Consider the following 72,089-nt stretch of genomic DNA (forward strand, 5'->3'; position numbering starts at 1 on the left):
AAATAGTGCCAAGGAACTGCTTCCACATTCATTCACTTCCGCCTATTTTACGGTCCGCTGATTCTTTTTCACACTGCCATGTTTCTAGCCGTGTGCGTAGCCTTTTCCTTTCTTTTTATTTTGGAGGCTTCTAATTTTATTTGCGCTATGTACAGCCCTGAGGTTGAATGGAGCACTGTTACAAACAAAATGTCCTTCGCGATTCATAAAAGCATTCTGATTCTGGTTCCGATATTGTGGGCAAATGCACCGCAACTTAAAAACACAAATAGCATCAAACACGGTCCAAAGAAATGCTATCTTTTGACTGAAATTATGCTAAATTTTTTACCCTAAACCCAGAGAGCCGCCTTGTGTTGGCAGGACTGTTACAATGCAGTGCTTCCAAGGGGACAACTATGAGTGACGGACCAGACTTTCACGCAGAGCTAAAATACATGAGTGGGTTGGTTTATTTGAAATAGTTTAGGATGAATACAATCAAACAAAAAGTAGGCAGGTGCGGAGGCAATTTTCTATCGTTTAAATAGATAAATACTTAAAAGACTGAATTTAACATTTTAGTATATATCTGCGTCACTTGTATAGGCTAGAGTCCAACGCTAAGCAAGCATAAAGCTAAGCATAAAGGTTTTACCCTTACTGAAATAAGTCAAGGCAGGAAATGTTATCAACTAGTTGTAACAGTGCACAGGCTGTGAGTCTGTCTTCCAAGTAAAAAGGTTTTTCAGAATATCCTGGACACCAGAGATATGCTGGACACAGTCACTTGTCAAGTGTCCATATTGTACAATGTCAGCGCTCGTCACAGTGGAAATTCCACGAGGGAAGTCTGGGATGTGTCGACTGTCTGAGAAAAAGAAAAGGAAAATGTTTCCTCCATCTCAAAAGGACAGTTTGTCACAATGTGAGCCAATTTACAGTCACCCTCCTGTGGAGCCTCATACAGAAGAGGCAAAATACAGTTTGCGAACAAGTGCCTCCACGATAATAATATGAAATTCTGTAACAGGTAGAGGGTAAAGACCTTTGAACTGAAAGCATCGCTGTGTTGATAAGTACCTGACTACCCTTGATTAAGTGCATTCCACTTTGCCAGACATTCGGTACTCAACGCCCAATGTTCCACATTTTACATAACAATACATTAAAAGCAATGTCCTTAAAACCCCCAAACAAGCAGCATGGCCAGTCTTAAAAAGAACATTTCACATAGAAAGACAAGCAGAGTGCACTCTTATCTGCGGCTAATTCAGAATTGCCAGTTTAGCCTCACACGCTACAGAGAACCATGTAGGGAACCCACGCAGACACAGGGAGAACACGCAAACGTCACACAGAAAGCCCTGGGGGTCCAACCTGCAACTGTATTGCTGTGAGACATCAACGGTAACCACTGCACCGCTTCACAAGTTGTATCACACCAACGGTAGCAATTGGCAAATGGCATCCTACCTTATTTCTAAGTACAGATTTTAATATTCTTCAGTTCCAAAATATATAAAAGAACCCCTTCTGTGCTATTTGCATCCTTTTTTTTTTGGCAGTATGTGCACTAGATTCACTCGCAAGAACCATGCCACAAAGATATCTGGTTTGATTATCTATTGACCGCAGAGATAATGAAATTGCGGAGAGCATTAGTGATGCTGAGGGCGAGCTGATGTCCAGCCTGGAGGCTGGTTTGCTTGTCAGGCAGGAAGAGGAGCTATAGCTCAGCTGGACCCTGCCTCGATTCAGACAGCGCCCCAGACGGAACCTGGAACGAGATGAGACAGCGCTAAGACAATGGATTGAGAAGGTGGGAATGAGGCTGGGAAGGGGGGGGGGGATTTAAAAAGGATGAGGGAGTGAAGGGATGAGGGGATGAAGGGATCGCCGAGCAAAAGATGAGGGGGTGGGAAGTGAGCAGAGTGTGGGTTGCTGTTTAACTCCGTTTAACTCCAGGGTAACTCTCCATCTCACTCAACATCACCGGAAAAGACTCACGAGGTCAAAATCAAATCGTATTTTACCTCTTTGGAGCACAGCAACGATAAACTTTCCAGTTGTGCCTTGTATTTAAAGCTCGATGTAAAGCTCTTGTTTTAAAGGTGAAAAAGAAGAAAGCTTGAATATTAGTCTGTAGAAGCTCACAGAGTCTAAATATTCTTTTAAAAATTCTAAAATATATATATATATATATATATATTTTCTATGTTTTAGTCCTACAAATATAAAGTTCTTATTTTTTTTTTTCCTTGAGGTATTTTGGTGGCTGTCTTCAGTCTGGAGTGTCTGACGGCGCGGCCGTGACATCAGATGAAAGCAAGTTTGGCTGAAATGAACGCAAAGTTTCAGTAGCGTTGTAGTCGTTACTGGACGACGTCAGGCTTCATATCAGTTGAGGGCGACTGAAACGTAAGCGGCGTTTGACTGAAGAAGCTGTTTCCACTTTCACTCAAAAGAGACGTCCCAACCTTCAGAACTGCATAAACGCCATATGCTGAGTGCAGTCACACTAATGGGTGGGCTGTCTTGATGCGTAATGTTCCAGTTGGCATTCGGAAGGCAAGATTTCTCTGAAACCATTTAAATCAGCATTTCTCAACTGGTGGATCGGTCGCGGAACTGTTTTGATTGGGTCACGTCTTCGTGGGCAGTTTCCTTTTCTTTTTTTTTTCTTAAAGGGATTTTAAAATATATACATTTACAGAGAAAATGTTTGGCGTTTATTTTTGCAGGACACACAGTTCAATTCAATAGCTCCAAATATTTATTGACTTGATAGAAAGTGGGCCAGCGTTTTTATTTCTGTGGAATAAACTTGAGTGCTGTGGAATAAATTTGTGTCGCGACTTCATGATAAGGAAAAAAAAAAAAAAAATGATGTGGCTCCTGAGACTCTACCAGTTGTGAACCAGTGATTTGAATCAATGGCCAAGACTGACACCCAATGCATATGATGCCCATACCAAAAGAGGATCATGTGAAGAACAGCAGGTATGTTTATATGGTCACTTTTTCTGTCGAACGGATCAAATTATTTACAGTTGTGAGTGTGTCCCCGTTTACATGAACGCTGATTGGATTGTGGGTTCCCATAATGCTCTACACAGCGCTAATGAAAGCTAATAACCAATCACCGTCATTGCTTTACGAAGCGGACATATAAACAAAGCTCTAAAATCAGCGGTGCTGTTTACAAGGACTCCGATGAGATTAGAGTCAGGGTTACAATCGGAAAAAAGCCAATGCAGTTGGAACAGGGCGTTTACATGACACGGTTTTAACTGGGTCAGCAAGTAATCCAATTACTTATGGCCCATGTAAACGCGCCAAATGAGCACTTTGAGAGAAGGAGATCGAGGAAAACTATGGTTATCAAGCAGATCATTACAAGCTGAGATCATTAGGGTTTTCTCTTTAGTTTGGAAAAAAAAAAAAAAAAGAGGATGACCTGGTTCACACAGAGAAATCCTGCAGATACAGGCAGAATGCTTCCTTTGGCACTTCTTGTTAGGAGATCAAAGTTGGCCTCAGGCACCATCTCCAGCACATCAAAGGCTTCCCCAGAAAACACGGGCACGTTCCCGCCTACGGGGGGAAATCTGTTGCGATCCCTGCTAAGAATTCAAGCTCTCGGAGCACACATTGTGTGGTCGGGAAAACACACTGGAGGGGAGGCTGAGCAGCCGGGCGGGCAGAGCACCTGCTCATGCGGCGACTGGCCTGCTAATATAGAACTTAAAGAGTAGAGCGTGAAATGAACTCTGCCAATACTGACGGGCTGATTGCTTGCTAAAGACGCCCGAGTGGAAAACTCCTGGCCTGCGCGGAGCCACATTAAGGATCGGATAATGTCTCTGTATGAGCCATTAGTCTTTGTCTCCCAACCGATCGCGCTTTCGCTCCGACGAGTCGCACTACGGGGGGGGGGGGGACCAAATTAATTATCCTAGAAACTTGTGGGACACATGCATTTTTAATGAGACGGCGAGCGTGCGATTGCGATTCGGTCGGTACGGCAGGTGGTGATTGGGGGAGGAGACTCGAGGCTGAGCTCGCAGTTGACGGTTGCACCGCAACTTGGGAACCCAAGTTGGGCACCCATTTGTACTTCGGCTTTCATTTCAACTGGTGTTTTCTTCGAGGGGAAAGTCCAGAGATTCTCTGACGGATAAAACAGAATAAACTGCTTCATGGATGCCATAATTCCAAACCTGAAAAACTGTTTGTTTTTTATCAAGGTGGTGGTGAAAAATCCCGATGTTCTCTGTTCGCTGCAACCGCATTATTGTTTCTTTGCAATATTTGAGTTAAGCTCCCTCCTGTGTTTCGCTTGGTTTCCGAAAAAAAAAAAAAAAAGACAAAAGTGGGAGCCAGAAATCCCTCCTGCTTCACTGATTCTGGTAAATCCACAGTCTGACATTTGCAGAGTCTCAGCACCGACAATCCCACTCGATGCCAATTAGAGTTTGTCTGGGCTGCTTCTCAGCCAATCAATTGTATGAGCTCATTTACTGGTCTGCAGTCTGATGAGCTGACCTCTGGGTTGCAGGCGTGACCCCTTCAAATCAGTCTCGCCCTCGCAAGGCAAATGCAGGCAACGCCGCAAATGGTGCCCTTTCATTTGACAGATCACGGCAACTTCTTAGTCTGGGAGGACCATATGGCTATCAATGATGTGGACACAAGCCTGTAATAAGCCTTGCAAAAGCCTGAAGGGCAATAAGTATCAGGCGCCATCTGCCAAATTGGACAAATCCCCGTGACAGGAGACTTGGTGAATTGACTTATTTCAACCAATTGACTGAAAAAAAAAAAAAAAAAAAAAAAAAGGAGAAGAAGAAGAAAGGTGTTCGTACCAGTAATAGGAAATGTTCAAGGGGGAGGAGAATCAAAGCCTTTCAAGTGAAACAGGAGCTATGAAATACCATGATTTCAATTAAAATGTGAATATTACATAAAGTGGTACTGGCTTACATCATGTATATCTTGCTCAACAGGCACAAGGTATGAATCTTTTGAGCCACGGCTAATTAAGAATACAGTGTAGGGCAAATGGAATGTGTCATCGCAGGCCTGATCCCAGAGATGCGAGACTCAAAACCACTCGGGCTTCAAAGTGAAAGGAAGGCCGAGGTTTTACACATTCAAAACTGACACTCTCTGAGATGTTTCGATGTCTTCGCTCACAGACTTTTGTGTGCCTTTGATCGACACATGGATGAGAACTGGATTTTGGTTTGAATTCTTATAATTGATTGATTGCCGTCTTTTTTCGAACATGATGGGGGAAAAGCGCAAAGAAAGAATATATAGACGCAGCGAGTGCTAAATGGACTGCAGGTTGGCTGAGGTCGCAGTTTCTCAGGTTCGAGCAACGATGAGACCGGGCTTATCTCGCCTCTGATTGACACGTTCAATGACTCAACGTGATGACAAAGCTGGTCAGTATTTATCTAATCTCTAATATAATCTCAGTTATTTTGCATGTAATAGTCAAATGAACTGATGTACAGTTATTCTGACTTGAGAAATCACTAGTTTTGAATAGAAGGTCGTTATCTTGAGTTGCTTTGCGACATTTTCAGATACTAGTCGCTGCTGGTAAATTATTTTGTGTGAATTGTATTATTTGTTTTGTTCCATACGCTGGCTGAAAAGGGCTTCCACAGTCCTGAAGCTCGAAAAGTAAGACACCTTGGTGACGAGAGAAGAAGCGATGATGTCATTTAACAACAGACAAGAGATTTCATAGGATCTTTATAATTGTTGTGATCGCTGGAGAAACGAAGGTAAGCAAGTTTGCTTCCGGTGGTACAGATCAGTTCACACGGACGCGACACAGTGAATTAAAATTCCCTTTATTGCCTGCCGTTGAAAAAATTTGGAAAAGGAAGAAAGGACAGAAACGGCGACAAACAATCGATCAGTTCATCGTGAGCTTCCCTTCCTCATCTGCTCCCTGGCGACTCCTCGTGAACTCCTGCTCAGAGCTTCAGGAACCCCCGCAGCCCGACAGCTGCAGGTCCAGGGCGTACTCGTCCAGGTTGGCCAAATGATCGTGACATTCACGTGTGCTGCACTCTGTGGGCCACAGCTCCACCAGCGCGTCTGAGTCCAGAGGGAGGCGATACCTGCAGGAGTCAGAGCAACACGGCAGGTAAAAGCGGGAGAAAGCAAGCAGGAAGCTGCAAGAGGGTTGGAGGTGTTACTCTGCGGGATCTCCTCAGAGATGCATTCTAGGCTCATCGCCCAGTTAAACAATTGCTTCATATATTCACGCGTTTGATTGGCCGGTTATACATCCAGTGGTTTACGACACAACATCTCACAGTACCAAATCTTCTTGTCGACGGTGATTTTTGCGCTCACCATATTTTATCTGTGGCTGGCAGGTCTCTGCCTTCCGCCTTTGTATCGTCAGAGATGCATCGATGTTTCCTCTGTAGGCAGCGCACACAGCTACGCAACAACAACAACAACAACAACAACAACAAATGTTTTCAGCAAGCAGTCGTTCTTCTTCTTTATCTAATTTTGAATTCCAGATGGGCTCAAGCCACTTCAAAACGGGAGCCACAAAGACCTTTGCCTCCTCGTGATCGGAATGCTGCAGTGGTCCACGAAAGGCCACTAGTTTGCAGTGCATTAAACTGCTGGCAGAGTAGAAAAAGATACAAGAGGACACCAAAAGCAAATGAAAAGTGATGGAGAAAAAGGATACGAATGAACAGTCATCGTACCTGCCATGCACTGGCACTCGTTGCCCACACAGAGGCGCTGTAGCTTCTGATCCTCGTAGGAGAAACGCTTGCTGCACATGCTGCCTACAAGGAACATCCACAGACACTCGTTTTCAGTCTTGTGTGCCTTGTTTGAACGAGGGCTAGCTGGTTAGGCTAGGCTAGGCTAATTCCGGGCTAACTTGGTTAGAACACAGAGAAACACCGTACTTCAGTGTAAAAGCCGAACACTGACGTATTCAGAAAGTGCAGTTGCCACCATCCCTTGCGGGTCGACGGCACGCCGCTCTCACCTTTGTCCTGCGGCTCGTAGACGCTGAGCTGGGCCTGGGCGATCCCGCTCACAACGAACGTGGTTCTGATCCGGAAGCCGACGCAGAGGAAGACGTCAGAGGGCACCTGTGGCGTTTAGCACCGTCGGAAGTTAGAGGAAGAGCCACAGGATCACAGCAACACGACAGCAGAAGTTTCAGGTTGTGGCGACTAACAGTGTCCATCTGGATGACCACAGTGTTTCCGTCCAGCTCAAAGTGGGAGATGGTCGGCTCGTCCGCGTCCCTGAACTGCAAGGCAACAACAACAAATTTGCGGCCGTTGTCATTGCACCACCCCGTGTCGTCGTGCCACCGCTGATGTCATCAGCCCACCTGCATTAGGTCCTCCAGGTGCGGCTCCACCGCCGTGGGCAGCTCGATCTTCATCACCGTCAGACCGGACTCGAGCATCACCTCGTTGGGAGGCGGCTTGTACCTGTTGGAGCGGCGCATTCATCAAGCGTCGCGTCTGCTGACTGTGGCACTTTTTACTTTCGAGATCTTACTTTGCGCAGGCGGTCAGGTGAGGCGATCGCATGCTGGGATCTGAGGAGGAAGGAAGCCGGGGAAACTTTAAACTGCTGACAAAGTTCACCCTGAAAAAAACAACAAAGGTTCCAAAACATTTCATTTCTAAACAAAGAATGAAGAGGAAGCAAAAAGCTGTGAAAAGGAATTCCAAAAATGTTGGACTGACAGAACCGGAGTGAGAGACAGACAGGTTGACAGACAGGAAGTGAGACAATGTGACGTGATACGGTTGATCTGTAGACAGGCAGCGGCTAAAATTTATGTTGTCAATATCGCTGCATTGTCACCCGCTCTCCAGCAGGGGGTGTGATCGACAGGTGCCAGCATTATGTACTGTCTGTATGTTTTCAGCACTGACCGCTGTTTTCCCGAGTCACCTCCACCGTCACATCAAAGTGGCACGACTCCGAGTCGCTCTGGGTCTCGTAGTACACCGTCCTCAGCTGCACACACAGCCAGGTCCAAGGTCAGAGAGACAGAGAGCATTCTGGGAAAATGTTGGACGCCTGTGTAGGTGGTTACCTTCACGATGGCAACGCCCGTCCCGTTACCTGTCGACACGGTCACGTGATTATCCTTGGTCACCTGGGACGAAATTGACACACTGAGAAAGAGAGACAGCAGAAAGGAGGGAGTCTGCCTGTCTCACTGCCCTCTACCATTCTCACTGCCTGTCTCACCTTCCTCCACCTGTCGAGCTGCCCTCTACTGATCTCACTGCCTGTCTCACCTTCCTCCACCTGTCTAGCTGCCCTCCACTGATCTCACTGCCTGTCTCACCATCCTCCAACTGTCTCACCATGCTCGACCTGTCTAGCTGCCTTCTACCATTCTCATTGCCTGTCTAACCATCCTCCATCTGTCTCACTGCCTGGCTAACTTCCCACCACCTGCCGCACCACCCTCCAACTGTGAGTGTCCTGTTGTGGTTGGCCTGTCTCACTGCCCTGTTTTTTTGCGTTTCTAACTGCTGCCAGTGTGTCTCACTGCCGGTCACCTTCATTGACACCATAGGGAGGGTCTTGTTTAGGTGGACACGTCCCAGAGTGCCATTCTTCGTGTTGTTGAGGTTGATCCACTGGTCCAGGACGGCGCGAGGGATGATTTTGCCGTACTCGGCGGTCGCCTCCAGAGTCAAGACGGTGTCCTGAGAGACAGACAGGTTGGAAGTCAGAGTCACTTCCATTCATCCCATCTTTCTTTCTTCCTTGTGTGTGAGTGTGTGTGTATCTGTTTGCCTGCACTGAGTAGAAACCCTCTCCATAGTGGTGGTCCTGGGTCAGCCAGGTCATGATGGGTTTGGTGTAGTGGAGCCTTCCCTGTGTCACACATCAAACCAAGATGATCGGCCATCAGTGTGACGTAAACACCAGATACAAACCGGGCACGAAAATGGAAAATGGAGGAACTTAGTCCACAGTTCCATTTGAAACCGGTTGATTCCTTATTTGGATGTGTGGGTGGTACCGGAGGTGAGCAGTGATTGGAGGAGTTTGTGACCCAACAGCTGTCCACCTCCTGTTAAGCCGACTACAGTTGGCTATTAAGCTTTAGCTGCGTCTACAACTTTATAGCTTTTTTCCTCGAAATCAGACCAAATCAGACAAAATGAACATTAGAGCCGTTATGCCATTATTTTTTAACTGTAAGTTAGACCAACAACATATTTTTTAACCAGTGTGCATCAATAGGAATTCAGGTCCCCTTTGACAGGCATATTGACCACCAGTCATTCTTCAGTCTTTTTGCTGCCAACTTTGGCGTATCCTGGTGGCCAAATGATAGAATGCAAGTTTTTGGCCCCTTTCGCAACGTGCCCATCTTCGCAGACAATCAGTGGTCTCCACCCACATCCGATTTTGCGTTTCTATTGCGGTGCTAACATAAAGTCACCTCACCTTGAGCAGCGCAGCTAGCATGACGTATGCCGTTGTCTCCACCGTCATGCCACTGGACTGGTCGGGTTTCACCCATTCGCGCGACATGTTGGCCTCCTGCCAGTACCTGAGCACGACAGGTAGGCCTGTCCACGCACACGCATGGGAAGCAGATCAGTCTGAACGTATCTGTAGATAGGTAAGTGTGTGTGTGTTTGTGCGCAAGCATGTGTGTGTGTTACCTATCTCTCGAGATGTTTTCTCCAGAGAGGAGATCAGTGACTGCTGCGAGGCCGTCATGCTGCGGTTGTTGTGAAGAGTCAGGGCGTAGTTGGCCACCGCTTGCACGTACACCGTCTTCAGTGCGTCGGCGTGCTCCGTGATGTAGTTCGCTGCCGAGTTCATGCCAACATAGTGGGACTGGGCGGAGAGCAGAAAGGAGAAGAGGAGGAATTAGATATGAGCGACGGTTATAGCAGGATAAGGAGGTGAAAGGAGGAGGAGGCGTGTCCTCACTCGCAGCTGCAGGATGGGGTCGTCGATCGTGCTCGCCTTGCGCAGCGCGATCAACACGAAGGAGGTCAAATACACCTTGTACTCCAAGCCGTCTCCCGCCTGTAGCCAATCAGAGAGCACCTCCGTAAGGACACTGACGGGAGTCTCGGAAAATGTGTTAAAAAAGGGAAAGGAAAAGCGGAGGGAGCACAAGGAGCGGGAGGAGTGGCGCCGCTGACCACTAATTTGTTGTGTCTGTAGGACGACGGGTCGACAAAGGATCCGTCCGCCTGCTGTGCCCTGCTCATCAACCAGGCCACAGAGTCCGACAGAGTTTGGTGGTCCACGAAGACCGGCTTTGCAATCGGGTCGGCCATGGCGAGGGCCTTCACCACCAGGGCCGTCAACCTGGGTGGGAGTGGCCGCAGGGTTGGGATTCTGCTTCACACATTTAAAGTCTTGTGTTTGTGTGGTGTGTGTTTGTTCAGACCAGGTGCACGGCCCTCGTTTTATCCACATGCTGTAGCTGGAGTCGCCGTTTCTGAACGAGCTGAGGCTGATCAGACCTACACACACACAGACACACACACACACACACACTCAGACATCTTGTGCCACCACCCTCAGAGTGTCCTCAGAGTTCCTCACCATCTTGGATCCTCTGTCTCAGATTAGCTGAATTCTCCTGGACTTTGTGCCCCAGGATGCCCCAGCTGCCGGTGGTTTCCAGGTAGTTGTACACCTGGACTTGGGTGAGGATCGCGCCCACCTCTGCTTCCGCCGAACCAAGCGGCAGGTTGATGAGTTGCCGGATGCCGTCAGGTTTGAGCACTGCTGCTATGTAATTGCCGATGATCTCACCTGCCACCAAACAACAGAGCACAGATGCAGTGACACTGAGACCACAAGGGGAAGACAAAAACCGAGGATGCACTAAAGAGGCTTTGCAATGTTTCTTTTCCGTCGTCTCTCATTAACAACGTCCGTTTTAGGACCTTTTTGTTTGGTGTTATTTCATGCAATAACTGATGTGGTCTCTTGGATTTGGATCCTTTGGTGACTCTGCTCTTCTGGGCATCTATCCAAAAGGAGACTGGTGGTACACAGGGATACTGTTTGGAACCACACTCTGTCCGACTCACCGCTGATGCTAAGCTCCCGCTCCACAGGTGTGTCAGGACTGATGTTGGGCGGCAGCCAGTTCCTCAGGTTCACTTCCAATTTCTCTAATCCTGGTGCAAAGAAGAAGGGTGAGCTGCTGCCGGAGAACCGAAGGAACATTTCGGCGCTGCACTCTGGTGGGTGTACCATAGTTCCCCTGCGGGTCGAGACGTCCTCCAGCGAACACTTCCTTCCTGGCACCTTCAGGCTGAAACCCAACCAATGGAGAAGATGATGGATTGGTGTTCAAAGAACTGAGGTCTGATACTGGAGGTTTGGCCCTGCACCCACCACTACCACCATCCATCAACGTACCACGACTCGTAGCTTCTTGATCACAATGTCTCCGTGTCCCTTCCCCGTCTCTACTTTGAAAGTCAGCGTGTGCTCGCCAGGTAGCAGCGCCAGCACAGTGAATTTCACCTCGAAAACGTCGCCTGCAAACAGTGATTCCATGTTGCATTTGGTGGAGCGGAGCCCCACTCCACTCGCATCAGGCTGCGAGTTCTGCAAACAGATCTCTGGACCGACTGTCAGTGTCACGCAGTACTGGTGGGGGAGACAGAGGACAGGGGGACGACTATGATGCTGCACTCCTATTTGCGGGAAATTCTGCCTCCTGTCGGTACCTTGATGTTGTACTCCAGACGGCTATACACGGAGCCCATCAGCTGCAGCTGTTCCCCTCTGACCACCTGGTAAGGCAGCGGGACATCAAGGCTGAGCGGCAGACTGACAGACACCTCAACCGGATCCGCAACGCAAATACCTGAGGCAGGAAACGCACAGATACATTTCTAGATCTTAATTTTCTCCAAGAATTTCAACCTGTGCTTTTAATTTAAAAAAAAAAAACTATAAAAAAAATACCGCTCTGGAGAATTCCGACCGCCTGGATCTGCCATGTGGTGAGTGAGTCTTTCAGGGCTTTGGTGATTGATGTCTGACCCGACCTTCGGGCAAAAATTGTTCACAACTCAAGTTATCGCAGTTCCTACATCAGAGTAAAAATGACAGGTTTGATTTGTGTCACCTGACAGAGTGCACATGCCACATCCAGCTCTCTGGAAAGGCACTTCGAACCAAGATGGGAATCTGGTTAAAATCTGGTCCTAGCTCTATACACACACAGACACACACACAGTTAGAAGTTCTACATGAATTTGGTTTGGAAAGAAAAATTCCAACAAACTCTGAGGGGAAAACCAACATGCCTGCAAGGTGAGTCTAACCCCTACAGGTCACAGGCAATAACTGCCACTAACGAATGTTGACCGTGACTGACCGCTGCGCGCCAGGATGAGGTTCTGGTCCCGGCTCAGGTGCTCCAGCATGAACTCGCAGCAGGCTCGGAACACCTGTCTACAGCGTTGGTGCTTGTGGTAGGTCTGCTCGGCAAACTTCTGGCAGTTGACACTCTTGGGGATATACCTCATGCCGGTCAGGCAGCAGGCCCTCAGCCGGCCGAATGTAAGAGCTGCAAGAACACACAAGGACAGACAGGACATGACACAACACGGCACAGCACGCTGGGACGGTAAGTGATGGAGATGTCAGCAAGCGTAAACAGGAAATCAATGTATTCTACCTTTCTCCTGCTTCTGAGCCTCAGTCAGTGCTCGCTTTGGACGCACCACCGCCATGCATGGTTCAGCTGCGGGCACACAAACATGGGGTTAACAGAAAAGCATTCCAGCGTGCGGTTGGGTGGCTGACCTGTTGATTGGCAGGTGAGGTCGCCAAATAATTTATGTGACGTACTGCCAGATGATGCTTGCGCATTGGCGTTGGTCATGAAGGTGAGTCCTGCCAGACGGAAGACGTCAGCGTTGTTCCTGCCGCCACCGCCGCCGCAGCCCAGGTCGCTGTCCTCGATGCGGCGCAAGACCTGCGGGCAGAAACAGTTGGTGCCACATCGCTGCTCTGTACCTCCTTTATTGGTAAGTCACTTGCTTTATTTGGCTGCGGGCTGTGTTACCATGTTGAGTGGGTTCCTGTAGTTGGGTCGCACAGTGAAGAGGGTGGAGTCAGCAGCCGCCAGGGCCACCATGCCATCTTCGTTAGTCTGAATGTCCAGCTGGAGTTCGTCCTGTGGTTTATGGCTTCTGCCGCGATACGACAGATCAGTCTGAAGCACACACACAAATATATCATTTCAGTGTGTTCCTCTTTCTCTCCAGAGCGACCACAGGTATTTATGACCTCAGGTCCAATCCCATTCCATTTGACTGCTTTAAGTGCAGCTAATTGAAATGGGATTGGAGCTCCATCAGTTGGATTTGCAAGTCCTCAGACATGAACCGTAGCCAGTCATCATCCCGCAGGCTGAGTAGATGCTCGGGCTCCTGCACTATGTAACCTCCCATGTTGAAGTTGTACCTGGAGCCCATTAACACACTTGGCCCTGACATCCAGCCAGACAGCGTCGGCCACCAGCTCTGACGTGGCCTCGCTGTACGTGATGTAGTAGACCAGGAGACGGATGGACGGCGCCATTGCCGGCGTGATCCTGAAGTTCAGAGTCTGCAAATTGTCATTGCTCGTGAGAAACTTCTGAGTCCCGAAGTGCACCACCTTCCCCTTGGACAGCACCTGAGGGGAAGAGCCACGTCACAGGCCGCCGTGGAAACGGGATGGGCGGGAACGGCGAGGACGGTAAGGCGGTGTTCTCTCACCATGTAGCTGAGCGCTGAGATGGGCACATAGGAGGGCATGGTTGAGTACACCTTGATGTTGGCGTACGATCCCACCTGCAGGGCACGGTTGGGCAGCGGCGGGTCGATGTAGATGTAGCTCTGGTTGGGAGATTCGTAGGCCACCGCCGACAGGGTCAGCTCAGCCTGGCTGGCTGGCAGGAGGTTGGGGTCGGCCGTCACAAACTGCCGACAGGAAGACCAAATGTAACAAAATTACCTCAGCACAATCAGAGGTACAGATAAGGTTTGTAACAACAGCAAAAACAACAAACAAAGATGGAAGCAAGGTCCATAGGTCCAAACTCTTACCTTCAGCACCACCTTGGTCACTTCAGTTGGCGTGTTGCAGATGAAGACAGCAATGCCGTTGGAGTCGCTGGTGGCACGATTAGGGCTGTCAAAGTCTTGGCTGTCCATGCCCTGCTTGAACGACTGCTGCTCCGCCAGAACAACTGGGACCTGGCTCACTGTCTTGTCCAGGTGGTCCTTAACCAGCACCTGCAGGGGAAAGGTCAGTTTGTCAGTCTGTCGTTAGACCTCCTCGTGCCGACCGGCTAATTGGCAACACGCTCCACACATGGATGTCGTAGGGGAGTCCAGGCTTGATGAACGGGGACGTGGACACCAGGCTTAGCGTATAGGGTGAGTTGACAAACTTGACAGAGGCAAACTCTGCCTCCTGGCTGATTCCACCTGGGTATAGCGGAGGAGATTTCCGATGTTAAACTCAGCCTTTTCTCAAACAGGGCTGTAGGCGGAGCCTGAGTCGTACCTGTGTCCTCCTTCACCAGCACGGCAATGTACAGGTACTTGTTAACCAGACCGCCCAGGTCCTGTGGCCCGTCGTGCCTGGACAGGACCTGCTGCATGTTCAGGACCACGTTCAGCTCACCCTTGTCGGAAAGCTGCGACATTCGGGACACATTTAGCGGCAGAAGTCATGTGACTTTCATGACTTGCTACATGGAAGTACTCGTTATTTGATAACCCTTCCTGGCTGTTGGACCATTTGGCCTTTCAACTGATCTTGTTTGCAGCAGCTCAAAGCGTCCTATTGGTCAGAGCTAACACCCTCTGCATAGCACCACCTTTTTCCTTCTGCTTAGTTAACACTGCCACTAGAGGGTTGCATTCACGCCAGTGCTGGGCTCTGTTTTCACACCGTCCCTCATTATGTGATGGCTTACCCTTTCCCAGGTGATGGAACTGGGAATGATCACGGGCGGATTCTTCCCGCTAATGTAGCCGTATCGCAGGATGACTGTGGCTCTCGCCACTGGCGCGCCATTATTGTAGCTAAGACAAAAAGAAGTGAAATAAATGTTTTCTTGTGAACAGTTCAGCTGAACAGTCATCTAATCAAGTGTGGCCGATGACAATTTGGGCGTGTCCGTTCACCTGGCTGACACTTTGAAGAGCGACCGGTTGAATTGTCCTGAGCTGATGAAGTTTGTTTGTGGCTGCACATGAATGGAAAAGCTGGGAAGAACTGAAAGGGAGGAAGTCATACTGATATTAGCAATGGACTTTAAACACAGACAAGGTCATTGAAACCACTGATTTGGTTTTACCATATTCCTTGACTTCAAAATCGGTTTTTGCTTTTGTGGTGAAGTTGTCAGCGTAGGAAGCTTCAATGGTCCAAAGTCCCAGCCTGGAATCACACACAGCCCAGAGGGCAGTCAGCCTGACACACAAACACACACTACATTACGGTCAAATTGGTATCACACACAATCTGGAATCACGTTAAAAACAAAAAATGTTACACAAACTCTGGAAGTGTTTTGAGAACACTACACACTTCCTGTGGTCAGAGTTTTCAAATACATCACAGGCTACCAGGAATGTCCAAAACACAAGCACACCTTGGAATCATCTTCAAAACATTAAGACAATCATTAGAAACTGTACCGCACAATCCAGAATCACTGGAATCTCTCGGACTGTACAAACACCCCAGACTGACCCTGACCCCACCACTACCACCGGCTCAGGCTCCTACTTCGGCTTGGCGGGGATCCTGAAGGGGTTCCGCATTGTGGGGATGCCGTCGTCAACATCAACGATCTTGACAACATCCACTGTGGTGCGATCCGGGTCCTGACGGAAGCAAGATCACGCGGAGAGGTGGGGTAAGTGAAAAAATGGAGACACTGCCCCTGCTGGCTCACCGCGTGATTACAAGTTACAACCTTGAATGTCAGCAAGATGCTGCGTTTGGCAGGCCTCAGCTCCTGGTTCAGGGAAAATGCCCTCACATTGACTGCATTGACACACACACACACACACAGACACACACACACAGACACACACAGACACACACACACACAGGGTTAGTGCTCGTTCTGCAGACCTTTCACCGTGACTGGCATGGTGAAATGCATTGTGGGAGGCTGAGGTTGTTTCTTTACCGCCCTGGTGTGGTGTGTACAGTGGCTTGTCTGTCTGTATGAACAGGAAACCGTTGTCGCGGCTGATGGGGACAGACACGGTGTGGTTGATCTCTTGTGACTGGACGTGAAGAACCACCTGGGTCAAACTCTTGTCCACCTTGCTGGGGAACAGCTGGAGAGAGAGAGAGAGAGAGAGGAAAAACCAAAAGGTAGAGAGGCAAGAAGTTATAGTGAAAACCTAGGCAGGGTCACAGACTAGTTTTCCCAAGACCGCTGTGTCTGACCCGGAGTCTGGCAACCGCTTGATGGTTGTTTTGGGCGTCCAGGGTCACGTCCGCTTGGTCCAGAACCACGTGCCCTGGAGCCAGCGAGGTTCTCAGGAACACGTAGACCCTCACTGGGTCGGTGAAGCCAAAGAGCTGCAGCAGCACCGTCTCCGTGGCGTCCAGATGCAGCGAGAGAGGAGCTGTGACCAGATACCTGAAGAGACATTCCGTCCAATGAGAGACCAGCAACAACACCTGACTTAGTACAGGTTCTGTCAGCATGCCCACACGCTAATGCTACATATAGTTGCATTTACTTGTAGTTGTCATATCATAGTTGTCAATGTCATGAAAGGCGCTGATTACTCTTGCTACTTTCTTAGCAACAACCCCAGATGGGTGTTGGCTCCGTCCACTGACTGCCTTGTTTTTAAAAACTCTGTCAGGCTGTCAACAGAGGGCTAAATATGCCGCGGTTTTAGCATAATAACTCACCAGTGGATCGGTGCAAATCAGTGTTAATGTATTGAATTAACAGTTAAATACAGTAGGTCTTCTTGCTGAGACACTTAGTGCCAAAAGTAAACACAGTGGCTAAGTGCTTGATTTAGAAACAGTTGTTGTTTGCTAGCGGGCAGCATGTTTGTCTTTTTGATCTTTGATCGTGAACAAACACAGTTTGTTCACGATTTCCCGCCAGAGAGGGTGAAATCAGTTCAAAGACTGACAGTCACGGATTGTGATACTTAAAAGAAAGTTGTTCCCCTCTGGCTATTTTCCTTAGTTGTGCACACCAATTGGAGTCACAATAACTGGCAAAAGACGTGGTTTTTGCATCTATTTTTGTGATCCAGCAGTAAAGTTCCATCTAGTTCAATCAGACTGGAGAGCAGACACATGGCTGACACACACACACACACACACACACACACACACACACACACACACACAGACACACACAGATGCATCACGGTGGGGACGGGAACACATAAGGACCCAGCAAATCAAATAAGCTCAGTGTAGCAAGTTGCGAGTTTGAGAAAGTGGACTTACGATCTGGAGTCGGCCTCGGTCCTCCACCAGAGGACACACTGACACACGAGGAGGACACACAACTTCATCCTGACAGTGAGGAGAAAACACACAACTGACCACCAAAATGCACACAGTTGTCACCAGTGCACATTTATTAGTTATTGATCAGCTCGACTGTAGATTGTGAGACATCAGACACTGGACTTAGGAGGAAGTTCCACTGCGTGCGTGTGTGTGTGTGTGTGTGTGTGTGTGTGTGTGTGTGTGTGTCCCAAAGGTGAGTTTACTCAGTCTGTGTTTTCTGATCGTTCATCATCACTGTGTTGACTCAGAGCATCCCATTATCAAGCTGCCCAGAAACAAAGGGTCATGTGACCTAGGCGGACCAATCATCAGCGAGCTAATACTTTAGCTTCGTCTGCCTTTCCAAGCTTTAGATGGAAGGAAAGAGTTTGATCTTTTCATTTCATAATTGAACATTTTATTATCTTTTATGGCACAAATATTTGTATGGTAGATTATGGTGTAGATTATAGCATAACAAGCTAATGGGAAAAGTGATGGGAGAAGCACAAGTTCAGTGTCAGTATTTAGAGATACTTTATTAGCAGTAGATAAGTTCCAATACAGAGTTCTATATAGATGTCCACATAGTTGATGTACACATACATGTGTCATATACATTTAGCAAGAAAGTGACATTTGAACTATATTCTTGCCATAAAGCAAATCTCATATTTATATATATATATATATATATATATATATATATATATGTATATATATATATATATATATATATATATTTTTTTTTTTTGGGTGGGGGAGAAAACGCTGTTTTTGACTGAATATTTTACAACATATCTACACAGAAATTGGAGTTGTTGAAACATGTACAGAGATCAGAAAATTTAGATTCTAATATTTCTCAACGGGTTTAAAAGGCCTGAGACCCAACTTGGGTCCCAACACACTAGAACGAATCCAAACACGAGGATAATGATAGTTATAACAATAAAACATTTTCAGGAACCGCCTTCTCTTGATCAGGCTTCCCACGGATCTGCCTCGGTTTTCCTGATTGGTCAGTAGAGCTTTCAGCAATGACATCACTGTTCCACCCAGCTGAGGCGTCAGCATGCGACCTAAGTTGAGCAAATTACCGTCGTTTATTTTTTGTATGAATCATCAAGGCAGCATGCTAATATAGCTTGATGTGTAAACTCCGCCTCCAAATGACATCACTGGGTGTACCTGGCTTTGCGTCTCGTCAAGCTCTGCCGTTTCCGCGGTATTGTGTGTGTGTGTGTGCGTCTCTCTCTCTCTCTCTCTTGCTCTGTGTATGTGTGTGTGTGGATGTGCGAGTGTGGGTGTGGCTGTCAAGCATTACCCAGATGCCGTGCACCTGGGCTGCCGAGAAGTACTCATTGAAACCTTTATTTTTGTGTTCTCGCTTTCATGGTGTTCAATGGAGCTTCATTTGAGCTGTTTAATAAAGGCACCTTTTGACATCAGTAAGAAGCGTGGAGCTACTGATTGGCCAGCGGTAGTTGCAGTTGCTGTTGTTTACTCTCCCATATATACACACACACACACACACAAAAAATGTGAAAATTTGTAACACACTATAAACAGAACTAGTACGTCTGATTTGGTTTGATTTAATTTGCAAAGGCAGGTGGGTGGGGGGGGGTGTGATGTTGGGTGGGAGTGGCACTGATTGTCACTTTGATTGTGGTTGGCACAAACTTCCTTGTGGCAAAACAAAATCATTTATCAAGTCCCCAGTTTCTGAGCCAGCTGGCGCCTGATGGAGAGAATTACCCGACACTTCCATCTGTCTTGGACAAAGGTTCGACCACAGCTGAAGAGAGAGAAAACACAATCCCCTTTGATTGTGGGAAGGTAAACTATATCGTCGTAGAACATCATGTAGAAGGAAATTAAGAATAACAATAATGTAAAAAAAAAAATATATATATATATATTGAACCTCTATTTTAAGGCTGAAGGTCACACCTTGGTTCCCCCCTTGATCTCCTTGGTGCCTGAAGACAGCTCTCCTGGCAAACCTTATATAAATGTACGTTACATATAAACTTTATATGGCCTTTGTCCGGCCAACAGTTAACTTTGTCTCATGCAGGCGGTCCTTCAGGGGGATGAGTCAAGCTTAAAGTATTGCAGGTGGGAAGGGTCATGCAACATGAACCAAGATTCTGTCCTAGAGAAGACGGTATTGGTTGAAGCGTACCATTTTCGTACCCACCCCCACTCCCCCCCACACCCCCCACAGGCAGTCCAGTCCTCCAGGAAGCCCTCCCTCCCTGCCTCCCTCCACGCTAGTCAGAGCAGATGTTTATACCCCCGCGTCCGGTCTTAACAAACTCCGACTACGATGGCCCCGACAGTCGATGGGTCTTCTGGGAGACGTGCTTCCTGTGAACATAATCAGCAACAGCAAATGTAAGAAATCAGATAAATCTCAACTGTATATTTTCAACCTGTTTTACGTGGATTGGCCACCACAGAGTCCAGACCTGAACCCCATTGAGAATCTTTGGGATGTGCTAGAGAAGGCTTTGCGCAGCGGTCAGACTCTGCCATCATCAATGCAAGACCTTGGCGAAAAATAAACATTTATTTCCATTCAACACAGGATGGAAATCAATCTTGTGACATTGCAGAAGCTTATCTGAACAATGACACAGCAAATGCGTGCCGTAATCAAAGCTAAAGGCGGTCCAACAAAATATCAGCGTGTGACCTTTAGTTTTGGTGGCGACTTCGTTCTTGACCAGGCCGTGTATAGACACAATGTGTAATGTACATTTGTATTTAATTCACTGGTGGCTGCATTTCGTTGCTCCATACTTGCAGCGCAGTGACAATAATGTTGAATCTCATCTAATCTGAATCTATAAATCATTTTGACAAGTTGTTTCAGCGTCACATTATTCACACTTCAAAGAAAGAACAACATTGTACAGTCCACCTCAAACGTATTTGAGCATGGTTTCTGGTTTTAGTTTTGAGAAATCAGACATTACAAGGACTATAAAGTGATGGACTGACGTGTTTTAAAAGTGAGTCTAACATAGAATAGAATAGATGTACTTTATTGATCTGTTGCGGCACTAAAAAGAAAACAAAAAAGAAACTATAGTTATTACAAGAGCAGATGTGCAAAAGACTGTGCAGGGATAAGCAAGGTTTTTATTAAACCATTAGCGCATTAGTAAACCATTAGCACATAAAGTTTGAAATGAAATGGGTGCAAATGGGGATAGTGGGCACTTTAATTTGAAACAACCGATATCTAAATATCAAACAGAGCAATTAAAATCTGCAGCGTTTCGCATGAGCCCGAGTAGACATGAAGAATAGCAAAGAATAGTTCCCATTTATCCATTTAGAAGCCCATAGGGAAGAACAACCTCCCTAGTGGACTGTTGTTGATGATATTAATAACATTAATAATGAGCAGGATTGTGATCTCGCCCTTCAGTTCTCCTTACAGCATGGTCTGTCACACACCAGATGCCATTTTGCAGGTTTACACGCCACGTCCATGTGTTCTTGACTTCACATCATTGTTTGTTTCCATGAACTTGAAAAAAAAAAAAAAAAAAAAAATCCCTCACAAAGCTTTTCCAGCCCAGCCCCTTAATGTACCTTAAGTCTTTGTTTGTCAAATATTGAACAGATCCCCCAAGGGCTCCGCAGGTGTCACGGCCGCCTCTCTTGCGGGGGATGCGATCACACAATGGAATCGATCGGATGGAACTTGCGGGCCATCCTCCGCCTGTACAAATGTCATCCTCACACCCCACTGTACTGTAGACTCTGTCTTTTTTTTTTGTTAGTGGGTGCAATCGATGCAGCGCTTCCTTTGAGTAAATTACGGTGACAAAGTACAAATAAAAGAAGAAAAAAAAAAAGAAAGCCAAAGCTTTTGCATCGACGATTGTGGAGCTATTCAACGAGTAGTAATAGATTTTAAAAGGTCAGACTGAGAAAACTCACGGGTGCAAACGCACACACACACTCGCATGCACAAACACACCCTCATCCAAGTAACTCAACAGATATGGCTTAGGTCAAAACAAACACCTTTGATCCTAAAGTACAGTAAACAAAATGCATTTAAGATGGAATCACGGAAAACATTTGCAGGTAGTCTGGGAAACATGCAACATTTTTGTGGCAGTGGAAACGGCAGCGAGCTGCCCTGCAACAGACTGAAGGACCAGCTACTCAGTTGACATCATGCCAGCGGCAGAATGCCATCAGCTCAAAAAAACAGATTAAAATACAAGGAGAAAACCGCAATTTCATTTGTTTGATTACTGAATACTATTTAACGGGCACTGACGTTTGTATATAAACAAACTTTGAAATAACACCTTTAAACTAAAAAACTGCTTTCTAATTGAATAAAGTGGACTCCATCCAAATGCATTTTGGGGATTTTTTTTTCCATTTGTGAAAATGTATTCCCATTTTCTCCTCATTGTTTTAGCAAAATTGCCATGAAATGAACTAATTATGTAGCACCGTATTCATTCATGCAGTCATAAGATAATTATACAGTATAATTGTGCGGAAAAAAAAAAAAAAGAAAAAAAGATCTCCAGGGTCTTGTGGCTATCACGGCAGAAACAAAAGCTGATTTTCTCTTTTGTACCTCATATTCTCATCTGCGGTTGTGTCTGGAGGAGTGTGAGCGAGCCTTCCTGAGGGATTAGAAGCCTCAAAACACCTAGCGTTGTTTTCATTTGCCCAATGAGTCCGTCCAGCTTTTTCCTTGTTTCTGTCTTTGTACTTTATGCTTCATTCTGGTCGACTTGGCCTGAGGAGTACAAAAAGGGTATGAGGGAATAAAGAAATCCAGAAAAACTGAGCCAGTGCGGTCTGATCCAGTCTGATCTCTGTATTTTGATTCAGTAAATAATTTCAAAAATAATTTGCAAAATTGCATTGACAGGTTGGGAAGAGTGCACAAGCCAGCACAATGGAAAAAAAAGCTACTGAATGACATTTGAAGTGATCAAGTCCGATTGCCATATGAGTTGATATATTGTCTTTAATTCAGTCAATCAGTGTCGTTTTCAAGATCCAGGGGAAGAGACACAAACGTAATGGTACATTCAAGTGGGTGTTTTGTTTTCGTCTTGCATGTGTGTAACTTGGAGTTGAATTACTCATAGTTGATTAAACTAATTCAAGTCTGTTGCTAAGAAATTGAAAAAAAAAAAAAAAAAATGAGATTCAATACAAATTTCCGAAACAAGTTAATTCGCAGTTCAAACTCAGAGATTGTTGATTCTCCTTTGTGAAACGTCAGCATTAATAAGCTGCCTGCAAGCTTCGGCTTGCAGTAAAGCCCCTGTGAGTGCACAACACGGGCAACAACCTCATTAGCTTTACTTTTCTGGCCTTGTGCATCGTCCTTTCCCAAATGACACACAATTATCCCCTGGAGTTCTGCATCCTGTCAGCCACGTCGTTTCCTGAAGTTCTACCCTATAAATAACCTGTACAATTGCAAGTGCAACTAGTGCAGGGGATGCGTCTGCAGAAGGCCAGGAACCCAGTGTTGGAGAACGTTTCCAGGCTCACAAATGATAACACTGAGCGAAATATATTAAAGTTAATAGTAAAGATAGAACACACAGTTAGCATGGTGTGTGCCATTCACCCCATGGTCTAACTATATTAATCCAAGTTGCTGTCAACATTCAAGAGGTTTATACTCTTTGGGGGCTACATGGAGAAACTAGTCATGTTCGAATGAGAAACAGAGAGCAGAGACAGTCAAATCAAGTATCTTCATGTTCATGTGGGAAGAATATCAGGGTGTTTTTCCTGTATAAATAGGTCAGATTGGGTATTATACCCATGGCCGGGTGCTCAGTGTAAAGCTTGCAGTGAATTTTAAACTCAAATTGTGTCCAGATGTGGTCAATCTCTGTGGCTGCATGTGAATCAATTTTAATTCCTCTGGCAGAATCCCACTTATTGCTCCTCGTCTTAAGCCTACACCTCTAATTAAATGCAAATACTGTAGCAGACAAACAGTTAAATTAGCATTTGCATAGCTTCAATTAAAAATGAAAAAAAAGTTATACTCAAAGGCTCTATTAAAATGTCTGATTGTCATTCTGATTGATTGAGATGAAAAAAAAAAAAATCTGGCATAATTAATTACTATCCATCCTTGTAATAATTATTCATTTTATTCAGCAGGAGCAGAACTTGGCCCACATTCAACCTTATTATGTCCCAAACCCAATCAAAACCAATTTGCACTAAGGCAGTAAGTTTGTTACGACTGTTGCAGCTGTTGTTACTCTGGTTGCAGCCTGTTTACCAGCTGGACAGAGAGGGGTTTCATATTTATTACTACTTCACAGTTTCGCTGAAAGCTACCTGCATTTCCCAACATTTCAAGACATTTACTGAAAGAAAAAGGCCAAACAGCAGGCAACAAAATTATAGATTGCGTTCAGAATTTTCAGTCATTGATGGTACAATTAAAACACACAAACAAACAAAAACAACCTCAACTTTTGGTTATACAAAAATTCACGTGCGGCCAAAAAAAAAAAAAAAAAAAAAAACAGAGAGAGAGAGAGAGAGAGAGAAAAACATCCCAGTGAATGTAAAGATGGGCAAAACTTCTGGTTTCAATAAGGAAGTCAATGCAGTAATGTTAAAAACTTGCATTCTATTGTTTGGCCTGCAGGAAAAAATTAAGGATCAAGGACAAAAATTAGGGATGCACCGATACCAATACCAGTTATGGGTATCAGTAGCAATACCGGGGTTGAATACTGAGCTCGTATGTGTAGGATACATGCCGATACCAGTTGTAAATGTATGCATTTGACATTTCTGTTAAATTTGTGCTAAAAACTTGCTCTAGAAAGACATGCTGGAAAAAAAAAAACAAACGTAATTCTACCAGTATTGGTATTTTTGAGTACTGAAATGCAAGTACTATTAATCTTCTCGTTCTGTAAAAAAGTGATATCGGTGCATCCAAACCAAAAAAGTTTGCGAAAAGACTGAAAATGACGGGCTGCCGATATGGAAAGGAGAACTAAGTTCATACCTTTACAAATAGGTTTTTGGTTTTGTCAACTCTGTGGAATCAGTGGCAAGTCCATGTTGTCGAGGCGCTGATTTGATTGTGATGTGACATTTATAACTTTCCTGGAGTGTTCTTCATTTTGCAACCTCTAATTACCACAGCACACACTAAACTGTTCCCTCTCTGTCTTTCGCCTCAGGGACCATTATTGAAAAAAAAAAAAAAAAAAGAAAAAAGAAAAAAAAGACCACTTCAAACAACAAGACAGTGCCTGATTAAATTTCACAACAAATTAATGAGACACAAGGGTGACGTATGAGAAAATTAGACACGTGTGCTCAGAGTGAGTGCCAGTCACTGTGACATTAAGTTTCAAGTGTCGTAATTTTACCTCTCCAGAGCGCTTCAACCATATACACATTGTCCAATGCAAAATGCTTTTTCTTGCAGCGGCGGGCCATCAGCACAGAAACTGCTACACAAACTCCACCAGGAGTTTGGAAAAGAAGGACGTCTTCAGGTACTCCGATGCGGTGCACGTCACACCGTCTGCTTCTTCCTTCCAGGTCAGTGACTCTCGCCCTAAGCTTGTCATTGTCGTCAGCCATGTTGGTCAGCTGAGGGCTATAGTTGGTTCAGCCCGGATTCCGAGTTGGAAACGTGCTCTTGGTCGTGGTCGTTGGTCGTGGCCTGCAAGCCGTCCAGTTTTGAGTCCTGGAAGTAAGTTTGTTTTTGAATCTGACGGACGGGTCAGGTTTCGTGAGGAGGTCCGCTCCTATAGTTCAGCTAGCATGCTAGCCAAAGTGGTGTTGTCAATGGCTGGATAGGCTGGAGCAAATTGTTCTTTTTTTCGTAGATTTACCTGATTTGGACACCATGCTGGGAGTGGAAGGTTGATGAAGCGCTGTTTGACAACCGAGCGGTTGCAAAGTCCAGCGGAATGAAATAAAAAAAAAAAAGAAAAAAAGAAAAGAGACTGTGTGGCAGGAGCTCGGAAAAATGTCGCTACTCCAACCTGCCTGCCGACCCGTGAGTCCCATCATCTGCAATTGAAATTGTTTTGTTTCGTTATTGTCTCGTTGGTCTTTCATACAAATCGGTCTCATAGAGTACTGCTGGTTGAGAAATCTCTTAAAATGTATATTTTTTTTAAAGTTTTGACAGTATCAGTGGCCTTAGGTACTTAGTCTTAATTTTGATTCAAATGCTCCAGAAACTATGTTTTGCCCAACGAGGGCAATTGTGGCTTGAGATTCTCTACGGATCTCAAGCCATAAGGGCAAACTTTAGTGAAGGCCAGCGTCCAGTAGCTCTAATTATATCTCGGCTTTTCCTTGTTGGTCTGATTCTCCATCAGTTGACAACTGTAAAACATAACTGACACATATTCTGAGAAAAAGAAAATGATACTGGAACTGGAAGCTTGAATTGTTTTGGGATATTTACTTGTTTTGGGCTTACTGTATGTGTCCCCATCTGCCTTAAAGGACAAGTGCGAAACATTTGCATCTTTTTTTTGGCATGCAGTGGAATTCTCTTTATACATGTATTTGTTCTCAGGAAGATAAGCTCACTAAAGTAATAATGTGTTTTCAGTCTTCATGAATAAGCATATTTACAGATATGTCACATGTTTACATACAGATAGGGTACATTTGTGGGAGGAGGCAGCCTGACCGCATTTCTACTGTAGCCAGCTATGTGGATCCGTGGTTTCACAATATTAACCCTGGCATCGTTTACCACTATAAGGGTCAATTTTTTTTTATTTTATAAATGAGTTTGTTACATGTTAGGAGTGGCATTTGCAAAAAAAAAAAAAAAATCAATATGTTAATAGAGATATAACACTACTGTTGTCCCTGTGGTATGAAGTATTGACTTGATAATACAATATTGATTTAAATTCTTCTGTGCTCTAATTGGCTGGTCCTTACTTCTCGCACCTTTCTCCCATTTCTTGTTCACCCCCTTTCAAGGAATGATTGCTCAGGGCTCTCAGCGTCCTCCCCAACCCTGGCAGATGGAGGGGTTACGGGAGCAGATCTACAGTTGGAGGCTCACCTGCCTGGACTCAGCACTGTTTCTCAGCTGACACTCAGTCCTAGCAGCCTCATTACCAGGCCGATACGACAGGAGAAGAGGAGGTCCCGGGAGGTTCAGGTGCGGGTCGTTAACGTGAATGAGAAGCCGCCGCCGCTGCTGCTGCTGCTGCTGCTGCTGCTGCTGCTGCTGCTGCAGGCTTCGGTCCTGTGTGACGCCATATCTCGGCGCTTGTCAGTCATAAGGACTTTGGAGGTCCTTTCAATGCGACAAAACAAAGTCAGTGGGGCGTTGCGAGCCTGCTCAGAATGGGAGACTGTGTTTTATTAGGGAATTACACACATCACTTCATGAACTGGCTTGTCTGCTTGGTTTAAGTGTCTTTGTCCACTCCATGCTTTTTTTTTTTTTTTTCAATATGACACAGGCGAGACAGCAAAAGTAATGTGTGTACAAAGTTCGAGCAATATTAAAAAGAGGCCAAACATAGTTTGACCGTCTTGATATTTTGCACTTGCTGCAATGGCCACCGACGGGGAAGGGGACGGTTAAAAACACTTGTTTTCAAGAGTAACAGACACATAGTTGCAGAATGACACAGCGATGCAGTGGGAAGAAGATTGCGTACTTTATTCTGACAGAGACATGTCTTTAGGCTGAGTGGCTGCTGTAAAATTGTTCAAATTCTAAGTTACAATAAAGTCACGGGTCAGTTTAAAACTTGAAAATAGACCCAAGTTACAGCTTTGGGCTCGGAAAACACCTTGATGATTGCAGGCGTATTGTGAAAGGCCAGCGTGGCAACAACTTGGTGCCCGGTCTAAATATCACCTCTGACACACGAGTGCAGTGTTTTGGTTGCGACCCACCAGTTGAGAAACGCTGCATTATTGTCCACGAAACTCTGATGGGTGAAGAGAGAAGAACAGCTGCCAGGCCTGTAGTTGTGACTCCATCGCAGCTGATGGAAATTGGATTTCATATTAAAAACAAGATTGTTGTACTACTTATACGGAGACACAGCAAGGCCCCAGTGGAACAAGAACAAGGGGGCTCTTTCAGAAAGCAGGTCCTAACAAACTTTAAGTCTCCTTCTGAAGAGAGTTGTCTTCCTCCAAGACAGGAAAGTATCCAGTAGCTGATTTCATGGTCCTATTAAGTTTAATCAATGGTGTTGTCTAATTTATTCTCGTGGGTGTCCTCTGATTTCCCCCCTCCCAGCCTTGTACACACCGGTCCTGGTACAACATCTGTCCTGAGGATCACTTCAGGAGCAACAGCTGCTCCAAAACGACCCCACACAAGCATCACCAGGCTTATTAATGCATACAGAATGTATCCGCACATAACTGAGACGATTCTGAAAGACTGGTTATGCATTATCTAAATGTTGATGTATTGCAAGCGACACAAGACTTATAACAGTCATTAGCAGCTGGATTTTAATGACCAATCGAACAGCCAGTGACTAGACAATTCAAATCAGTTTCAAATAAAGGAAAATGAATAGCCTAAATAAACACATGTCACTTGAATACTAAAATGAAGATAAAGCAGTCAAGTGCTAAATTGGTGCAAACCCTCAAAAAAAATTCCCGGAATGCCGAAAGAGCACTTAAGTAAATTGATTTTCAACCAGCTTTGTATCATTAGAGCATCAGCAGTATCAGATATCGGATTCAGAATCTTGTAAACAGTCACAAACAAATTACATCCCTGGACTTGCATCACAGTACTTCACTGGACTTTAAATACCCATTGTACAGCCAGTGACAAGACAAGACAATACACTTAACCCAAATAAAGTTTCAGAAATCAAGTGCAAATTTGGTGCAAACTACACAAATAAACTGAAAAAGGTTGAAAAGGAACTAAAGTAACTGACACATTTCAACTGGCTTTATAACACTACAACAGTACTGTACTGTAAACAGTCTGCAAACAATCATGCACAAATTGCATTACTGGTGCACACTTCAATAACTCAACGTTCAATAACTATCAAACTAAATGAGTGTTTTCAAAACCGTTTGTGTTCCTTTACCATCATCATAATTTGGTTATTGGTACAACTGTGTGTCTTAGCCCAAAAGACCTGGAGAAGAATGGAAGATTCAGAGATGACCCGGGTGTTGTTCTCCCAGGTCAACTGTTCTGAGGATGGGGTTAGAAAGGAGTGTAGGCCTGTCGTCTGCTAAGCTTTCCAAATGTGTTTGTACTCAAGCTTCTTCGGTGTCTATATTCTCTTTGCCTGTGTGGCAGAGCGATGACTTCCCAGCCGTGTTTTGACATACTTCCTTGGCTCAAAAAGACTTAATGAAGTCTGAAACCCCTTTCACATTCAGCAGTGCTGCATGGGATGGTCTGCATGCATGCATCGTATGAGTGGTTTGAGACTTTCAGGCTCTCTGTCTGGGTGCTCAAGGAAATCTCTCATACCATCACATCCCGTAACAGCTTGCTCTTCACTAGGACTGAACCGCCTGCACAGTCTTGTCACTTGTAGCTCACCAGGCCGTATGCCAGGTCTTGATGGCCAAGTGTTGCTGTCCAGAACACTGAGGTCACAAAGCAATTCACCTTCAAATGAGAGGCGCTTCTTCATGTTGTTAATCCGATTTTGGAAGAATTGCTTTGCATTGATTGGTGTGAGCCTTGCATTTGACTCCTGGGTAACTGATCCATAACGTCCCATGGCCTGTGCTTGCAAAGCCTCGTCTGATTTCTCCCCAGGAGAGTCTTCGAATGATGCCAGGACTCAGATGGTGCGCTTTGGAAACCCGTCTGCTTTCAAAAGTGTGACTGAATGGGCCTGGAGTTGCTGAGACAGATTTGAGAGTTCAGACAGTACATCATACATGAGTCAGAGGTCACACAGAAAGTCCTTGCTTTGCACACAATGTGCCAGGCCTCTTTTAAGTCTGCCTCTCTTTGCTGTTTCTTGTTTGGTCTTCTGCAGCATTTTCAAAGTGTCTGTTCAGTGCTCCATACAGTGTGACCTCCACACAGCTTTTACAGAACGGAAAATACTTCCCACCCATCGCGTACTTAAAACTCTGCCAAAACTCAGGACTTGTGAGGCCACTGCTTGTGCTGCCTCCAGAAGTTCCCTGTAAATTCTTTTTGGACTGACTGTCGAGATTATGGATCTTCTCCATGAACACCTTGAAGTCATTGACTGCCTGGGTACCTTGGAGTCAGCCTGGTTGCCACACCAGTGTTCTTGCCTAGCATGACCCTGACACCATCAGTAACAAATGAGACCGAGTTTATTTGAGGCTCTTCACTGAAGCTTTAAGGTAAATATACTCAGAGTTGATCCAAAATCATTGTCAGATATGAGGTACTTTATACTTTATATGTCTCTCGAGAGGAGCGCAAAGCATCTTTTTTTTTGTTTTTTTTTGTTACATGTTATCCTCAGCTACGCTCTCTAGTGGTTAAAAGAACAATAATAATAATAATAATAATAATAATAATAATAATAATAATAATAATAATAATAATAATAATAATTGCTACTTTAAGTGATCACAATCAAAAGTCACCATGAATGATGCAACAAAAAATTTCATCTCAACAGGAGGTTCCGATGCAGAACTATGGACTATGAACATATCTCTAGGAAAGCAAAAAAAAAAAAAGGAAAGGTATGAAAGAGGAAAGATGAGCAGCATTGGAGAAAAATTGCTGCTCGGTTTGAATTCTCCACTTCACTGACTTAAGATTTAATTGGATGTTAATTGGCGCCATTAGACAAGCACAGCTAGGTTGGTGTTGGTGCAATGAAACATTGCCCTGCATCACAGGAAGAGGAGGGTGATGAAACATTGGAAACGTTGTCTGCTGCCACAGGAAGGGAGCCAGAGAGGCCTCCAGAAGTTAGCTACTGGCAGGTTTTTGCTTATTCACATTCTTTGGGGGGGGGGGGCTTTGGAAGTTTAGCGTTGCACACTAAAGTGATAGGTCTAAAAAAAATTTCCCTTAATCATTTTGTTACAGGGGAGGAGGGCCCTTCAACCTCAACCAGCACAGCCAGACAAAGTGAGACCTTCCGGAAAAGCCATATTCTCTCTGTATGCAGAGCTACAGAACCATAAGTCATCCCTACAGTTTCCATTTACCAGTGAAAGATAACAAAGAGTAACGTGCTTCTCAGAGTCAGACTCTCAAACGTATCGTGTTCCAGCTGGTGGTGATGTTTACTATTTTAATTTACTGTATGCAGCTAAGGAAGGCACTTTCAAATTCCATTGCACTTTAATTGTATAATGACAATAAAGGAATTCAATTCAATAAGTCAAAAACCTCTACGTATAGTCTACAGGCCAGCAGGGTGCGCGATGACTCTGTTTGTTGAACAAAATAATAATGATAATAATAAATAAATCACTCACATCCTGACTTATTTCGATCTTGCAAAAGTTATGTGAGTGATTTTGATATTAACCTGAGAGTTTCTGAAGGTGGATGCATTCTGTTTAGAAGGGTTCATGACGACAACCGAATCTTGCTTCCGGCCCGCTGCTACAGCCACTCCACCTTGTGTGGACTAAACCCTTTTTAAAGGGCTAATTGGGGCCTCAGGAACACCCATTGTTCTTTTGTAATGCAAAGTTCAGTCTGTCAACAACTTAATTCAGCCGCGGTGAATTTTATTGTGGGATTAATTAATTTGACATGAAAAACAAGAACAGTTAGTGCAGGAATCAACCCTGTCGTGGGGCTCCCTGGTGGTCCGAGTTGCTCTTGAAAGGTGAAAAGATGGATGAGAGGTATTTGTTTTTTGGTTTTTTTTGTAGCTTTCAGGACCATTGTCATGACTTCCTGTTATAGGCTGGTGCTCCTTGTCTTACCTTGTGTTAGTGAGTTTTTCACGCTGTCCTAGATGTGATTGTGTATGATTTTCACCTTGCCTCTGACTGACCCATCGCCTGTGTTTCCCAAATAGTCCTTTGTCTGGTGTTAGGTTGTCATTTATGGCCAATGTAAGGGTACGTTTCCACTGGCGCGTTTTGGCTCCAAGTCGGGTCACCTCGGCTTGGTTTGCGAGCTTTTCCACCGGCCCAACATGGCCTCAACCTTTACCATTTTGGTTCCTGCTCAGCTGGGTTCCAAACAAGCAGTTTACGGACCAAAATGGTGACGTAAGCACAGAGCAGGGCACTGATTGGGTTAGAGTTCACGGGAACCAAAACAACCATTTTCAAATGCCCCATGTGTAGATTTTTCCATTTTAAATTTAAAGGCTTATGAAACTGTGGCATGGGTGGAGGAAGAGCAACGGGACAATGGCCTTGACTTGTCCTGTCTGGCCATAATGACAAGCAGAGATGTGTCTGAATGTCTTTATGATGGCTGACAGATTTAATTCTCAAAGGTAGAGGCTGCGACCTGAGGGTGTGAATCACACAGGTCGGTTCAGGAACTACCTGTTGAGTCTTTTTTTATTATATTTTTTTATGGATGAGTGATATTCTGGCCATGACTGGACCGAGGGAGGGATAGAGAGTGAAAAAGAGAGTAGAAAGGGAATGTAAGTGAGGGGTTAGAGGGGGAAGAGAGGGATAGAAAGAGCAACCGGTGTACAATACACATGTACACATGTATTGTAAAAATTAATTTGCATAGTTAATTATCCAATAATACACCAATATTTGAGAACATGTATGAGAACTGTGAGTGTATTGTGTCCTCAAGCAATTTTCGTTTTAAGGCTATTTGCAAAGTGCAACCGCTGTCTCATGTGGATAAACTGTTAACCACCACCGCTAACTCCCTTGAACTGCTTGTGCTGTGTTCGCTGGTATCGCTCATAATTTCATTTTCTTAGGCTTTTCATAGGTCAATAAGTGGCTACCGTGTGATGTAATTGTCGTAACTAAAGCTTAAATGTATATTTTCACTGAAGACCAACTGTGTGTGGAGTCATTGCACCAAAAAAGTGCTCAATTTTTTTATTTTTTTTTCCCCCAGGACGAATTGGACTGAATTTGTGCAATTTGGCTCAATACCAAATCAGCCACATAACTGCTGGGCTTGACTGACATCTGAGTTCTTCAGCCTTGGCTCTCGTAGCGCTGCAGGTTGTCAGTTGCATGTTTGTATCAGGATGAATTTTCAGGATTAAAACGAGACTTCACCGCAAAGACAACTGACATACACATTGCGTGTCAATTTCTTCAATACTGCTCAGTGTGGTTTTAACTTAGCGTGTTCAGATCATCAGAACTCAGCCAGCATAAACGTCTGAAAGGTAGAAACATGCACGTAGCCACGTACAAAATAAATCAGCCTCGAATCAATCGGGATCTTTCATTGATAACAGCTGTATTTTTTTGGGAATGAAATGCGGAGAAAAAGGGAGATTAGCAAAGGAGAAAATGGTGAGTTTGGCAGATGGAATCCAAATGCAATCAGTGAAAGGGGAAGCTGAGCTGGAGAAGCAACATAATGACTCACTTGGGCATAAAACAGAGATCTTGAATGGTACCTGTTACACTATTTAATATATTTAAAAATCAAGCTGATGGAAGACAAGTGAAAAAATACAAGCAGAAGAGGCCAAACTGTTTTTGGCGTTTCAATAAGAGGGTTCTCCTAGGACATCTGTGAAAATCTGTGCAGCAAAAGTTAGAATTCGCTTCTGATTCTTTTGGGAATGCGACTGGGGCAGCAAGCCAGCCTCCGAAATTCCGTCTTCTCTTCCAGAGCGTGTCACTGGCAACACAGGCTGATGCTGTTTAAGCTGAGCAGCTCAAGAATGTTTTCTTTTTTTCCTTAACTGAATGAATCTGACGTGAAGATAGAGAGAAGATGCTAAGATCATTCTCGTGTAGGCAAATAGCAGGCTTGGAAAAGAGCCACAGAAATAGGACATGTAACAGCAGGATAATTGCTGAGATTTGCCGCTCAAACGACAACTCGCTCATCTGAAATCGTCGAGGAGATAGTCAGAGCGGCTCCTTTTTTTTTTTTTCAAACTGTCATCCTTAGAGAAGATTTCTTTTTCTGGCACAGAGCCACGCTGTATTGGGGAGACAGTTTAGGGAATTTGGGCAAAACTTTTGATTCACTCCCAAGATGTGTGGAAAAGAAAAAGAGCAACTTTTAAAGTATGATGAACAGCTTTTTTCTCGGATGGCACCAACCCAGCAGGTCTCCATTGAGCAGCACGACGAGCGGAAGCTTTATCTTTTTAATTACATCTACCGGCAAAAATAATTCCTCAAATCAATTAAAAGCATAAACATAAACATAATGGCATCATGAATGCCTGTTTTCCCCCTGTTCTCTAATTACTAATCATTATTATTATTACCTTGGCTCAAATGATCAAAAATGATCAAATTATAATTGAATTCATTATGCAGTTTCCCCTCTGAGCAACAGAGATTTTACCAGCGTTGGGTTCAGGGCAAAATATTTTTTGCTGTTAAACAAACATTCACTCGTATTAAATATTGCAGCGACGTCTCGCTGGCAAAGTTAGCAACTGTTGGGGAACAAAGGAAAGAAACAGAGAGAGGAATTGTTTCCTAGAATTCGCAGGTCTAGTGCGATATTTTGCTTGATTTATGATTTTGGTAAAAGCTTAATATACTGCCCTTAAATACATTAATAAAAGTGTATAATGGCAGTATCATAAAGGTAATTTGGTTTTCCTACCCTTAGAATGGTAAATGAATATCCATTGATCAAAGGTCTTGCTCCCACTTAGCTGTCATCTTTCACCACCATTTTTCTGAGGAAGCCTGGTGTGGACAATCCATCTCACCTGACAGCACGTTTCATATTTAGAGTGAACGCTCGCGTCTTCAAATAAACTAACAAAGAAGAAGGTGGATGAGGTATCCAGGTTCGGGTGCGCAGGCCGCCGTAGTTTACTGGCAAGCTCAGGAGAGGGAGGGAGAGTATATATATATATATATATGTATATATATATATATATATATATATATATATATATATATATATATATATGAGACGCTGCAATCTAAAATGTAACCGCTTGATGTTGCTGTATCTTCTTCAAAACTCCAAATATCACACACTCAGCCTTTAAAGGCGCAATTAGCAATTCTCATCATGGTCAAAAGGAAATGGAAGAAAAAATGGTATGTGAAGCGCGAGTGGCGTTAGGGTTAGGGCGTCACCTCACACAATCTCTCTGTCTGTCAATTTCCTCTTGATTTGCCCCATCACTTATATCTTTTTTTTATTTAATTTTTTTAAAGCAACCTTCTAGATTTACCTGGGAGCGAGGGAGCTGCATAACGACCTAATGAAATGATCCTGTTCCTCGTCAGAATGACATTCCCACGCTGGCCCGGATCATATACTTATATGGCCACCCCACATTTTCCTTTGATGCTTTGCATATGTCCGAGATTAGGGAGGGGGCGGAGCGATGGAAAGGAGAGGAGGCGGGGCTCCGGAGCCTTTCTGTTTTGGTTAATGCGCAGCGCTCAGCTGTACAAAGGCCTATCACAATCCTTTAAATACAGAGAGGTCAAAGCTGAGAGTGAGAGCTGGTGGAAATGATTGTGTGACGCACTGACGAGATGATGACATTGTAGGTTGAGGCTGCAAGTCAATTTCTTTATTTCATCATTTCTTCCAATAACTATCAACACTGACTTTGGTTTCCAGATGTGTGGACATCATGTTTAAATACCGGGGAAAATGTGACGCCGTGGGATCTCTCTCACCCCCTCTCTAAGTCTTGAAGCGAGTGAGAGAGCATGGCCCGTGCCACCCGCTCGGATCTGTGGCGGGGCGCTGATGGAATTTCCTCTGCGCTCATTTTCCCACGGTGTAATGACCCCGATATTTCTCACTCCCTCGAAACGGTGTGTAGGAGCAGACGCCCCTGACACGCAGGTTGCTGGCAGCTCTTGAAATTGGGTTGGCTGCGCGCTTCCTGCTAACCGGTGCCCTCGCTGCACCCACCGAGATCGAGGTGAGTCTCAAACTTTACGGCTCGTCTTGTTCGTCATCCGATCTGCCGAACTGAAAGTTAAAACTGCAGAGTTCTTCAAATTGTTCAGTAAAGTGGTCTATATGTGTAACAAAAATAAACTACCTTTTTGGGAGGGGAGATTTCCCCCCCCGAGTGGTAAAATTGCAAAACTGGACTTTTCAGATTTATGGCCTGCTGGTGCTGAACTTGTACAGCTTGTACGTCTCCATGGAGGGTTTCTCTGCTAATATTTTTAGCCCCCAAAGAATAACAAAATGAACAATAACAATACAAAGGAAAGGATTTTTTTTACTCTCACCTTTAAATCCTATTTTTTTCCTCTCAATATTACCCCTTGGCGACTGTTAGCTGTTCCTCTTCCGGGGCCTTTAAAGACGCTCACAAGCTCTGTGGCTTTTGGTTTGACTGCTCTCAAGAGCACCAACACATTGCCATACCTGGATTTTACTCTTAAAAAGTGAGCATAAAAACTCTTTGGCAGCTCCTGCTCGCAAAGAATCAGTCCTTTCATTGAACACAATACATCCTTCTGTTATATCTTTATTTTTTTTTTTTTTTACCTCGAAAAGTGAGAAACATCCATAACGTCTCCTGATTCCGCGCCTCGGCTGCAGAGGCTCACCCACTTGATGAATATACCTGTGTGTTTTTGCTGGGTTGAATTCTGGCTCTTCAAAGCCATCGTTCTCCGTCCCAGCAGCTTTCCCCCCTGAAGAAATGAATTAATCTCTCCTCTGTCGTATTCCATTTGGCTCGTGTAACACTCGCAGTCCTCCCGCTCCATCAGGCTCCTGTCGCGAACACCAAGTTTAATCATGAAAAAAAGAAAAGAAAGAAAAAGTCATAACTTCGCAAACAATGAAATGTAGGACACGATTTTGCGAGAGAAGCGGGAAGGCTGATACCACTCTGCAAGGGGTTTTACATACTTGTTGTTGTGTTATTTTAGTTTTTTTTAAAAAAAAAACAAAAAAACAACTTAAGAAAAAGAAAAAAGAAAAAAAAAGAGCTGCCATGAATGTACACAGCACGCTCCACAGGGAGTTGATCATCAAATCAGCGAGTGGCTGGGTGAGCTGGTCGGTTTCTAACCCAGGGTTGGTCCTGTTTGGACTGGATGAGACAGATGCTATAATAAAGGTTTGCAGCGAGGGGTTAAAATACTCAGCCACTTATAAAATGTACACGGTAGGGGTCCCAGACACCGAGGCAACACCTGCTGGCTCTAATGTGAAAGCTCCCTGCTGGGTTCTGGAGGCACCTGGTGCACTTAATTATTCATCTCAGTCTCCATCATTTTAATGTCTCGGGGCTTTGGGGGCTCTCTTTGATTTAAATTGGAGCCCTGCTCAACATGATCTGTGCTCCGTTTTACGCAAAATGTTGAGAGACTGGATACTGCAGGAAGCTTTTAGTCGCATTGACGGAGGTAAATGCATGTGGTTTTGGATCTGTGAGCAGCATAGGTGCAAGCACAGTTTGTCCTGTCTCCTAGCACAGTCTGAAAACATATTGCATTTCAAGTTTCACAAATAAGCCGCTTAACGAGAACCTCTAAAGCCGATAAGTCTTTTTTGCATTGGCATGCGCCTCACTATTTACACCTACTTCCTAAATATTGAATTTACAGGGCAGTCAGTCAATGCCCCATAAGCTAAATGTCACCAAGAAGGGCAGTAACAGATTTCCAAGCACTGGCGATAGGTGCTCGGAAATCTGTGGTAATGTCTTTTCGTACCGATCACCCGGTATTCCGGGTAGGAAGTTCAACAAACTCCGAGTCAAATCGTTCTCCAATTACGAACTGTGGGCCACGGATATTTTACAAAGCCTCCTTCTCCCCTAACAAACAAAAAAACAGTGTTTCAACCTTTATGCCTACCTCTTGCCTAATTTGCTGCTAAGTAACATTTGAGTTCTACTCACCCAAAAGAAAGAAGGCAGAGGCCTGAAAAACAGGTGAAAGGAGCTGGCCCTGAGCCAAAATGATGGACGACCAGTGGCTGAATGCTTCCCTGAGGGCAGTTCATATGAGACACTCGCTTCCCTCCACAATAGTGCAGATGTAAGATGCAAGTGTGGTTCACCACCACATCACAATAGAACATCCTGCATGTATAAGTGCTCAATACCCATACCTTGCAACATATGGTAGCATCGAATATACTGAAACGGAATGGTCTTCATCAGGAGGAGGCGTAGGAGGATGTTGAAACATTGTCTGCTGCCACAGAGATTGATCCAGAGAGGCCTAGAGGCCTAGAGCTTAATAATGCGACATACGGCTACTGACAGTCTGCTGCGCATTCACATTTCTTTACATCTTTGTGTTGAACTTTAGTTTGACACGGGCACTGAATGATGGGAATTAATGCATGGACAAACAACTAGCACGTTTTTCTCCTTCTGGACAGAGCATGGGCTGGTCATTACTAGGAGGAGGAGGGTCCATTAACCTCCACAGCACAGCTTGACAGTGAGATGTTCAGTAAAGGCCAGGTTAATTCTGCATGTAGGGCTGTCGAATTTGAATGTTAGCACCTTATTAAAAAGATGGCAGGAACAGACAAAGATATGGTGTAGCTGGGCCACCAGATCAGGAAGGAAGACTTGGAATTCAATGACTAGAATGCCAGGTGAGGTGGGTGCATTGTCAAAAGTGAAATGATTTAACTTTAGAACAATATTACCAACAATGACTGTTGCAATTGTACTTTATAGGGAATAAAGAAGATCGAATGAAATGTGAATTACTTGCGCTTTGACTGGTTTCAATTAAAAAGCTGATGATGACAAATGACACCCCTAAAGGCCCTTCCATCCTGGACGACAACAGGATAAATGGGAGGGTCATCCTCAAAATCACCAACTTGTGTTGCAGGGTGTAGCTCTATTCTAGTGGTGGCAATACTATGGAGAACAGCGCATGCCACTATAATGTCACATACGCTCCCTGGGGTGATGGTGGAACCGGAACTTAAGAATGCCAAAAGTCTTCTCGGCCTGGGCTCGAGTACTGCACACTGCACTGGGCCCCATAGTTGGGTGTCCGGCTCAGGGTCTAGGGGCATGTTTAAGAGTTTTGACCAAAGATGAGTGGTAGTACATATACATTATATATATATATGTATACATATATATATATATATATATATATATATATATATATATATATATATATATATATATATATACACATATATATATATATATATATATATATATACATATATATATATATATATATATATATATATATATATACATATATATATATCTATATATATATATATATATAGATATATATATATATACATATATATATATATATGTATATATATATATATATATATATATATATATATATATAGATATATTTATATATATACATATATATATATATATCTATGGGACTTTTATGCTCAAGAATCTTCAGCAGAATATTAAGGAAACAGGCCCTGCAATCAAGTTCTTCACTCCATCCATACCTGAAGAGAAAGTAGACATAATAATGTCTGAATTAAAGAAAATAGTAAGCAAGAGTAAAATAAAAAAAAATCCATGCCATTGTTTATTTTTTGTTGATTATTTGAAAAAAGTCAACTTTTTCTTTTGTTTGCTGCCTTTTTTTCTTAAGAAACCTTGGTTTTTAACATTGTCCTGGGATGAAACAAAGAGCTGCATTAGTCTCATACTGATTTAGGCAAAACCAAAAGCAGTAATGAAACACCGGTGTATTACAACAGAACATGAAAGAAATTTGTTCCTGTGCGCCAGGTTGAACAAGCTGGAAACAAGCAATTATGTGCGCATACTGCAGCAGAGCAGAGACATTCTTCCGCGCTGATAAAAATCTCCACAGCTCTGAGTTCCTCATCTGTAGGAAGCTTTTGTCCGGGAACGTTCTTTCAGAAAGAAAAGAATGTTTGTTTTTTACTATCGATTAACAATTTGACCCATAAAAGATGCACTTTGCTTGGGAGGTGTTATGTACTATTGTGATCATGTTTATACACCACTCTCCAGCTTTTATGTTCCTTTTGAAAGCGTGTAAACTTACTTGGTCTCTAAACGCCCGCATCATGAACTAAACTTAACTCCAAATCATGTCCAGGTATATTTACTAACCTACACAACCATCCCAGTGTGCAAGTAAATTAGTCAAAGCAAGCTTATAAGATACAACACAGACTGAATATATTACGTGCTTTCAAAGACAGCTTCTCCCTCCTTCGGAATCCACGTGGTTTGCAAATGATGAAATGATCTTAGATTTCAAAAAGAGAGAATAGCACTGCTTCCCTTTCATTACAAGAGAAAAGCCATCCATTCCTCCCTGTGCTTGAACTGGAGCAAGACAAAAAAAATCTCCCACAGAGTGCTGAGTACACAAGAGGATTATTATTAATTTTTTTTTTTTTATCATTAATATACTTATTTTAGGCTAAAGGGTTAATGTTTTTTTTTTTAAATCAAATATATGTCAAGCAAAAATGGTTGATCAACAGAAATAGTTCTTGCAAGGGTATGGAACTCCTAATATTTGTATTCCACCTTTTTTTTTTTTCCTGATAATGATGATGATGCTGATGCTGATGCTGATGATGACAACGTAGGTCACTAACATGCCACTTGCAGCCTGTTTTGAGTGGGAGCAATGACCAGATTTACCGCCTATTCACTTCACAGCTCAGAGAAGACAGTGCTGGATGACTTATTCCGCCTCCAGAGGAGCCAGGAGTGATCTCATTGCCAACGCGTTCTCTCTCCATTGCCTTGGGGTAAAAGTAGAGGCATTTTTCCCATCATGGCTTTCTCTTTTAAAACAGCTTCCTAGTGCCGGAAAGAAGAATAACTAATGACAAAGTCTTTAATACAGTACAATATGGAAGACAGTGGATTTGTACAAGCATCTTTAGATCTTAAGATAAGATAATATGAAAATATACTAATCATAGAGTGACTATGACCTGCACTTGAAGTCAATTAAATGTTAAAGTTACATATTTTTCCCACATTAGGAAGTTTGTGATGAAAGAAAACTGTGCATCAGCAGCACAGGGTTTATACGGGTAGTTTGACTGCCTCATTAAAAGAATTTAGTGTCAGTCCCACAAACAGTGAGTGCTTTCCCCCCCCCCCCCTCTTTCCTGCCTTCCTTCTGCCACCTCAGGCAGCAATAGCTGTGTACTGCATCAGCTCATACCGCTGAAACGACAACATGAGGGAATAATAACAATTTGGAAAGTGCAGTTTCATAACAGTTTCAAAGGTCGACATTTACGTTGTGGTTTATTAAAAAAAACAAAAACAAAACTGATTAATTGTTGGGTACAGGTGTGCTGAGGCCTAACGTTGACCTATTTCAGGGCAGCATAACTTAATTTTCCTGCCGGAAAACAACAATCATTTAGCAGAACGGAGTGTTGTTTCAAAGCATCTGGGAGTTGTCCGGCTGTCGTGTGGAATCAATCAATCCTGCTCCTTTGTGTTTCTTTATGACAGGCTGTGAGCCTTTGTCAGGGCTAATCCAACTAGCCAAGGCATGGTCAAACTATGGCCTGTGGGCCGTATTTGGACCATTAAGTTTTTTTTTAATTCGGCCCAGCAAACAATTAAATAATAGAAATAGTAAGTAAGTCATAAAATACATTTTATTCAGTGTTTTAAGAGTCTTTGAAAGAAATTGAGAATCTTGTCAAAGCTGCAAGAACCAGTTCAGCCCCAGGTCCGAGTGGAGGGCCATATGTTGTCTACAAGAGATGCCCCAGACTCTTGAAGTGACTGTGGACAATCCTTAAAGTCATCTGGAGAAGGAGGAAGGTAGCACAGCAGTGGAGACATGCAGAGGGTGTCTGGATTCAAAAGGAGGAAAGCTCAAGTACCACTGAGCAGTTTAGGGTCATCTCGCTCCTCAGTGTTGAGGGCAAGATATTCTTTCATATTGTTGCCTAGCGCATGACGGAGTTTCTCCTGAACAACGCCTACATTGACACCGCAGAAGGGCGGAGTCCCAATGTTTTCAGGATGCATCGAGCACACAGGAGTTGTCACTCAGCTCAAAGCAGTCTATTCCACACATGCTGGTGGAAAACTTGCATGAACGGCACCACGTTCCAGGCAAGATCAGGGACCTCATACTGAACTATTACAACGGCTTCAGTTTGATTGGCTTGAGAAGGGCATTATCACTGGATGCACTATTTTGGTGATATTGTTTGCCTTGGACATGAATATGGTGGTGATGTCTGCAGAGGTGGAGTGCAGAAGCCCACTCACCAACTCTGGTATGTGGCAGCCCCCATCAGAGCATTTATGGATAATCTGACAGTGACTACAACATCAGTCCCGGGCTGTATGGATCCTGCAAGGCCTTGAGCATCTCATCAGCTGGGCACGGATGGACTTCAAGCCAGCCAAGTCCAGGTCCCTGGTTGTGAGGAGGGGGAAGGTTACAGACCAGGTTTGCTTCTCGACAGGATCCCATCTGTGGGATAGAAGCCAGTAGAGCCTGGGCAAGATCTATGATTGCACCTTGATGGACATCGCAGCACTCAAACCAACAGAGGAATTGGGAACCTGGCTGACAGCGGTGGATAAGTCAGGGCTTCCAGGCAAGTTTAAAGTCTGGAGCTACCAACACGGCATCTTGCCATGACTCCTCTGGCCACTGCTGGTCTACGATGTGCTAATCACCCCCGTTGAGTGCTTCAAGAGGAAGTTCAGCTGTTTCCTCCAGAAGTGGTTGGGCCTACCACAAAGCCTCCGCAGCATTGCCTCGTACGGGAGGAACAACAAGCTAAAACTGCCCTTCAGTAGTCTGACGGAGGAGTTTATGGTTACCCGAGAAAGAGAGGTGCTGCTGTATAGGGAACAACAAAGGTTCCTCAGCAGGCATAGAAGTGAGAACTGGCAGGAAGTGGAAGGCTCAAGAGCCGATCAACCAGGCAGAGGCACGGTTGCGACACAGTGAGCTGGTGGGAACAGTGGCATCCGGACGGGCAGGTCTCAGGAGCAATCCAAGACCTCACTACAACAACTCCCAGGGAAAGGAAAGGCGTCAGCTGATCCAGGAGGAGGTCCGAGCAAGGGTGGAGGAAGCCCGCTGCAGTAGGACAGTAGGGATGCGGCGGCAGGGTGCATGGACGACGGGAAGCGGCAGCCGACTGAGCTGTGGAGATCTGAGCAACACCGGATCGAGTTCCTCATACAGTCGGTGTACGATTTGCTCCCAAGTCCGTCCAATCTCTTACACTGGGGCTGGGCCGAGACTCCCCTGTGCTCTCTCTGCCAGAAAGCTGGATCACTGGAGCACATCCTGAACTGCTGCCCACGGGCACTCGGAGACGGGTGTTACCGCTGGCACCATGAACAAGTGCTGCAGGTCATCGCAGAGGTCATCAGCACTTGGATCTCCCCCTGCAAACACCAACAACCAACAAGGCAGTCTGCCGCCTTTAGGGCTGGGGAGAAGTCACAGCAGCCCCGGAGTCAAGCAGAGGGGCTGCTGGCAACAGCTTAGGAATGGCAGCTGATGGTCGACCTAGGAAGACAGCTCAAGTACCCAGAGAACATCGTGGTGACCACACTCCTGCTGGAGCCGACTGTTCCCTTGGAAGACCGGATGGAAGAGGCCTTCGAGAGGAAGAGGGCCAAGTATGAGGAGCTTGGCAGGCGAATGCCAAAGCAGGGGACGGAGGACCCGATGCAACCCCATCGAGGTTGGGTGCAGAGGGTTTGCCGGCCAATCTGTCATCAGGGCACTCAAGATGTTGGGAGCGAAGGGACTGCAGAACAGGAAAGCCATTAGAGACATCAATGCGGCAGAAAAGGCATCAAGATGGCTGTGGGTCAAGCGGGGGCATCCGTGGGCGACACATGTTACTTAGACACAAGCCAGGACCTGATCAACCCCGGCTGGGTCCCCTGGGCGAGGGTGTCTGTTGTGAGACCTGAAACATCCAATGAACCCAGGATACACACACTGGTGATGTGTCTAAGTTGCACCAAGAGTGTTTGCTAGAACTAGAATAATTTCAATAAAGAGCAAAATACCGCGGGGTTCAAAGACGCATATTATGTTGTGACGCTTTTGTTTATTTTCAATAGACATTAAAGCGTGTTTTCTACATAACCCATGATATATTCCTTTTCTCCTATGAGGTTAGTCACTAAAACACTCCATCCATCTGTTCCTGCTCAGGCCCCTTTGTCAAATTTTAGAACCCACACAAGTTTAAAAGTTTACCCTCCACCGAACTAGCCTCATTGGTGCCTCACTGATGGGCTGATTTGTTAAGACTGAACCTGAACTGCAGCTAGCCGCTGTTTGTGGCAAATATTTGCCACCGCTTCTTTCTGCTCCGTCTCATCGTTTTGGTTTGCAGAGCACACAGGGGCTGATGGTGTCATGGCACAAACACACAAATTTAGCAGCTGTGACCGATTTGCTTCCCTGTTGCATCAGATTGCAATTTTTTTCCTGGTAGCGAAATTAAAATATGTCTCTTTGCCACAAATGCAGCAGCACAAGCAAGGCAGAGAGGAAGAGGAGGATGAAGCTTCACCAGAAGCAACTGGTAGGCGTACCAATCAAAATATTGATAGTATCGACACCAACATTGGTACTGGTGTTGTTTGAACTTCGTTGTTGTGAGATACTTAAGATTTGTAACTAAATATTGCATTTGTATATTCATTACTATGTTTAACCTACCACAGGGTTGCCATTTAAGTTTAAATAAAATGTTTGTTTTTTTTAATCATGTCTTTCCTAAAATGCTTGTTACAATAATTTCTGTCTCCTAAAATGATTGTGACAATAACTTTAAGAAGAAAAAAATGAATGGCAAATGAGCAGCTCTTTATGAAGACTTCTGCTGTAAAGGTGTGAAAGACATACAATGATATTGGCAAATATTCTCTATTGACCTAACATGCCCAAAGTATGTCTTTTAAAAGACAATAATAAAAAAAGCACTTAAAGGTCCAGTGTGTAAAAATTTTAAGGAAGGGTTAGACCCTTATTGCTCAATGTACATTATGTATATATATATATATATATATATATATATATATATATGTGTGTGTGTGTATGTATGCATGTATGTACAGTACATATATATATATATATATGTATATATATATGTATATATATATATATATATATATATATATATATATATATATATATATATATATATATATATATATATATATATATATATATATATATACATATATATGAGAACTGTTCTAAAGGTAGGAAAACCAAACTACTTTTATCATCAATTTTTTTGTATCATATTGTATCATATGCTATCATATTGGTATTGACGATACTGGCCTTGTATTTGATTTGACATTGGATCAATACCAATTCTTGCAGTATCACGCAACACTACCATCAGTGAGCTCCAGGCCTGACCGTCCGGCGCCCGGGAGAATAACAACATCTCATCGGGAAGCTGCTTCGCGACTCTACTATCTGGCGGCACGATATGAAGGACAGGATGAATGAGCTATTATTGAGTCATGCGAACTGGCAATCAATACTGGTGGAGGCGTTTGATCAGTGATGATCAGCTCGAGGTTAAATCTAAGCAGCACGCTGCCACTGTGATCGTCACCGCCATCGCGATGAACGCGGTGGCAGACTTCAAATGTCTCGCAGACGCCGCAGAAGAGACTCCGAAGCCAGAACTTCCACCAGATGCTGCCTGCATTGTGTCTCCTCGCTGGATCGCTGCGGACGGCAGAGCCAATGAGAGTGTTTCCGCCACGTCCGTGATCCGTCACCAAAAAAAAAAAAGAAAAAAAGAAATAGCATAAATATTTCAGTCTTACCGCAGATGGGAAATTGTGCTGATCTTTGAGAGGTGGATAATTTTGTCAGCGCAGCAATTTGCATAATTATTTCCCACCTAAATGCGTGCACAAAAACTCATTGAAATGTGAGCAGTGCAATGTTATTTGGTTGGCAGCAAAATTCCAGACAAACATCATCATCATCTTTTTGCAAAGGCTCTTTTTTGTGGAGTACAATATCCACGTGAGTCATGCCCTTGGATTGTAAGAAGGCGCGACAAAAATAAATGCCTCAAATATGTTCATTCAGTCTTCCTTCCTGAATAGATTGTAATATTTCTTTTTTTTTTCAGATAAGGTTAAGCTATTAGATGTTTGTTCTTCCCTGAACATGTTTCAACCAGTGTACGCTGCTGCAGAAGACTGCTGACTAGACAACACTAAGACTGGAAAGCATCGAGATTGAGACATGACTGAGACTGTTTCTGCCAGAGACAAATCACAATTAAACAGAACAAATGACCCGTATCGTTTTTTAAATTAAAGTTTGCTTCTATATAAAAGGAACAGCAACATCTCTTTTCATCTAGGTAATAATTTTCTTAATAATTTTTTGCTGCCTTGCCACCTATTTCGAACAATTAAAAAACTAAGAAGCTCAACACTAAAAATACACTCATCTCATGGTGTCTGCGAAAGACTCTGAAATATTGTGAAAGTTCTGCATGGCTCGAAGGATGAGGAAGTTCAATAAAAGCTTTAGTTTCTGTTACTATCTGTCATTGCAGTGTTGACTGAGTCTCAACCCAGTCTCTTGATCCAAAAGTCCGGAACCGAGACCCTTAAAAATTGGTCTCCAGAGCAGTCTTGAGACCAAGACCAAACACAAGTACTGCAAGATTACTGCAGACTGCTACCTTAAAAAAGCAATAAGCAATTTTTCGCCACTAGAGACCGCAGCTGAGCGCAACTTGTGGGCGTAAAACAAAAAGACTTCAATCTTGTGTTCCCCTTGTCCACACCTCTTGTGTCTTGATGCCGCAAGCTTGCCAATGTTGCGCAAGTGAGCTGGACGTGCTAACATTAGCTAAAATGATGCTGAATACAACCCTTCATGACGTTGAGTCTGTTACTATGTTGTGTTTCCAAGGGGGAAATAAAACCAAACCACTTACATATTTCAGCTCTGGGTTGAAGGCAGGTCTGTCACTGATAGTGGTCCCCTTGGTAACACAACGTAGTAACAGTTCTGATAACAGAAGGCGACCCTCCTGATTTGGGGTTATCCATCCATTCATCCAGCCATCCATTTTCAATACCTGCTTCTTCCTGAACTCAGGGTTGCGGGGGTCTGCAACCCCAACCATTCACACTCACACACACCTACAGACCTATGGAGTTCCCAATTCACCATGTGAATGCATGTTTTTGGACCGCGAACTCCACACAGAAAGTTCTTTCTGTTACGCGGCAGCGCAAACTACCGTGCCACCATGTCCCCCCTTTCGGGGTTATATCCAGTCTAATTTTAGCTAACATTAGCATTCATTTGGAGCACTGTTTTCTGAAGTTGTGACACATTCTTCTCACTGTGGGGACGTTTGCTTCTCGCTATTTATAACAGCGGTAGGGCAACTGCTTGAATAGGTGGGAGGAAATCAACAGACAGTGAGGGTATGTGATGTGAGGCTCTACCCCGGATGACATGTCAACACTGGAGCCTCACATAGCAATTTTTACATTACCTTGAATCTGACGATGATGAAAAATCGTGCATAAATAGACTATGCTACCGGTGGTTGGTACACTATGGCGGACATAGTGGTACGAAGTCATGGGTGGGTGTCTGTTTTCACACCAAACCCTTGGATAGCTGGATCTGCTATGGATCTGCTATGACCCCAGGGAGTACAAATGATAAAAGAAGCTGTTCCCTGCTGACTAAATGAGGCAACAGTTGCCACCAGCGGAGGACAAACAGCATTCAAAGATGACAAGCGGTACCAAGATAAAGATAAAAACTTTAGATAAATAATTCAACGACTCCAAGTGCACCGCATTTATTCTTGCTTGCTCCACCAACATCCAAAATAGTTGTGTCACTTTCGGTAAATGGTGTTAAATGCATTATGAATCACTTTGTCGGGGTCCTTTCCTCACACGTACTTTGTTTTCTCTGCCTGCCGTCTTTTTCCCCGTGAGTGACAGGCTTTAGCCACGCGGCTAATGAAGTAAGTAACTTAATGTCTCTGCTCCGCTTTTAAGCCCCCAGCTCTCCTCACCGCCCCTCCAGAATACCGTTTGGCTGCTCTGAGTCCCATTCAGGGGGTTACACATCCTTATTGCATCTGCTCACATTCACCGTGAGGAGGAATTATTGAGGAAAAGCGGCGCTGCATTGCAGAGGAGGGGCAGAAAAATTTAGAAATATCGCGCGACCAATGCTGTTTTATTCTGCGGCAGCCTTAAGAAACCACTGAACATTTTTATTGCCGTCCTTGCTCGATGAGCTTCGTTTTACAACCAGCAGAAAGATGGAGAAGACAGCTAGGTCAGTTAGCGCTCCACCTCCTCTTGGTTCCCAGCACTCAAATGGTCCGACGTGGGCCCGGTTAGCCCAGAGCATTCTGGTAGATGTTGTTGATTTGAACATTAATGTTAAAATGCCTCGGTTCAAATTCAACACACTATCTATCTATCTATCTATCTATCTATCTATCTATCTATCTATCTATCTGAGATTACGACTTGGCCTTTAAATTAGCTGTGATTAGCTTTCAGGTGGTGTGGTTTGTTGAGTTTGTCCAACTCTCCCACTGCTATGCAACTACCGACAGTTTTCAAAATGATTGCTCTACGGCTTTTCTCCATTTGTTTGGCTCACCTCTTGAAACAGGAATTACATTCTCAAAACTCGAAAGACATTTGGCAAAACAGTCTTACAGTTCAGCACAGCACCGTAGCTCACTTGCTCATGCTTCAAAACTGGAATTCCTCTCCCATTCAAAGAGCCAGGGCCACTGAAATGGCAAAGATCCTTCTCAATTGCTTTGGCTCATTTCTTGTAACAGACTTAGACATTCTCAACACTCTTGGTGCTTTTGCCAAAATATCCTGGTTGGTTCAGCACAATACCATGGTTCATCTCCAAAACAGTTCACTCATGAGTCAAAATGAAATTCCTTTCTCATATAAATAGTCAATGCCCCCAAAATGCATTGTCCCCTTCTTTGCATTGTGCAAGCAATGACAGTCCAAATGCTTAGATGTTGTGTCACGACCACAAAGGGCCATTGAAATGTCCCTCATGTCCAGCTCTCAGTCTTTGCCCTGCCCTGCATCGACAATGATTACTGAGCTCATTTTTCTTCCACTAGCTAACAGAATACAGTTGTGCATGATACTGAAAAAAATGATTTTAATTTAATTGAGTAGCCGCCAAGGTTTGACATCACATTGCACTCACACTGCCAAGGAAATTGTACCTATTATTCACACACTAAAGTAAATTTCATACATGAGTGTAAAAAGAAAATGTATAGAGCGTAATATACTGTAATATAAACACAAGGAAATGTATATATAGCCTACAGTCCTGTAAATAAAGCTGGAGTCTCAAGGCTCACACTTCTTCACTGGTCACTGTCCTCCCCCTCCTGGCTGTCCACATGCTGCTGTCTGTCTGGCCACAGATTCTCGTCCACATCGCGGCGTACGTTCTCACTTGTGAGAAATGGGAAATGGTGTGCATGTCGCAACCATCACTTCTGGTTGAAACCATGGTCTCTAATTGTGGCCCGGATTTCTCCCAGGACAGCATGATGCCTCTGTGCTCCTCGGCCTCTTCAAGAGATTGATGAGGCGTTCATGGTGTTCATGGTATTATGTTCTTGACTGATTGTAACAATTGAACAGACTATTGTGCATGGGATGACTTATACAATGAAATTATTCTGACATGTTTTGGAGAGAGCAACCACGAGACCGAGAATCAATCAATCAGTTTAGATCAACAAGTTCCATTCAGTTGGAAATTGTGCTAAATGTAGGTTACCTGTCCTTAATCATTTGCAAAGATTTTATGGGACATCGAGAAATGTACAAAGACATTTCCAATTTCATAAAAGGAATGAGAAATTCCATTTTGTTGTGAGCAATTGCTAAGTGGTTTGGAGGTTTGACCATGCTACAGTATTTTGAGAATGTCATTTCTGTTTCAAGAAATGAGCCAAACCAACTCAGGAAAACTGTAATATACAGAAATTAAAACTTTGATTTTTTTTTTTTTTTTAATCTTTTAAACGTCATTCCATCAGTTGATAGATAAAGTCCTCCAAATGCCAGAGAGGTCCGTCAACGTAGTAGCAGGAGTTTTGGTCTAAGAATGCAAAAGGGCAAACAAAGCTAAATGATCGTGATCCGATATGTTTGGTCTCGCTAGCTTGTGTTCTAACACAAGCACAAATCTCTTAATAAATCATCAGGCATTAGAAGGACTACCTATGAAGAAATGGCCGAACATGTTTTAAAAGTGAACCTGACATCAGGTTCGAAACTGAGGTTGTGTCTCTATGAAGATGGGGGGCACTTCATTTTGAAATGGCTATTATTGAAATAATAGAGAAAGTAAAGCAAAACAGTCTGCTCTGTTCACATGAGTCCAAGACAAAAAATAAATAGATAACCAAAAATAGTTTCAAAGTGAAATATTCCTTCGACCATCACACATGTTCAATCATTTTGGCATGTTCAACTTTTCACAAAGTGAGAGTTGTAAGTAAACTGGTTCACTTAAAAAACTAAACAAAACACACACACTCATATATATATATGTATATATATATATATGTATATATATAACTCAGAGACACCAGAACTGTTAGCTCCCTCCCTTATTCAAACTAACATTTGGTTTGCATTCCAAAGGTGTAGCAGGATCATTTATTTATTTCTATATTATTAATATACCACTTTATTGTTTCAAGAAGCATCAATGTGAAAAAAAAAAATTAACAAAAATGCATTTTATTTATGGTGTGACTCAAGCACTGCTGACACTGTTATAAATGATGTCTTGAGCAGTTTGGCTCAATTCAAAGAACGGATGAAACTTAATGAAGACTGGATGCCACCAGGTGCATTATCAAATTACGGTCTGCTTCCTCATCATTCATTATTACATCTATAAAAATGTTGGGTTATTGCTTTTCACTCGGTACATTTTTCCAGTGTTTAGTGGGACTTTGCCAGATAAAGCCAAATACAAGCAAATACAAAGTATTTGCTTGTATTTGGCTTGTATTTGGCTATTTTGCTTGTATTTTTTGTATTAAGTACAAAAATATATATACACACACAAAGCTTTGCCACCTATTATCATTTTGCTATTTCAGATGCTAAAGAGTATCTGAAGTTCATACATTAAGACTCCCTTCACAGTTAACAGCGAGTCACGAGGAAAAGGGATTCAAGCAGCAAATTCATGTTTATATTTTGATCTGCGTTTAAAGAGGTTTCAGCTGCCAGACATTTGTCACACTCTTGCACATGGAAAGCTTTTCCTAATTCCACAAATGCTTCGGAAAACCCTGTGTGTGTGTGTGTGTGTGTGTGTGTGTGTGTGTGTGTGTGTGTGTGTGTGGTATAATCTGTAAGAACCTCTCAACTCTAAACGCAGAGCTCCTTTTCACATGTAAAAATAGTTGCTTTAATCTCAGTTCAAGAACACTTTGTTAGAGGTTCAAACTATATTATTCATATATTCATGCACAGGTGGTGTGCTTATGCTGAAAGTTTATAGCTGGAGCTCATCCCCGCAACCTCTTTTAAAATGCACCCTTTTTAAGATCCCATTTCTTGGGGAACAGCTGTACTTGGTTGGACGTCCTAATTGTCTGAATTAATTTCACACAAATTTCTCTCACTGGTGCTGGAGTTGAGTCTGAAGTTCAATGGAATTGACGTGTGAGCAGCACCCACGAGGGCCAGTGGGACCTCCACACTGCTCTGATGGTGGGCTTCTCAACTGCAATATCGAAAGACTCCATCGACTTAAGATTTGCATCTAAATATTGGATATGTGTATGTTGATTACTATATATATATATATATAAACAACAGGAATTTAGCCCTTACATTTTTACCTAATGATGAAATCCAAACCAAAAAATAAAAAATATATATTTCCAGTGGGAAAACTTTTAATGCTCTTAATGAAGTTCCTGCTTTAGGCGATAAAGGCATTGAATGGTGTCCACGAGTATTTTTTAAAAGGCCTTGCTAAAATTCTGTCATGGGTTTTAACTAATTAATTATCCAGAAGGAAAAACCCACAAGAAACACTTACAGGTCATGGAAATGCATTCAGATTTATCAATTTGATGATAAATAAACCACAATTTATAAATATTGGTATTGACGATTTCATTGGTATCGGATCAATACAAAATCTTGCAGTATCTCACAGTATATTGAAATATACCCCAAGATGACAAAGTTGCCTCATAAATCATGCATTTGTTTAAAGCAGTGTTTCCCAACTGGTGAGTCGAGATCCAAACGTGGGCCACAGAGATGTATTTATTGGGTCGCGCCTTCGTGGGCAACCCCCCCCCCCCCTATTTTTTTTAATAGGCACTTTAATATATGCGTGTAGGCATTTATTTTGCAGGACACACAATTCAATTAAATAACCTCAATAATGTCTTGATTAGACATGACAGAAAGCGAGCAAGCATTTTTATTTTTGTGGAACGAGAGTGCTGTGAAATAAATTTGGGTCGCGACCTCATGACAAGGAAAAGAAATGATGGTCCTGAGACTCCACCAGTTGAGAACCACTGATATGAAGCATTTTATTCGCTGCAATTGGAAATTCAGATATTAAAACAATCTATACCTTAATCAGTCTTAATTGTCTTCTGTATTAATAGAGCATTCAACCTTGTAACAAATAATCTCTAAGGTAATAGGCTTAATTTCTACAATGTAAACACAGACAATGACAATGACTTATCAGTGGTGGATTTATGCAATGTAACAGGCCTAAAAATCCATGGTTTATTCTTTCCCCCTCCAACAAATGTTGCCTTAAGTGTCTCAATACAAGACTTTGTTGGAGTCATGAATTGTCTTCTCTGAAGGCCATAAGCGATAACACTACCTTAAACCAGAAACATGATGCTCATTTTGACAGGATGTTGGCAGTGGCAATGATGTATAGCCTTTGAGAAAACCTACAGTGGTAACGTTGCAGTGTGTTACTGATATCGTAATTCCAATGGTCATTGGATGCATTACATGCGTTGGCCATGGATGCATTACAAGACCACCAAATTCTATTGTATATCCTTGTGTTTAACACAGCCCTCCTGGGCAGCAGGAGGAGGGTCCAACACGTTGTTGTTGATGTTGATGTTGCTGTTGCTGTTGTTGTCCTCTGTCAACTGTCAAATTCTTTTTATCTACCACTCAGCATCGTTTTAACACATTTTCTTATCTGGGAGGCTGAGTACTGTTTTTATGTAATTTATTCTATCATTCATCTGTCCTGCTTTCCTCTTTTATCTAACGCTGCTGTGACAAATTAATAGCCCCCTTGGATGAATAAAGGCCGCCTTACCTTACCTTGTCTCTTAGTTCTCTGCCATCCTTAAAATCTGGATGGGGGGCTTCTTCATACAACTTTTCTTTTTGTATCGCGGGGTGTTTTTTCTCCTCCAATAATTGTAATATTATGGATCACAACACAGCGCACAATAATGTCATAGTACCTTTCAGGGGCTCGCTTGAGGTGATGCAAGTGCTGAAATCGGACATTTCTTCTCATTTTCTAGTCCTGCAGTTGGCCACATCGACGGTCCAGTGTGTAATATTTGGCCTGATTATTCATTCATCTTTCATACCCACTTCTTCCTGAGCTCATGGTCACGGGGGTCTGGGTGACACCCTGGACAAGTCGCCAGTTCTATTTGGCCTGATTAATGATTTCTATATTGCTGAATACTTAATGTCCTTCCCATAAATACATTAATCAGTGAATAATCACAGTACCAAAAAATAAGTACCGTATTTTCCGGACTATAAGCCGCTAAATTTTTTCCCACGCTTTGAACCGTGCGGTTTATGCAAAGGTGGAGCTTTTCTGTGGATTTTACTTCACCCGCCAGGCGCCCATGAACCTGGATGTGAGGCGGTGTATTGGAAGTTCCACTGATGGGGGCCTCTGACATGCAAGGCCAATGCAGTGGCTTTTCTGCACTGCTGTCTGAGAAGTTCCCCACCCAAGTCCGCGTGTGGTGCTACGTCTACATCCTCAACCTTGTGCTGGCAGACACAACAGAGTGTGCATTGGAGAGTGGCTCTCTTTTTTTTCCTTGTTAAACAACAGTGTTGTCTTCATCAGAGATTCCCACCAGAGGATGAACATCTGGGTGTCGGAAAGCAGAGATCCAAGAGACAGACGACTTGCGGCCATTGGAGAAACACACTGGTGGTCCAAAGATGTTGCTTTGTCAAAGGTATTTGGCTCTTTTGGAAGGGCAGATGGGACTCATTATGTTGATGTTCTCCACACCCTTTCAGCCATTAAGGATGTAAAGATCATCAGCACCACTGCATGAGTCAAATGCAACGGGATACATCACCCAGTTCCTGAAGTGGAACAACACTTACAGCTCATATTTTCCTGAGAATTTTCCAGGTCACCTCACCTGTCTCAAAATACATCCAGACAAGTGGAATGGACATCCTGAAGGTTCACCGGGTGGTTGTAGCTGCAGAAACACAGCTGAAAGATATGAGCAGGGATTTCCAGAAAGTCAAGGCAGCAGCTGACACATTTGTCCAGTGGGCCAACAATGTCACACAGGTAGAATGTGGTAGAAGCTTTTCGACCCTGAAATTCATCAAAAACAGACTCAGAAGCTGTCTCCCTCAACAGCACCTTGATGCTTTTATGCTCATGGCTTCTCAACCAGAGCTTTTAAAGATGCTGTATACAGACACAATCATAGATGGCGTCGCAGAGGACACTGAGCTGCTGCAAAAACTACTAATTGAGTGAAGTAATAATATCGGTCTATTCACATGACTTTCACCACGTGACTTGCCTACTCCCCAATCTTTATATTAGTGAACTAATTAGTGACTTATAATTACAGACTAAAGAACTAAAAATAAAAAAAAATATGACTTGTATTCCGGCGTGTATTCTCACCTCATGGCTTGTAACTGTAACTATATTGTATATTGTAACTTCAGTAATATTTTTTGTCTCTCACCCACATATATATACAGCATGTTCCAGAGGGGACGATTAAAAGTCAAGATTCCTCTTCACATTTCAAGTCTTTAGTTTTCAAGTGTCAGTTTGCTATATTTCAGTTTAGTTCTCATTTTCATACATGTTCTGGGTTAAGATTCTACATACAAAATAGTTTATATATAGTATATAGTTTACATAATAACTTTGTTGTTATTCTATTTTAAAATAACATTTTTTTATTAAAATAGGCTTATTGTTGTATTTATGTTGCCCTCTAGTGGTTTACACATGGTATCATTATTTCGTTCCAAGAGCCTGGCAAATTGGTTGGCCAAATTGTTTTGAATCAATTACCTGTTTGAATTAAAATCACTACACTACTACTACTACAACATCAAAAAATTTGGTTAAATTTGTGATTTTTATATTGGTAAAAAGTTAACATACTGCCCATAAATACATTAATAAAAGTGCATACCCACAGTACAATAAAAGTCAGTTTCCTACCCGTTGAATGGTTCTCAGATATATAAGAATATACATAGAACAATGAGGGTCTTCTTCTCCTCTGCTAGGAAATGCACTCAGGCGGGCTTCCTTATGAATTTTAGACATTGGACTTTTCAGTTTTTAGTTTTATTTAGGTTTTTGTATCAACATAATGGTTTATGAATGCAGCGCTGGCGGTCGGTGCATCATTTTTCGTTTTGATCCGAGTGCAGGACCAGTCTGGGCCTGTCACATCATGACGTGTGCGTGCTCAACACTGTGTCAGGTACCTTGGAATGATGCCAGTGGCCCAGTGCAGAGGGAACGTCCAGCCAAAAGAGGATGTATGGTCGTCCTGCTCCCACCCCCCAAGCTGTAACTCAGACCACATCAGTCCAAATGCAGTGGGCGTAGACGTGACTGATACACTGGCCAGACATCTGCTCACACAGTGTATTGATCACACACACACACAACCCTTTGTTGGGATTGTCCACGGTTGGAAAAAAAAAAAAAAAAAAAAAAAAGTGGTATCATCTCTCTTCTGGAGGGATGTTGCAATGCATCATCTGTGGCGACTCCAGGCACGTGCAGCGTTTTCAAGATGACTGTCCTGCCGGTGGTTGCTGCTGGAGGGATCCCGTGTCACTCAGCTCACATTAAAGCTGATGAGCCAGACTCATGCAGCTCTCCGTGTGAGTCACTTTATTAGCCAGCACATGAATCACTTCTTGATGCAATGTCAGCGTTGATTACACTTATTAGCATGGCTCTGAACGACAGAGCTGACTGTGCACTTCTTCATAAACACACTTTGACGCTTTTAAATATATTGAATCTTAAAGGTCCAATGTGTAATATTTGGCTTGATTTGTGATTTTTATATTGGTAACTTGCCATACTGCCCACAAACACATTAATAATAGCCTATAATCGCGGTACAATAAAATTAATTTGGCTCCTACCCTTAGAACAGCTCTCATATGTATACAAAAATATCCATAGATCAATGGTCTTGCTCCCAGTCAGCTGCCATCTCACACCGCCATATTTCTAAGGAAGCCGTTCCCTCATTAACCAGCACGTTTCATAATTAGGGTGACTGCTCGCGTCCTCACAGAAACCAACATAGAAGAAGGTAAACAAGGTATCCAGGTTTGAGTGCGTAGGCCCCCGTAGTTTACAGGTAAACTGAGGAGGGGGAGTAAAAGACGCATGTAAAATGTAACCTCTCGATGTTGCTGTTTCTTCTTCAAAATCTCCAAATATTACACACTTAACCATTAAGGTCCTATGTGTGCTGTATAAGTGCATTTTCATTTTATTTTTTTGTGTCATGACCCAAAAGTTGAGGCCTGTATTTTCTTTGAAAATTCTGGTTCTCTCGGCTGTCATGATTTCCTGTGATTACCCCTAGGTGTGTGCAGGCTTTAAAATCCGCACCTGTCTCTCTCTCTCTCTCTCTCCCTCTCTCTCTCTCTTCATTCTGCTGCAGGTCCAGGTCAGGACGAGCCGCTACTGCTGCTGTAGAGGTCTTTGTTTATGAAGTTATTTTCGTTTTTTTTTGATGGATTGCAATAAAAAAAAAAAAAAAAAGGCCTTAAACTTCTGTTGCTTTCAGCGTGTGACTCACTGTGTTCCTTCCCTTTGAGCCAAGGGGTCATAACATTTGCAAAAGTTCTTGTCCACAGTTAATAAAGCAAAAGGGAATCTGTATTTGCAGGCCGGATAATCTTAAACTGGAGAGGAACTGAGCAAAAGCCAAATAATTCCAATCAATAAACAACAGAGGTCCGTTAGTGCTTGAACAAAGCAGAACAAAGCGCTGGGATGAGCAACGGGACAGGAAGGGGAGTGGAGGCAGGAGGTTACACTGAGGGACAAGGCGGGGGGGGCTCTTTGGCAGCTCAACTATTAATATTAAATGCATTCTTGATAATTACTGTTTCAAAAGAGTCAACTGTTCTGCTCTGACACCTGCCACAGGACATCTATGTTTCGTGCTTTTTTTTTGTGTGTGTCTCCGCGCTTCACTTCAGCCTTTACCCCCTGGTGATTCCCACTGATCCCACAGCCTGTAATTGAACGCGGCGTCGGCGGCGGAGCTGTTTTCAAAATCCCAAATGAAAGTTGCCCATTTTAATTTCAGACAGGTAGCAGCGTGACGCGAGAAAGATGCCGGGGCGGCCATGCATCGGCTTCAAAGGGCCGTTTGATGTGAAGTGCATTGAATAGGTGCGTTTGCTGAGCTTTTCCTTTATCGGCCGCCACCGAGCACGTTCTCATTATTCCAGCGTCACGTATACGAGTCGTTAATCATGTTGTTTTTTTTCTTTCTTAACTGCAACAAACTCGTTGCAGTGAAACTTCTAATTTCCAGCAGCTTTCACTATGTATGACCGAGTCATATCATTTGGCATGGACAAACACTTTACTTTTGTCTTTGTACCGTTTGCTATGCTCTTCTATAGCTGTCAAATTTCCTGCAAGGCAGCGCTTTTCTGAAGGGAAGCGACCGTAACTGTGCAAGACTAGACAAAGCAGGAAATGAGAGCACGAGCCGTGATGGTGTGTGTTGTTTTCATTCACTGTGTTTAGCTCGTGAGTGGCATGGAGCCCAGTCGTCTGTTAATTTACATCAGTGGTTTGTTGAAGTGGGAAAGGAGATAAGACAAATAAAGAAATAACGAATCTAATTATCTTTAAATTACTGTTTTGTTTTGTTTTTTTATCGACTATAATCTAATTAGTTTAATAAATCATCGTTAAATACAATCTATCATATATCATATGATTGCCTGCCAGTCCAAAACATGGTTCATGGTGTCTTGTGTGTGACGTGCTGGTTTGGCCCATTTTTCAAGGTGATTAGCTCCTCAAGCTAGCGTAGGCAGTGCAAAATAGACAGGTTTGTGGCAAAGTGACTGAAGGAACAGACAGACAGCTCAGCTGTGGAAGACACTGCTGCTGCTGCTGCAAAATAACTTAGAATTAGCCAACTAAAGTAAGAAAATATTGTGTTTGGCTTCATAGCCATACACAAAAAGGGCATGCTTGTCAGTATGTTCGTTGATAGCATTCTTATTCTAACCAAATGTAACAATTATTGAATAGCAAATAAAACAAAGAAAAAAAAAAACATTCCAAAAGTTGATGTTTCTTTATATATTTTGTAACATTGTCTGTTGGTTTGTGAAGGTTGGTGCCCAACCAGAAGCTAATGCTTTTTTTTTGGGGGGGGGGGGGGGGGGGCATAACATAAAAAGTTTGAGAACCCCTGCTTTCGATAATGCGTCCACTCGAAAGTGTTTAATGTCTGTAAAATGCCGCCGATGAGTGGAAACAGGGTTTTGGTCTGTGACTGTGACTCGCTGTATCACTCGCACACACCAGTGCAGGTGGGACGGCTGCCTGAGGTCTGCGGCTGTGTGCGAGCTGAGTTAAAATGCAACCCATGCGGGCCAGTGGTTGGCATCCTCTGCGAGCTGCATCAGGCCATTTTGTTGGCTCAAATCACCTCCCTCGCTCCTGCTCCCCTGAGGTTTAAACCCAGCACCGCTTCCTCGCCAGGACCTCTGGACAGCCAAGCTGCTGTCTGGCAGGCAGGCGGGCAGGAGGGCAAACAACACAGAAGAAAGGGGCCCTGGTTAAGTCTACGCATTTCGAATTAATATTAATGTTCACAAAGGCTTGTAGAATTAAATACATTGTATTTTCTTTAATTATTATTTTTTTTTTTTGCTGTTTAGTGTTTCATTATCTCAACGTAGGTTCATGTCTCTTGGGGCTGTTTTCTTTTTTTTTTTTAATTCTCTTTTTTAACGACAAACTTGAAAATATCTCTTAGCCTTGGGGGTTTTAAAGATACTATACAAATATGAATATGATGCATTGAAACAATGGATATATAGATAGAGGTTTAGAAGTTTGAATCTTTTTTCTTTCCTTTCCATTTTAGCATCATATGCTCATCTATAATTGTTGTCTGTCTACATGCAGCAAATGCAGGGCTCCGGCTTTGCGCACCCCTGAACAAATACGTATTCGTTCGTATTTATATTTCTACCTTTTTGTTCACATTTTTTGTAAGTTAGAAGAATTTTAACTTTGTAAATGAAAGCACACCAAAGAGATGTTTTCCTGATTTGTTTTCATTTTGGTAATTTCGTTGTTATTCCGCTGGAAACGGCGTGCAGCGGCACGAGCTTCCTCCACGGTCGGCACTTTAATGAGCGTGTGTATAACTGAAGACACCGTTCCTTTGCAAAAACCTGTACACAAACTCTCCCACCAGTCTTTGCTCCGAACCCGAATCCAACAAGAACGAGAGTTTGGGGTCCGTAGCGACGGCACAAAGCGCGGCATCGAAGACATTGTGTTGTTGGAGCCCTCCAACAGCATACGACGTTCTTGTCTGCCTTTTAAAATCACCATGAGCACAAGAAATAAGGGTACAGCTTATCTGCAAAGTAAGTAACACGTACATTATGAACTATCGTTCCATATCATAATGATTTAATATGTCAACCCGACTGACTGTCACACTTCTTTGTCACTCCCAGACTCCCTCATACAATACCAAAATTCCTCTCTCAGCAGCTACCTCTGACCTTATGTATGTTTCTCTAACATCCTCAAAACACTTTAGCACTTGTTCTTGGTGTGGAACCACAATGATGCTCAATAGTTCGGCTTCCACTGCTCTATCCTATCACTTAATTTTATGACTCACCAACTGACATACTTCCACACTACCTGTAGTGGCTCCACCATTAGTTACTACCATGGTGCAAGCAATTCAACCGTCTTGTTCTTGACATGTGCACATAAAATGAATTTTCAGGAATGCTGTTTATCTTTGGATATTGGAGTGAATTTATTGTCATGAAATTATGGTTAGACAGTGTTTCTTACTTACTTCTGAGCCACGGGGCGACTGTGGCTCAGGAGGTAGAGCAGGTTATCCAGGTTATTGGCGGTTCAAATCCCGCTCCATCCCAGTCTATCGTTGTGTCCTTGGGCAAGACACTTAACCCTAAATTGCTCCCAATGGGGCTGGCGGCCACCAATTGGTGTGTGAATGTGTGAGTGAATGGGTGGTGAATGAGAGGACATTGTAAAGCCGTGAAGGTGCTGGAAAGTGCTATGTAAGTGCAGTCCATTTATCATTTATGCAGCACCCCTCACACAAAGTGCTTCACAGCAAATAATAATAATAATAAAATGCAGTCAAGACGACAAAGAAATAACGAACAATAAAAGTGCAAACATATAAAGACGGGGGATACAGACAACAATTTAAAATACGGGCTAATACGGAATTCGGAACATTTGCCGAAAAGGGTCAGTGGTAACAGTGGTAGGACACACCCTTATAACTACAGGATCCAAGTGGTTGACTGCTAGAACGTCCCTAGTAACCATGGGAGCAACCTCATCTCGAATATTCAATCAGTGGGAGTTAAAAGAATCAACCGTAAGATCATTGTCATCGAGAGATGGGTCTGCAGTGTAACTTTCAAATCTGGATGCAAACTGTTCCACTGTGAGACTGTTGGTGGTGCGCGAGCATTTAACTCACTTCTCTGGTTTAAAATCATTGTCAAACAGTGTATTAAACAGGACACATCTGTGATCCGACAGACACACACGTGGACTAACTTTGGTCTACCTGCTTTGCCACGACCAAGTGGACACCTCGAAAACAATAAACTCCATCTGGCCCAACTCTCGTCGCCCTCCACGTAACACCAGTCGGGTTGCTGACAACAGCGTGCTGGCCCGCCGAATCCGGTCCGCAAACACTGCTCTCAGATGCGGCAAAACAGCTTTCAACATCGCTCTCCTTAACATCCGCTCACTTACGAGAAAGGGGCATCTCATTCAGGATCTCCTTGTCCACCATAGGTTTGACTTCCTCTGTTTAACTGAGACATGGCAACAACCCAACGACTTCTCACAACTCAAATCCACTACTCCGGGGTTTGTTTACGTTTGTTCGGCCCCGTGGCTCCGGCTGGGGAGGAGGTCTCGCGATAATTCACCATGAGAAGTGGAAAGTCTCGCGGGTATCTGTCCCTGCCTTCAGCTCCTTTGAGTCAGCTCCTTCCGTCCTTTTTCTAATCTTCCTTTCCTTTCCAAAATCCTCGAAAAAACCATAGCTACTCAACTCCACTCTCATCTATCCCACATCAACCTTTATGAACAGTTCCAGTCTGGTTTCTGTCCGCTCCATAGCACAGAAACTGCTCTTTAAAAAAAAATTCCAACGGCCTCCTCATGGCAGCTGATTCTGGTTCACTCTCTGTCATCATCTTCCTCAACCCGAGTGCAGCCCTTAATATAATGTGTCACTCCACCCTTCTCAATAGACTATCCACCATCGGCATCACCCACACTGCCATGGACTGGTTCGAATCCTACCTCTCTTGCCGCACTCAGTTCATTCAGCTTAAATCTTACACATCTCAACCCTCCACTGTCACTTCAGGTGTGCCCCAGGGCTCGGTCCTGGATCTCCTCCTCGTCATCATTTACCTTCTTCCCCTTGGCAAGATTTTGCTGCTTCCTGGTCCACAAGAGAATTCTCATCTCATCATCTTTTTCCTCATGCATCGACTAATGCATCAACTCATTAAAGCACACTTTCTTTAACGTTCTTTATTTAATCTCATCTTGTTTTTTTATTACATCATTTTACATGTAGCATTCCATGTATACTGACACCACAACACTGCAGATTGAACTTTGTGATCTTATCGTCACATCTCACAGTTGTTGTAATCAGTTTACATCAACTGGGCGAACACCACCAAATAGTTGATTTTTCTCAACGTAACAGTCACCGTGGCTCATTTATGGAACTGTTGGAAGAGGTTTAAATGATTGAGCCGACAACCAAATCCTCCTCAATTTCTTACTTTCCCTGGCTCTGTCATCGACGCAGCTCTCAAGAGAGTTTGTAAAACTGCAGTGTAAAAGCAATATCACATGAGAGGAAGTGCTACTGTAATGAATGTCGTCACTGGTTTAAGAGCATCACGGCAATTACACAACAGCTATAATCCCACCACGTGTTATAATGATCAGGCACCAGCCAGAGCAAAGCACCACCAGTTTTACCCAAAAGAAGAAGAAGAAGGAGAACGGGGTGAAGAAGGGAGGACTGTGTCCTGCAGATGAGATTACCATGGATTCTGCACAGTAAAAGTCTTGCCAGGACGACACTTAATCATTAATTCATTCATTTTCCATACCCGCTTCTTCCTGAGCTCAGAGTCACGGGTTTCTGCTGGAGCCTACCCCAGCTGTCATAGGGCGAAGGCAGGGTGACACCCTGGACAAGTGGACTACATTTAATTTCCATGTATTTTTTTTTTTTTCACTTTACTCCTGACTGGGTGGCTGAGCTGTCGGTCTGGGAGGGACTGTGCACCTCCAGACCTTATATCTTCGCCCCTGGTACTGAGATTTTTTTCCTATCAACTAGGTTAGCAAGCTCAGTGAAGCATGCTAATGATGGTGCAGACCATGAAATAATCTGAAGGCTTCGGGGCCGGTATTCTCAAACCAATGGGTGATGTCAAGATGACTCTGTCCATCTTAATTTACAGTCAGGGGTTCAGAGTCTGAAAAATTGTCCATGTAATGAACGTAATATATACTGTAAGGATCACAACAACTCATTAAGTTTCTCAGCGCTTAATGTCTCTCTCTATTGGTTCTTTGTCTGCTCCTCAGTCCAGCAAAAATGGTTCAACTTAAGCACAAGATGGGTTCACATGTCGGTCAAGTCATGAGGCAGGATCTTGATGTTTGCCATATATCTTGATTAATGACAGACTGGTCTCAAACTTAAAAATAAATAAATAAATAAAAAATAAAAAAGTAGCAGCCACGATGTCTGCAGTCACAGCAGGTTAAGCATCACTACCCACAGCACAGGAGGGAAATGACAGGGAAAGCAGTGAGAAATGCCCTCACTTCTCACACACATCATCAGCACTCAATCAAATGAAGGGATTAGAATTATAAATGTTTGTGGCATGGCAGTCCAGAGGGGATAGGCCATTTAAAGTGCGCCACCTCTGCTGCTTTCACTTTAATCCCGCTGTTGTTCACGTATATTTGCACACACTATCAATTGAGGTTCACATTACAGCCTAGGATTCATTTTCTGTTTAAAGGTCCAGTGTGTAGTAATGATTTTTATTTATATCAGCAAAAGATCAACATATATGTATATATACATATATATATATATACACACACACACACACACACACACACACACACACACAAATAGAGCTCCTTTTTTGTCACCATTGTCACAATTGGGAGACACACAGTTTTTGAAATACAGCCATCTCTTTTTGTTCAGGGTCAGACTTTGCTGCCAATTATAATGCTGATGCCTTTGGTGAGGAGACCACGTTGGCGCAGAGTGATGCATTCCGCCGTGTTCCGCTGAATTAGTGATTTGTAGGATGTGTATTAGTTCCTTCCAGACGGGACGACTCTCCTGACAAATCATCTCGTACCGTCATTCATCTTCTCCCACCTGTGGTGCCCAACTGTCAGGCCTCCATCTTGTTCCGCAGACTTGCTGTAAGCACCAAATTTTTTTAAAGGCATCATTAGTCTGCTTGTCAGTCAGCATGAGCTGCGAATGCTTGGAGGGTGATGATGCTGGGTTAAATAACATTTTTACCCATTTACTTAATGTAATCTGTGTCTGCAACAAGTAGTGACTTTAAGGCTTAAATGTGTCAGACGCTTACAGAAAGTAAGTGAGCAGAACTGTCTATTGAACAGTTGTTTGTTAACAATCTTTAAAATGTGCTCCATAAGCGGACATCAATTTTCCGGGCTGCTGCCGTTTTGTCAATTTTCCAATAAGCTCTGCGACAAAATGTATGTTTTGTGGTTAAATGATGCTCACTAATTTTTTGGGGGGGGAAAATGATAACTCATGCAAAGATGCCACCTGCCACGTAAATGATTGTTTCCCTTTGGATAGACGACATGCATTTACTATTCATAAATCTTGTTGAGTGTAATTTATTCGAACTTCGAAAACCCTTTTTGGATTGGAGGCTTTAGGTCCAAGCGTCACTAAGTTTGTATAGAAGGTCACTGTTGTGTGACCATCTAAGATGGCCACACAAACGTGGCCCAATCGCTTCGTTATGAAGCGGTCACGCGCACAAGGCTCCGACAGTGGGAAGCAAATCAAAACACACCACCTCCTCCGATCTGATCAGACCAGTTTAATTGGAACAGAATGTTTCCTTAGGCGTAGATTTTAATCAGGTTGCTGTTTAATTCAGATACATGCATGTCTGGAGGAAGTAGATGATCAATCCTGAACAGATTGTGATGTTGATCTATGCAGAAATTGTTTTAGATCAAAAACATGCAGATAGCCGCCGTATAACTGTTTTATTTTTTGAAATGGTCACAGCAAAAATTGGAGTGTTGAAATTTCGGGTTTAAACATGTCAGCGTTGATTTCCACTCTCAAAGTGTCATTTTAACACATTCTGATTCAAATAGTGGTCAGTGTATAAATAGTCCTTGACTCCCTTTGTCTTTGTGGGATCATTGTCTTCTGTCCAGGTTTGTGGCATGCCGGCCCTGTGGGCGCCTTTGTGTTCAGATGCTTTCAGGTCTGTTGGTCTTGGTTTTTCTTTGTTACTCGTTCCTTTGTACTCGCCTTGTCTGTTTTTCTGTGAGGTCTCCCAGTTTGTTCTTTGTTAACAGTTACATTAACGGACTCCCTTAATTTGTTTTTTGTTTATAGTCGAAAATAAACCTTTTTTTTTCTCGCAAAACCTGAGCGGTCCGCATGTGGGTCCCGCCACCATGCTCCCGTCTTGACAGAAGCTTGACGAGGATGCTTGCCAGGAAGCCATGTCTTTGCTCCACCATACAACAGACACTTCTTGACTGCATGTGAGAAAATCATTAAAACCGTTTCTGAAATTATTGTCTTTCTTGGAATTATTTGGACATGTTAATTATTGTATCAAAGTTATATTACATTATTACATGAATACACAACCGGTCAAAAGTTGGACACTCTGAATTGAATGTCTTTCATTCTTTCATTCTCATGACTATTGACATTGCAGCTTCTCACTGAAGGCATCAAAACTCCGTATGAACGCACATGGAATTATGTGGGGAAACAATTGTAAAATAACTCAAACACATTTGATGTTTAAATTCTTCAAAATGGACACCGTTCATAAAAAGCATATTCAGAGTTAATTTAACATGTTTTTCTCTGCTGCTTTCATACATATATCTTGCTCGTATGTTTGATGTCTTCAGTATCTATCTGCAGTGTGGAAAGTTGTAAAGATTAGGAAAAAGGAAATAGCATGAGGAGGTGTGTCCAAACTGTTGACTGGTAGTGTGTTGGGGATTAGAACTCTGACATAGTGTTAATAATAAACTTCTTAGCGTTAATTTAACCCATTTTGGTGAGTTAAGAAGAATTCTGGCTGAATGTTATTATGAATAAGTCAGTGCTGATGTAACCCTGTTTTGGTGAGTTTAAAGAAGGAACTTTTCACAGTGTTAAATAAATGGATATTTTGAAAATGTTAATTTAATTCTGTAGAGCGTGGAGCCATACAAACCTTGAAAAGGTGTTAATTAGTTAGTTGAATCAACACTCCAGTTTTTGCTGTATTGCCATTATAAGTGACAGGTAAGGAGCAGAATAACAAGGTGAAAAAAAAAAAATTACAAATGTGTATCTCTCTCTATTATGTCTGCAAAAAAAACACAAGTTTTCCTGCCAAAAAGCCAAATTCAGTGCCTCATTTCAAAATGACAAAATAAACTACACAGACATTTGCGATATGACCAGTCGAGATTATTAGGCCGACTCATTAGCAGCCCTCTCACTGCCTTTCTGTGTCTCACTGCTAAATACGTTTAATTTTCAGTGGGAGCAATAGGAATAGATTAGATTTAGAATGCATCACATTTTGCTTTTTTTCCGCTTATCCGGTTACCAGCTGTACCATCTAATGAGGATCATCCATGTTTAATAAGGATCCTCGCAGCATGGTGCCTTTTCCTCTTCATTCGTTGTGTAGTCTCGCTTTTTCAGTTCAACTTTGAACATAATCTTTGTTCTCAAATGAGCAGCAGAGCCAAGAAGTGAACCGGAGCTTAACCTTCCTCCTCCAGGTGAGGAAAGATCAAAAGAAAGAGAGAACAAACTCTCAGTAGAAGTGGTGACAAAAACCAGATCCCGGCGCTTGAATATTCCGCTCCATGTGTCACGGCATCAAGCCCGGTCAATGCCTCTCAAGCGACTTCCTGCCAGTGATCAGCGGTGTTGCGTCAGTGTGTGGGAGCTGGGCCGACTGTTTTAAAAAGCACACTTTTCACATCTGCGAAAGTGGCCTAATAGACGCATAACGAGGGTTCTGAGTCGTTCTGTTGCTTCAGAGGTGGCAGCAGAAGCAGTTACTGCAGTGAATTAATGCCTCCATAATTGGAGGAAGATGGGAAGGTGAAAGGCAAAAATAGACCATGCCGTTGTGAGGGAGGCTCCGGCAGCTGGAACTGTGGTGAACAGCAAACCTTCCCTGAAGGAAAAGCAACGGAACTCTTGGATGGATGGATGGCAGGATGGATATTTAGAGAGCAAGATTGAAATCTAAGTTACAGTACGTTCAGTTCTTTTCTAAATTTACATGCAATTGTACTGAAGAAGTGATGAACAAAATAATTCTGGGAATTTAATACTCAACGGTCAGAAAAACTCAAGTTCAATATAATGCTGTATTTTCCTTAACCTTGCGTCTCTCTCAGGGGTTGTTAAACACGAACCTTATAAACTCCCCCAAATGCAAATTCTAGCTACCCTTATAAAACAGTGTTTTGGTGATAATTGTTTGTTTGCTAATCCTTTGTATTTGCGTTTATATTCATACAATCACCTCGTGAGGGGGAACAAAAAAAACGCAGTCCTGAAACAACCACACTGCTGTAGTAACACCATTAATTGCAAGTCGCCACAAAAGCATTTTAAGGTGCATTAAAGAAAGTCCTTTTCTTTAAACAACTTGGATTAGTACAGCCTTTAGTTGGTTGTTTGTCTCGTTGTGTGGGCATGTGATGATAGGCCCACCTTCGACAAAAGACTGCTGGGATGGACTCAATTCCCCTGTGACCCTCAGTGCAAGAGAAGTGGGTCTGGGAAATGAATAAATGAACACTTTAGTTGTAGAATTTGCTCCAAACATTTTCTCCTGCCGAAGTCCACGACACATTTGACACTTGACGAAAACCAACTAATAAAAAATGTGTTTGGACTTGTTCGAGGTCATTCTGTGTCCACCTTGCCTCTACCCACTATTCTGTAATCGGAGATTGGTACAGAGGAAAGGTTCACTTGGATGAACCACAAAGTTGGGCTGGCACACAACGTGACCATGTTGTGACATGAAATTGATAGAAAACTTGCCCAAAATGATTCCACGTTAATACTGAACAATACTAATTAGAAGAGCACTACAGGTGCTAGAAGACAGAGTAAAGAATATACTGTATTTTAGGTTGTATTTTATGTTACTATATTAAAGTTGACTGACCTAAAATAACAGAAATTGAAATTATTATATATTTTTTGAACCATCATTCTTATATCTGTTTGCTAACTGTAGTTATTTACATAATGTGCAAAAAAAAATGCAAAATTGAACACAACATGCTGGTATACCTTACCAAGTGGCCAGTGGCAGTTTTATAGTATAATATTAAAACTCACTGGCAACTTTATTAGGAACAAGGTGTGACTGCTTTTAACACAAGTCGTTGATCAGTCAATCACATTGCAGCAACTTGGTGTATTCGGCCATTGGTGATTCCATTGGTTCACCAGTCATGGGGGTCCCTAGAGAGGATTCTGTTGTCATTATGCTATGTATGGTAGAGGAGGTCCAAACCAATTCTTAGTTATAGGGCCCTGAATTTGCTAGCCGCGCCTTGGCTTCATTCAAGCAATTACCTTAAACTTTTTCTTCCATTCAATCTTCCATTTTTCAGTGACCTGCTGCCGTCCATTTGCTCACATTTCAACCCTTAAATGCAAGCGCGCTTGGCGATCATGAGTCAGACGTGTCGTGGGTGTGATGGACATTCATTAAAATGTTTATGGACCAGCAGAATTTTGCGGAGGACGTGGCCCCCCTCAGCTCAGGGATTAAAGATTACCTGAAGTCAAGTCAGGTCGAGCTGCCCTGCCTGGCCTCTCCCAGGGTGATTAATGCGAGGCCAGCGCCTCTCTGTTAACCTCCCGACACCTCCGACAACCAGCTCCCGCTCAGCTGCTGCCTCGCGTGCGCGTGTCCCGACATCACTGCGCAGACGTCGGGGCTCGGAGACCTGGAACATTTTGTGCTGTGTGTAATTAATGTGTTTGACAGCACTTTAAATCCAGAGCGCTTAACGAGCGCTAATAGCTCATTGAAGTCGACAGTCACATTTTTCCTCTGCATGGAACATCACCTGCCCGGCCCTGGATGGCTGCTGTTTTATCTGTTGCTACTTACTTCTTGCAGAAATCTGCCACAAGATGAAAAGTTTTCCGATCAAAAGTGATGGACGCACTTTTGGGATGTCCTGATCCGACATGCGGATTTAGCATATTGTATTAGATCGCTGCCGTGCTCCGAACGGACATGACGTATTGAGATCAAAGGTTTCCGCCCGGCCGCACGTCTCCACATTTCTAAACAAAACAAGTATGTCGGCCGTGCGGCGATTCTACGAGTTGGAAGGCGAATGCAGACCCGCAGCGAAATGCTAAGTCTGCAAGCTAATGGTTTTCACGTGGCGGCATCAACAGAGCTTCCTATAACTCAACTCATTTCATTTGGCAGCTCAGTAAACGCGAAGCAGAATATAAGGAGTACGGCGCTGCGACCGAAAAACAAAAGCTGGATTGAAGCAGACGCTGCTCACTAGTTTAAGAAAAGACAAGTTAGCAGTGTTAGCCGTGAGCTGCTACACTGAGCTGCTACATTGATTTAAATTTGTTTTGCTTTGGTGGTTTACTGTAAATGAAGTTACTGATTCAGTGAAGCTTACATTATCTTTACAAAGTCTACATTGTATTTACTGAGCAAAGATTGAAGTCATCACCAAGCTCCGAACGCACTTTGAAAATGAATGTACTTACTTTATAAGCACAATTATTTTTAATTTCTTTTATATGCTCACTGTGTTCTTCAATTTGTAAAATAAACAATAGTGAGGAAAAGCAAAGCATGGATTGACCATTGAATCAAACGATCCAATTTGTTTTGCAATGCACCAAGAGAAAAGTCTGAATCCAATGGATTCAGTTTATTCAAGGTAAGAAAAAAGATTGGATCGGGAAAAAAATTGGGATCGGCAATTACTCATTAAAAAAATCGGAATCAGATCGGGGACCAAACACATGTGAGCGGAACATCCTTAATAATAATCACGTCTTTCATAAACCAAGAATAGAATGATCAAGGGTCGGTTCAACGTTTTGGTATTTGTGGTATTTGCCTGCATTTACAGTGTTCCACCCTGAGATGGCAGTGTCACAGACAGAATGTGCTAGAGAATAGTTCTGAGAGGAAGCTGAGCAAAACGTGTTCCTGAATTCGCCCGACTACTTGTACTTTTTTGCTGTCTACGACACAAAATCAGTGCCTATTGTTTCCAGCCCACATTTCAAAGAAAAACACCTTCTCATTTAACACAAATACATTCCCAATTTTGGATTACTAAAGTACATCTATCGATCTTAATTTTCCTGCCCTCAGATGGTGATTTACACTGCAGACTGGATAAACCTGAAGAACTCTGAATGTAATCTCGTATTCAATTTTATATCCAACAGATTGCATGACATTACATTGTGAAATAGACAGGAGGTGTTTCGGTTTTAATCTAAGCTGGTCCAAGAAAGAATCAAACGTTTTTTTCATAATTTCATTTGGTAATCGCGCAACATCACAGACATATTCTATTTGTTATTCCATAATTAGGGGGAGGCTTAATAGTTGCCCAGGGACCTGGGCTAATGAAAACATCTAGGGCAGATGGCCAGTGGGGTCCACGGTGTGCCTGAATGCACCACTGGGAGCTTTGAGAGGAAGAGGTTTGCCCTTCAACTACTGTATGCAACTTTCACATGCTCTTAATGAGATAATGATTGAAGTCACATTCAGTCATTTCTCTGAATTTGACAGTGCAGTATAAATGGTACAAATAAATGATGCTGTTACTATATGTATATATGTATATAATATATATATATATATATATATATATATATATATATACATATATATATATATATATATACATATATATACATATATATATATATATACATATATATATATATATACATATATATATATATATATATATATATATATATATATATATATATATATATACATATATGTCGACTCTTTTAAAGCCAAGAGGGCAAAGATGGTTGCAGAGATGGTCCAGGACGCCATTGTAGCGACGACCATCAAGGCCCATTCAGTGTTTCCTCATAAAGCTAAGGCACTACGTTCTTTCCCTGATCACCCATGGCTTTTGTTTATTGCTGTTTGGTTGCTGTTAAGAAAGTCGTTCCGCTGGATGAAAGACGAAGATTGCACAAATGGTTCTGCCATTGACATCAGGTTCCCAATGTCCATTTTTCAAATCAACTTCACCTCCCGCATTTAACCTTCACATCCCTCGTGTCAGCGTGGCTCGGCCTTGGTGTAAACACACCTGTGCTTTTCCCCTGCTGTTGTCTCCGTTGTTTTTTTGTGACCCAGCTGTTGGTGCGGACCTTTGGACTGCGCACTGTGTACTGACCTTTCCAACGCGCTACTCTTTCAGTGTCACCGTTTGGGTTTCTTTTCTCACGTACTCGCCGTTAAAAGTCTTGCCTTCAAAAGTTTTCTCTTAGCTGTGCGCCCTCCAGAGCTTGTAAAGTGCTTTTCAATATCACCACCCTGTACACTGCGTTCCAAATTATTATGCAAATTGTGTTTAAGTGTCATAAAGGCAATTTTGGGGGGTTTTTCAATGAAACTCATGGATGGTGTTGTGTCTCAGGGCTCTTTGGGTCAGTGAAATCAATCTCAGGCACCTGTGTCAATTACATTGCCAGGTTAGTCCAATTAGAGCAAAAACTACTTAAGAAGGACGTTCCACATTATTAAGCAGACCACCATTTTCAAGCAATATAGGAAAGAAAAAGGACCTTTTAGTGCCAAAAAGCATGAAATAGTTGAATGCCTTGGACAAGGTATGAAAACCTTCGATATTTGATTAAAACTTAAGCGTGATCATCATACTATTGAGAGATTTGGAGCTGATTCAGAGCACACATGAGGAAGGTTTCTGCCAGACAAATGCATCAGATTAAGAGAGCAGCTGCTAAAATGCCATTGCAAAGCAGCAAACAGGCATTTGAAGCTGCTGGTGCCTCTGGAGTCCCGCAAACATCGAGGTGTAGGATCCTCCAGAGGATGCAGATACCCCTCTAGCGCCACTTCTGTAAACGGTTCAACCTATATAAGATGTACAAGTTTGTTCCTTCTTTGCAAGACCATGCAGACACTTGCTGTGTGTGTGCTTGCCCTGAGCTCAGTAATAAAGACCCAAAAGACCTTTGCATCTCCTCGTTGGTCTTTAGTATTTTTTCCACAACACTGTGCTTTCTGTAACAAAATAATCTTCCCGCATGACAATGCACCATCTCATGCTGCAAGGAATACCTCTGCATCACTGCCTGTCATGGGCATGAAAAAAAAAAAAGACAAACTCATGATGTGGACCCCATTCTCTCCTGACCTCAACCCTATTGAGAACCTTTGGAGCATCCTCAA

The 72,089-nt window shown here is 43.2% G+C and overlaps 1 protein-coding gene and 1 pseudogene across 1 annotated transcript; one reads left to right on the forward strand and one right to left on the reverse strand.

The window, feature by feature from the left end:
• Nucleotides 1–7,948: 7,948 nt before the first annotated feature.
• LOC142891162 (complement C5-like) lies at nucleotides 7,949–17,678 on the reverse strand. Its single transcript, XM_076030581.1, has 32 exons — nucleotides 17,521–17,678; nucleotides 16,486–16,681; nucleotides 16,220–16,373; nucleotides 16,001–16,071; nucleotides 15,811–15,908; nucleotides 15,377–15,459; nucleotides 15,204–15,294; nucleotides 14,993–15,101; nucleotides 14,578–14,710; nucleotides 14,383–14,498; nucleotides 14,115–14,303; nucleotides 13,785–13,988; nucleotides 13,489–13,701; nucleotides 13,088–13,237; nucleotides 12,871–12,997; nucleotides 12,698–12,763; nucleotides 12,395–12,586; nucleotides 12,143–12,227; nucleotides 11,980–12,062; nucleotides 11,739–11,878; nucleotides 11,425–11,658; nucleotides 11,257–11,317; nucleotides 11,091–11,180; nucleotides 10,597–10,809; nucleotides 10,439–10,514; nucleotides 10,188–10,356; nucleotides 9,970–10,068; nucleotides 9,696–9,873; nucleotides 9,470–9,599; nucleotides 8,574–8,890; nucleotides 8,099–8,161; nucleotides 7,949–8,019 (listed from the first exon to the last, which is right to left on the reverse strand). Exons 1-31 carry the CDS (start codon nucleotides 17,586–17,588, stop codon nucleotides 8,148–8,150), a joined length of 4,149 nt encoding a protein of 1,382 aa, XP_075886696.1. The 5' UTR covers nucleotides 17,589–17,678; the 3' UTR covers nucleotides 7,949–8,019; nucleotides 8,099–8,147.
• A 7,354-nt stretch (nucleotides 17,679–25,032) lies between these two features.
• LOC142891090 (uncharacterized) lies at nucleotides 25,033–43,580 on the forward strand (annotated as a pseudogene).
• Nucleotides 43,581–72,089: the final 28,509 nt, after the last annotated feature.

This window comes from Nelusetta ayraudi, unplaced genomic scaffold (assembly GCF_046127955.1).
Source record: "Nelusetta ayraudi isolate G7.1 ecotype Tasmania unplaced genomic scaffold, CSIRO-AGI_Nayr_v1 ptg000028l, whole genome shotgun sequence".
Taxonomy (NCBI): Eukaryota; Metazoa; Chordata; class Actinopteri; order Tetraodontiformes; family Monacanthidae; genus Nelusetta; species Nelusetta ayraudi.

Bases quoted from the DNA above. Each gene is read 5' to 3' on its own strand.
- LOC142891162 (XM_076030581.1), bottom strand. From the start codon at position 17,588: ATGAAGTTGTGTGTCCTCCTCGTGTGTCAGTGTGTCCTCTGGTGGAGG. The intron at 16,374-16,485 runs GTCAGACACAGC...CTCTCTCTCCAG, and splicing joins AAGCGGTTGCCAGACTCCGG to CTGTTCCCCAGCAAGGTGGA. The intron at 16,072-16,219 runs GTAAAGAAACAA...GTGTCAATGCAG, and splicing joins GTACACACCACACCAGGGCG to TCAATGTGAGGGCATTTTCC.